The sequence below is a fragment of the Tachypleus tridentatus genome, chromosome 6 (assembly GCF_004210375.1).
Source record: "Tachypleus tridentatus isolate NWPU-2018 chromosome 6, ASM421037v1, whole genome shotgun sequence".
Taxonomy (NCBI): domain Eukaryota; kingdom Metazoa; phylum Arthropoda; class Merostomata; order Xiphosura; family Limulidae; genus Tachypleus; species Tachypleus tridentatus.
In genome coordinates this window covers 80,966,074-81,038,162 of record NC_134830.1, presented here as the reverse complement: position 1 = coordinate 81,038,162, position 72,089 = coordinate 80,966,074, and the positions used below count along the sequence as shown (strand labels likewise).

The 72,089-nt window shown below is 32.8% G+C and overlaps 2 protein-coding genes and 1 long non-coding RNA gene across 3 annotated transcripts in view; 2 read left to right on the top strand and 1 right to left on the bottom strand.

Annotated features, from left to right (window-relative positions):
- Nucleotides 1-770, top strand: part of LOC143252908 (transmembrane protein 205) — a 3,688-nt gene extending 2,918 nt beyond the window's left edge. The window contains exon 4 of the mRNA XM_076505754.1: nt 1-770. This exon is cut by the window's left edge and continues 450 nt beyond it. The gene's annotated coding sequence lies outside the window, so the exon portion shown is untranslated.
- Nucleotides 771-58,249: 57,479 nt separating this feature from the next.
- Nucleotides 58,250-59,352, top strand: LOC143252907 (uncharacterized). Its single transcript, XR_013029237.1, has 2 exons — nt 58,250-58,378; nt 58,731-59,352. It is a non-coding gene; the product is annotated as an uncharacterized LOC143252907 (long non-coding RNA).
- A 1,034-nt stretch (nt 59,353-60,386) lies between these two features.
- Nucleotides 60,387-71,645, bottom strand: Cisd2 (CDGSH iron sulfur domain 2). Its single transcript, XM_076505753.1, has 3 exons — nt 71,343-71,645; nt 64,667-64,863; nt 60,387-60,640 (listed from the first exon to the last, which is right to left on the bottom strand). The coding sequence occupies exons 1-3, from the start codon at nt 71,344-71,346 to the stop codon at nt 60,551-60,553; spliced, it is 291 nt and encodes a 96-aa protein (XP_076361868.1). The 5' UTR covers nt 71,347-71,645; the 3' UTR covers nt 60,387-60,550.
- Between the last annotated feature and the right edge of the window lie 444 nt (nt 71,646-72,089).

The window sequence follows — 72,089 nt, the reverse complement described above, 5'->3', positions numbered from 1 at the left end:
CATAATTTTATTAAACACTGAACTCTTCTCTTTATTCGTTTTTAATAGTGAATGTGGCATTTTTACTGTTTTTTATTTAACGTTATCTTAGGGCTAAATTTGTTACCTTGTATAATTATTAATTTTTTGCTGATTCCCGTGTTTTGTTATTCGTGTGATTCATCAAGTATTTTTACAAAATAATTAGCAAGCAAGCTTATGTAAGAGCTGTCCAAGAAAAGCTGTCAGCCGTTAACAGTGACAGTTTACTGTAAAATGCTTTTCTCTTTTGTATTTAACTATGAACTATAAGTTGATAGGATGCATCATCTGTTAGGTGTTTTATTGTAGTTTGTAAATATTGTAAATATCAATGACTCAAGTTGTTAAATATTTACTGAAGTCAAGATATTGTTAGACCATATTGGTCAAGTTATTGTGTGTTGTGCTGAAACTTAGTGATATTTTTAGCTTTCATTCAAAGTCATCCTAATAAGTTATGGTTATATTATTTTGCTATAGCGATGAAAATAAAATATTTGGTATGATTATAAAATTTTTCTTTATTACGAACTACAAAATAAAATAATATAATCGATATTCTTATAATATTTACAATTGAGAACAAGACCACAAATTAACTAAACGTAGTCGGATAATACATTGTAATAGAATTTATAAAAGAAACTACTTTGCTTGCTTTTTTTTATTAATTTTCCTAGACACAACAGAGAACCTTCGAAAATTATATAATATACAATATTCAATAAAGGTGTACGTCCTCATTATCACGTCTGGAGTCGAGAGTGAATATAATGTGCATTAATTCATTGAGATCTTGCAAGTCAATGTCACAAATAAACATATAGCTACGCACAAACATTTAGAAAATGCAAACAGAAAACGATGCCATCCAAATACTAGTACCAAACATTGATTATGAAAATAACTTTTAAATGTTCGTAATATAATTTTCAGAACGAAGAGTAAACTTTTGTTTTTAATTTATATCTTGGTCCTCAGGTATAATATCGAGATAAAAATTAAACAAATACAAATATTTCTCGAAACAATAAACATTTTTCTTTGAGTATAAGAATTGTTATATAGTGATACTGTTTAAATATATGAGATATGCATAAATGCCCGATAAAAACAAATACAACAAATAATTTATATTCAGACCAGTAGAAGAGGGTTAAGAATACTTATATATAATTGAAAACAATTCCATTACTACTGTGGTTGGAAAATGCATGAAAAATTATGTAACATGAAATTACATTTATGATAGATTGAGACTGTATTTGCTAACATAATACTTTCTATTATTTCACACTTCTTCTGATAAATATTACTCTTAATCTATAATATTATTCGACTTTGTTACGTGAGATGGTCAGAATATACACGTAATATGTTCTTATGCTTGAGAAAAATAATCCCAGTAAACAGGTGGTACAATAGGAAAACACCATACTCGTACTTGTAGGAATCAGTAGTATCATGGAAAAACAAACTAAGATACATTCGAGGAAAATAATCTCTGTAGCTAGGAAGTATCATAAAAAATATCTTAAAATTTCTCTAGTGAAACGTCTAGTATGAAACAGACCAAAATACTTTTAGTACTGTGTAGTCTATAAAATCGATTCATCAGTTCGAGTCATCAATTACATGAGTCGAAGTCAGAAAATTAGAATAATCTTGTATAAGCTTTTACAGTAATCTTACTTTCACATTCCGCAATACGAATAGTATCGTTATTATCTCTTCTTTATATAAGTTGTAAGGTGTTTGGGGCTTCACTTATTCTTAATAGTTTTTCATCTTATATTATTAATTAGGGTGCTATAATAATTAATTTAAATTATTATTTGGTCAATATCCCAAGAGCATGTTCGAAATCACATTTCGGTTGCACTCGAAACAGTGTCAAACTTTACTGCTGAGATCATTATTGTGAACCAGAATTGCACAAGTCATAAATAGCTCTCCAACATCTCATCAGGCGTTTTTGCCACTACCATTGCATCACGATAAAGAGATGAGACGAGAAACCTACATCATTACGAAATACTTTGATATTTAGTCTTTATCATCCAAGGAAGTGTAAGGTAAAAAAACAACACCGTTATTACAACATTGCTACAAGCTGATTGCTTCATCAGATACAAGAATACGTCTTAGAGCTTGAATCTTACAATGATATGCACTAAAATATTTAAATAAGCACAGAAAAGTAACGACTCAGATTTACAGTCGTTAATCTGTCGTCAATAATAATGGTATGTTATTAAACAATTAACATTATCTTTCAGCCAGAGCAATACTCGATTACTTAGGCGGTGGAGTGAATTTGAAAGTGTGTGCGTGTATGTGTGAGAGAGATGGTAAGATTTATAGGCCTGTGTTGGGAAGAAGGAATGAGATGCTACACTTCATGTTGAAAGTCTATAATATAACTCATGTGCAGTCTTCTCACTTCATGATACTTAGGCCGCTCGCAAGTTATGTGTTCAAAATTAGGTTTTTTGCTGGAACCACCGTTCCAAACAGAAGTGATATCCCAGTTCATATGTACACAGGTATAAGTTTAACTGAATATTCACATCATTAACGTGGGCCCGACATGACATGACATGGCTTGACTCGTAATCTGAGAATCGCGGAATTGAATCACCGTCGTATCAAACATTACTCGCTCTTCAGCCGTGGGGGTGTTATAATGTGACGGTCAATCCCACTATTTGTTGGTAAAAAAGTAACCCAAGAGTTGGCGGTGGGTGGTAATGACTAGCTGCCTTCCCTCTTGTTTTACACTTCTAACTTAGGGACAGCTAGCGCAGATAGCCCTCGTGTAGCTTTGCGCGAAATACAAAAACAAACAAACATAATTAACAAGTAACATCACTTGATCAGTTATAATTCTATTCATCATTTTCTTTCCAGCACATTCTTTCATGCCACCCACAATTAAACGGTGTGTCTGCGGATTTACAACGCTACAATCAGGGGTTCAATTCCCTTTGCTGGTCTCAGAAGATAGCCCGATGTGGCTTTGGTATAAGAAAACACACACACACATCCATTCTTTCATTTCAACTTTCTAATATAAGCCTATATATATTTTTTTGGGGAACAAAAAAGTTAAGAGCTATGGCTCCCCAACGTTTATTAAGTTCCACCGCCTATAATTTCACAGTTTCTGATTATAATGCCCTGATATTTATTGTTAAAAAATTAACCCATAGGTTGATTAAATGTTTAACAAACTCGCAAGAAAAGGGTAATAACACGTTATTCGGTCTAGTTTAATCCCTTGGTGGGACAGCAATAAGTCTTCGGATTTCCAACAGTGAAATCAGGAGTTTGATTCTCCGCGGTGGAGACAGCCGATAGTTTGATGTGGCTTTGTTATAAGAAAAACATACACACACACGTTTTAGTTTAATATGATTGGTAAAGGAAAAATTAATCTACTTAAAGCTGCACTAAGGTTAAATACTTAGTAGGTACAAAGATAGACAGACAAAAAAAAAGACACGAAAACGTAAAAATGTATTTTTGGCTCACGTTATATGATTACAGACATGTAGAATAAGTAATGAAAAATAAGCGCACATAAAATGTTTTACACGATTATTAATTTAGTTGTATTTTCATATCTATAATTCTTTGAAGTTTGTGTACTTACCGATACAACAGTGAATATCTTTTATTTGAATTAAGCTTTTAGTAGTTTGTGTAGCATATATTGTTCAGCAAGCTTATTATAAACTTATTTGCCTATGTTCCCAATGAACGCAAAGCAATGCCGCTTAAATTTCAACTAGACATTTCAGATACAATGAAAAAAAAATACAATTTTGTTTTAAATTCTTACGGACAACTTCCGTAAGCATCCGTTTCACCAGTTAATTTTGCAAGATGTGAACAATTATAAAATCCATTTTTGAAGGTCTTAAGGTTTGATTTGTTTGTTTGGAAGTTCGCACAAAACTACACGAGGGCTGCCTGCGCTAACCGTCTCTGATTTAGTAGTGAAAGACAATAGTGAAGGCAGCTAGTCATCACCACCACCAACTTTTAGTTCTACTGTTTTACCAACAAATAGTGAAACTGATCATAACATTATAACGTCCCCATGGCTTAAAGGGGCAAGCATGTTTGGTGGGACATTGCGACCCTTTCTGAAGCAAAATATTCATATCGGATATTAATTTCCAAGGCTGAGTGAGATATTCTTTCCACGTGATGGCTCTGGAAAGTAAAGGAATATGGATAAACATGGGGATTCAGGATCATCCAGTAAGTTCCTTATAAGAAGTCACGCACCACCTTTGGTAAAGAAAGTGTATTTTGTGACAGCTGAGGATCCATAAACACAAAGGTCTCTGGTAAAAGCTGTCCACATGACCCAAGCAACAATACACAACATAAGCAAGAAGAATCGGTATCTGGAAAAACGGCATATGTCACATATATATAAGTTTCTTCCAAGAAATGTGTAGTTAGAAAAGGAAACGGGTATTCATGTCTTTTTATATAAAGACATATTGGTCCAGTCACCGGATGCAACGTCTATGAATTTCTGTGAATTAGGATTCTTGAAAAGAATCTTGGAAACCGTTGTCCTCCTACATTAGATGGCTTATGGAAAACCTATAGAGCAGTGATTTACTTTTGACATGAGAGACTTACGATAAAGACTTTTGAAATGGAAATTAGACTTGCAATATTACTGCCAAAATGTGAGGCTGTCAGACAGAGAGAAATCGGGCACGGTGACATAGATTGTAATAATATAGTGAAGATTTAAAATATTTTTAATACAATATACTCAACCTCTTAATAAAGTTTTTGTTGTTTTAACCCTAGTACACACACTAAAAAAAATTACGTTGCCCACACTGGGGATCAAAAATGACCCCCACCAAAAATATTAAAAAAAAATTTATTTTCATATAAGCAAAGTATAAATTTGGACAAAATATTTATTCTATACAATTTATGCATACACTCTGGGTAACTTTATGGTCATTGCATGCCATTTTACTACATTTGATACACTTTGAAGAAGTTTTTTTCCTTGAATCACGTGCACATATTTGACACCATTTCCTAACGTTCTCTTCAGCAACTTTTTGTCTTTTTGGAGGGATCACTTCATTTGTATCTTCTTCAGGCAGTAATTCATCAGTAAGCAACTTCAGAAATTCACGTCTTGCTCTTTTTTGGTACTTTAATGCGAATTCTGGATGGCGCTGGCGATAGAAAAGGTAAGCATTGTATGCGGCAGCATCAAGAATGTTATAAAATAGTGCCATTGGCCACCTTCTGGTCTTTCTTTTTGTGGAAAAGAATCTAACTATTTGGTCCAGTGTATCGACTCCTCCTTTGGTGGAGTTATAGTATGATATTATTTCAGGTTTTCCTGATTCATCATCGATTGAGAGCTCTCTATGCAACGTAGATAAGAATATTCTAGAATGCTCGAGAACATTTATAGAGTGTTCTAGAATGTTCTAGAACACAAAATTTCATATCAATATGTTATTTGATTGTTTACCAGGCATGTAATTGAATTTTTTTAAACTGGGGTCAAAAATGACCCCCAATGTGGAAAACGTGAATGTCGACATTAGACAAGGGGTGTAATACTCCATTTGCATAAAATACATGTTAAACGTATTAGTATAGTATGTTATTAGTATAGATTAAATTAGGTACATTTTTAGGCCCGAAAGTCACACCTTTGATATTTCTATAACAACTTAAACACAAGTGGGCCCATTTTTGACCCCCACCGTGTGTATGAGGGTTAAATTAAGCATAAAGCAACACAATGGATTATCGTAGATTTTGTTAACCTCAAGATAATCTGAGAAGGTCGAAAGGTTGTTCTCTACTTTATTTGTAATAAAGATTTTAATACCCATACCAGTCGTCTTAAAATACATTTTTACTATCTGTAGTTTAACCACCACGGGTATCGAAACCCGGTTTTTAGCCATGTAAGATCGAAGACATACAGCTGTGCCACTGGAGAGCCTCTTATGAAAGTTGAAAATGAATATATATATAATTTATTGGGATTTTGTCACGTTAAATTACGAAATATTTACCTTATATGGATTTACTGTTCAATAAAAGGAAAAAATATTGTTAAAGATGGTAGATTATTTTCATTAAAAATTCAAGAAATATGCTGCAACAAACTGCATAATATGTTTCTGTACACCTTTCAGTCATCTCTAGCCAATAATGCAAACCTATTTAGAAAAAAATTACCATAATATTGATTAATTAAATAACATCTTTTGATTCAAATTTAAATATGAAGTGTGATAGATTTGTTTTATATAATAATACTTTATTGCACATCCTCACACACAACAAAACAGTGGCTTCCGTTGTTTTTTTTACAGATTTTTTTTTTAAAAACCTGTCAAATTATTTGACATATTCATAGAACTAAACTTAACGAAAAACGTTTACAGTGGTTGACAAGATAAGATATTCAAAAATGATGTGTACTTCCAAAAATTTTATTCTTTCTTAAAGATTTTATATATGTGTGTGTGTGTATGTCAAGTATTATGTCATATCATTAAATAAGTACAAATGATGTACGAATTAATAAGTAATATATAATTAGTGAATTACTAATTAAAGGTTTCATAATTAGATGTAAATTATATATAAATTGATAAATAATATATAATTAATGGTGCATTGACTAAAAGATGATCAATTAATTATATGTAAATGAGATGCTAATTAATAATTGGATATTAATTAATAATTTATGGATTAACGTTTAATTAATATGTAATTAATACTGAATATTTACGTTTAGTTACGATTACATCATAAAGGTCAGGGGCTCCTCATTAAGTGACATTATATGATGAATTCACCATCATCAGAAAACGCATTGCTAGCATTTATCTTTTTCATATTATTCCATTATATTTATAGTTTTTATTTTTATAAATAATCTTTAGGCATTCTCTTGTTAAAAAATAATGGCATACTATTATGTTAATATATTATAATTCTACTCTATGATGAATAAAAGATTCAAACATATCACATATTTTACATTTTCAGAAAGGATATTGTTTCACTATATGAAAAAATAACATGTTTTAAGCAAGCATCATTAATATAAGTTAGGGAAATCACAGGTTAAACGAAATTGCAACAAATGGTGACAACATACATCTCACAAAAGCAGATGGTGTTTCAATAGGTAGAAAATGTTACTGAACTTCCAGAGGAGTGCATACAGATTTTAACTTGTCTCAGTTTATGCTTATAGTTTTCATTTATGTATATGTATATATATATATAGTTGCACTACACGTGTTTTGCCAAGGTGGATGGAGCTCCTATAGGCAGACATCGTTAATAACAAATATTGTACTACAGTACATTTGAACATCGTTTCCACTTTTATATTTAATTAGCATAGCACAGTTTTTACAGGTTCTAATGTTTTATGTGTATAACATGTCTTACTAGTTCATTAGTTTGGTTTCCATAAGTAATATATTGCATAGTATCTATTCGTTCTGATAAGGATGTTCTTCTGTCTGGAAGTAATAATATGCACTATGTACGATGATCATTACTAGATTACAATTTTTTTCTATAATGAATAAAATATTTAGACTTGTTATATATTTTACATTTTCAAATACGTTATTCTTTCACTTTGTAAAAACCTCAGTATGTTTTAAACAGACATTGTTAATACATGCTAGTTGAATCACACAGTTAAAAAGAAACAAATAGTAACAGCATACATCTCATAAAAGCATATAACAGTATACCTACTGGTGACGATGATTTAATCATATGACATCTATGTTAAAGACGTAATCGTTATTAAAATGTGAATATGTATTTGCATATAAATTAATCTTAGGTAAAAACCATTAATTAATATATAATTAGTAATTTGCACATCATTTACATTTAATTACTATTCAGTTAATAAACTAAGCATATTATTTGGAGATGTATATAAGTAACACTTGAGGGGGTATACGTACCCTGGATGAAAGTTATGTAAATTCATGATTAATGAAAGGTTATTTTAGGGTATGAAAAGTTGTTTTCTTTTTATATAACTTTATTTAAATTCCCAAAACACTCATCAAAACAATAAAACACAAAATGTGAAACTATACCTTTGCATGTATCTCCTCACAGACTTAACAAACCTTTATGCCAAATATGGTGAAGATCCGTCAATAGGGGTGAAGTGGTGGTAAAAAAAAAAAACTCGCAAAAACACTCATAAAAAATGCAAAATGCAAAATTGAAAATTTGTGTGAAGATCCATCCACACCCATCGAAGTATTTACACGGACATACACAAACAGTACTACTATATTTATATAGATGGCGCTAGTGCATTAGATCCGCGTATGACGTATTTCGTGACGTCATATCTAAGAAAATTAACGGGAAACGGAGGCGAAAAGGGAGAAAAATCATTACCCCCATTGCAAATCTACATGCACACAAAATAAAAATTTCACGAAGTTGTGAATTGCACATTGCATAATAAAAATGTTTTTTTTCCAGTACCATATAAAATTAAAATATGAAAATTAGTTTAAGTTTCTTTCTTATTAAACTAGAATAAAACTAGTTGAGCTTAATTCTGACTCTACTCTCAGTTGTCTTTAAGTTGTGAACTAAATATTTTTATTTATTAGCTATGATTTTAATTGTTCACTTGTAATGTTACAGTTGTTTAAAGGGTGATAATAAATTATATTTTGAATGTTATATTATTTATATACTTAATGAAAGAAAATAAACAAATGATCCCAAAGTTGCAAAGAAAAACAGCAAAAGATCGATTTGGTAAGATCTTTGTAGATTGCAAGGCACAAGTAATAAAAAATAATTGTTTATATTTTAGTTAAGAATAAAGTATATTCATTAAAGATTATTAAAATATGAATGTATCAACTTCTGTCTTATTATTAAAGGTTATAACAAACACTATATGATATAATAATATTTGTTATATTTCAAGGTCTTGAGGCTGGACAGCTTGTACTACACTTAACAAAGCTCACACCATGATGAAAGAAAACAGAAGCCCTATAAAAGATTCTTAATATCTAAACGAAAAAAGAAAATAATGAAAATTTTACATGGAACTCTAAGTGTAAGAAGCAGGCATATGTGCAACTGTCCTATAATTTTCTTTTATCCAGATTCTGTTGTTGAATGGTCAACGATACTATGAGAAACATCAGTGTAAAAAACAGACAGAAAAAATTCATTTAATCCTCTTCATTTATAGACTTGAAATCTGTTGCTCAATTTGTATGGAATATAATGCCAATATGCATTAGTATAAGGGAATACGGAACAATCTACTAAATATTATGCTTCAAGTTCTACCACTATGTACAATTTTGTTCATATACGTGGATTACGCTAATAGCATTTGATATAAAGCTTACATAAATATATTTGTTTTACAAATAAATTGCCGCTAGTGTGAATATTGTACGCATTATAAATATTGTTTGGATTTAAAGCTAACAGCTAACTGAGCGAGTGACTGGTATGACGTCAACGTCAACAAATAGGTTTTCTTATGACAATTTATTCAGTGGTTATACAACTCGAAGTGACGAAAGAGTGTGACACTAAAAAGTTTGATATCCCTGAGAAAGCTCTTGTTCTGTCATCAACATGACAAAGATTGTCATCACCTATCGTAAATAAAAGATGTACATTATCTCGAGATACAAAAATCTACCATGAAATTCATTTTGTTGAGAAATAACTAAACTACATTATGTGTCTTAAAATAACTTTTGACAAACGTAGGTGTCTTATATAACATTTAATGTTTGATTTAATTGTACAGTCCCTATTATCATTAATAACCTAAAATACTTAAGGTTATTAATGATGAGTAAGGAACTATAGATTTAAATCAAACAAACTGTTACATTTCACTATAAAGCATACTTTATTTGTTTGTTACGTTGTTCCAAGCAGCACTGCTGAGCCGTAAATTGGGTGAAACTGATGTTACAGTGAGAATAACAAATCAAAATAAAGATTACGTCTGTACATTATTTTTATTTTACTGAAAACATATGATTTTGTTGAGAAAATGAATTGACAAATAAATAACATTTAATGTTTTATAGACAAGAGCTGCAAAAATAATAAGAAAGAAATCAAAACTAGCATATTTCGCATAATTCTAGCATAGTAGGTAAACATATATCACTTGTTCTATTTTTTCCAATAAAAATAGCAAAAATATGGCAAAATAAAAAGATAATTTGTATTGATAATTAAGAAGAATGGCGTTCATTAAGTTATTTCATGTTAACATACGTTTTTGTCTATATATATATGTATATAATATTTAAAATTTTTAAGAAAATTTGGCAGATGAAACAATTCAAAATAATATAATTATTGTAGCAAACGACTTATATTGGTCAATAATACAGTGGTTAATCACACTTCATAAAAATAATTTTTTACACCAGTACAGTGACATATTACCCCAAGTTTTTGTTTATTCTTTTGTTAAGCACAGAGCTACACAATAGTTTACCTATGCTATGCATACCCAGGCAACGGAAATCCTGACTCTTTAAGGGGAAGACGTCGCAGCAGATGCTATTGTTCTCTATTGTGTATAGACATACAATTTAATATGTTATCTATACATATATAAACTGAATACACACCATTAGCTCTTTCAGTGAAGTAGGTAAACTAAATTTCACAAAATTATTAGAGCTTTTTTCAAAATATATTATCATTGTGATACAACTGTGGATTAAAAAGCATACAATATAATGGGCTAAACTGCAATTGTGAAGGCTTGCAAACTGAAAGAAAAATACAATTTTCATTAGCAGTTTTGTTTTCTTATTTGTTGTTAGGCACAAAGCTATACAATGGGTAATTTTACTATTATTACGAACCCATAAACTAAGAATGTGAAGACTAGTTTGTGGTATTGCGGATTCTAAACTTTCCTAAGGTTTTCTACTCATATGTACATACGTACGAAATTATTACGCCAAGTAATGTAATCGTATCGCGCAAAAGATACTAATTAGGATTTTTATCTTTAAGTTGTGAAAATAAATCTTGAATTAAATCGTGATTTTAAATCAGATAACAAACATTATTATATACATTTTCATAAGTATCACTTAAACTCATCGATTGACATACAGTACAATGCAAAGTTTAGTTATGTGCATTAAAAACAGAGAAAAAAAGGGTATTTTTATACAATACTATCTTATTATGAAAGAAATGTATTTTGTATCTTCATCATAATTAATAGGCAGACGCATTTTCATTCTTATTTTGTTATACCTACGAATAGACCTAAAACAGCAGTACGAAATACGCTTTTTATGGTTTTATGTTCAAGAGCTATATAAAATACACTTATTAATATTTTTGTCACTAATGGAAGCATTACATTTTTCATCTGTACATGAAACATGCATATTTTTTATTACTATCTCTTCCCACAGTTGAATAAATCGTTGAAATGAGTTAACCAGCCTTTGATGTCCCAGTGATATACCTAATCAGTAACAATTAACAAATGTACTAGGTTATTTTGGAAATACGTGTTTTAGTCAATGAATTCAAGTTAATGTTAAAACTACATCTAGAGACATGGCATCATTTTTTTAATATTCTGTGGTTTTAAAGACTTCAAGAAGCACGACTTTTATTTATGGCACTTGATATCAAAATATCGTGACAGATCAGCTAGTTATATTTCCAAACTCGTTTATGAAGGGATTTTACTGTGTACAAGATTGCATTATCTAGCAAGATGTTTTCGTCTGCTAGAAAACATTGCCAATAATTAGTAAATATGCAGTGTGAACAAAAGTATCTAACGGTTGGAGGTGAATAATTAACCATGAAAGTTGCTAATTTTTGAGAAAAATGGTTGACATGATTTTTGATGTGACGAGACGACAAAGAGACTGAATATAGTTAAACATAGTGTATGATCATAAAATTAACAGTACCTGTAATATTATCATATATACAAGATACAACTAGCCGAGCCACCCGTATATTGAAAAAAAGCATAATCTTATTCCTATTTTTAAACAATTTTAAACTAAAGATAAATGAAATTTTAGAGAAAAAAATATATTATATTAGATATGAGTGCAGCCAAAATATATTGGTCAAACTAAACATGATTTTAAATATTGTCTCAATTACCAACAGAAAACTTATGAACGTAATAAAAAATATGTTAATTTATCCTATTGCTGAACAAGTTATTGAAACAGATCATTCAACACATTGGCATGAAACAATTTTTAAAGGAACCTAATACACAAAATGAATTGAGTATTAGAGAAACAACAGAAGTTTTATGTTGTAAAATAAATAATTATTTGTTATATATAGGGTAAGGGTCAGCTTTCGATGATGCACAGCTTTAGAAACAAATACTGGCTTCTTATGTATAATACTAGCACTTCACTCATAGATTATAATGAGTTATAGCGTTTATTCATAAAGCTATCAAAACGTATTTGATCTTTAAATGCTGGCTCGTAGATTAAATTTTAAAAAAATTATGCATTTTAAACATTGGTTTTAAGTTTAGGTTTAAACTGTTTTCTATGTTTTATGTAACTCTATGTATCCAGCATAATCAACCACTCTTCCAAAAGTATGTAAGCAGCCGCGCTTATGTGTTTATCAAGTAAAACCATTCATGTAACATCATAAAAATCATTTACGAGTCATCATTAATCCTATAACTTTGTCTACTAGGTTTCAAAAGAACATTTTGAGGTTTTGGACCTTATTGAATAGTTATGTTAATATTAAGTAATTTATGAGAAGGAAAATTGAAAACGCTTAAGTACAGAATCATTCAAGCTGAGTTACAATTAATGTAGATGCATTTATTTAGCCATGATGATGCACAACTTTCCCTGCATCTCCACTAATTATTTTTACGTGAAAATATTTTGTAAATATGTCAGCATGTTGAATGGTTAAAATTTTAATGTGGTGTTACAGTCAGCTATAAATCAAAAGCAGGAATTTAGCGAAGAAATTTTCAATTGTTTTTTCCCTAAACGCAGAAGACCCGCGCATGCGAACCCTGCGGCATACTTGAGTCAGATCCAGTGCTATTCATCAGTCTTAGTTCGCTCTTGCAGTTGAAATGACAGAATACTCAACAGCATATTTCCTCCAAACATAATTTTTGTGTCGGTTTATCTTTCACTTTGTATAGACCAGGATCTGAAATAACATTCCAGAATGTTGTCATCGATGTGGCTAATATTCAGTGTCAGTATTAGAGCTTCACTTTAGTTCTAAGTCAGAGGTGAGACAGATTTTACATGAAGTGCGTTTGCGACAGAAATAGGTACGGAAACTTACCACAAAAAAAAGCTTCAAATAACATACTTGTGTTTGTACATAAATGGCAAAAGCACATCAGGTCAGAAAGTACGTTTCTGTATCTCTGTCATTTTAAAGTACAACTGAAGACGATCTGAACGAAATGATATAAACAATAAAATAAAATCCATATTGTATAAAGAAACTGCTGGTATCAAGCAAAGAGCTGCACTTTGTCCAGAAGAAGAGCTTCAACAAATAATAATAATCAAGAGTAGCTTTGTTTAATCACTTTAATACAAAGTAACATAAAGTTAAGGGTTCAAATAATCTTCAGTTTGTCCTAAATATATAATATTTAAGTCCTTATCAGAACTAAAAATAAATTTTCCAATATTATTAAACTTGGTCTACGACTACTGAGATTAGTACTTCAGACGATCAATGCTATATGCATTTGAAACAGCATTTGGAGTCATCTTACGTGAAGTTAGTAAACGAAATTAGAAACATTATAAAACGAAACATAAACCAAATCAACTCTGGGAATGACAGGGACGATAAGATCTGCCACAACAAAAAACTAGAGAAACCAAGATGCAAACAACAGAAAAGACACCAACACAACAAACCGTTGACTAACCTCATAATTAACAGATCCGACAGTTAAACACAAATGAGATACATCTACTTAACAAAGGACTCAACTTCACAATAGCACCTACGTACATTCCAACTTTAGAAATTAAAACATGTTTAGAAGATCTAGCCAGGAGACTTGTGATACTTTACACAGAAAACAAAAACAAGAAAATAACCAACAGAAAGAAGACAACTTAAACAATTTTATTGACATCCAACAACCAAACTTCCCAGGAAAAAATAAAAAAATTATATTTTCCAGAAACACCTAAAAACAACATCTTAAACAATTTTTTCAAAGAATTTTCTCACAAAACCACCAAGATAATTACACAAGACAGAAAGCTAAAACATAGTCTTACAAAATAAAAACATTAATTCCATTAAAAACCTAAAACAAGACAAAAACATAAAAAATTCTAAAAGCAGATAAAGGAAACGCTATAGTCATAAAAAACACTAATGAATACATCCAAAAAATAAATAACAGCCTATCAGACACTAACAAATTGAAACCAATACACACAAATCTAACAAAGACACATGAAACGCAACTAAACAAAATACTACTAAAAATGAAAAATGCCAATACAATTTCACAAACACTTTATTCCTACCTACGCAAAACCGACTCACACACACCACAAATATACGGCATTCCCAAACCTCATGAATCAGATTGTATATTACGACCAATAATCTCCACATATGAATCATTTAATTACAATCTTGGTAAATACATAGCATGGGCATTCTCCAAATATGTAACATCAGCCAGCTCATTCATCAAAGACACTTTTAATTTCAAATCTAATTTTAATCAACTTAATCATAAAGCCTTATTGGCCAGTTTCGATGTTATATCTCTCTTTACAAAAGTCTCAACCGCTGAAGCCTATAAGATTGCCTTAGAATTCTATATCTGAGACCTTAACCTATCAATAGACATTCCCAGCAACCCTTATAAAGTTCACCATGATGAAGACAAACTTCATATTCAACAACCACAACTATATACAAACAAATGACCTAAGCATGGGCAACCCAGTATCACCAGTTGTAGCCAATATTTTTATGACACAGGTTGAAACACAAGCAATTAACACAACTTACAACCACCACTATGTTAGTACGGATATGTAGGCGACACGATTGCGGAATTCACATCTACAAAACACACACTTACTTTTTACAATCACATTAACTCCATACATCCCAACATTATCTTCACATGTGAACAGAAAGAAAGCAATCAAATACCATTTCTTAATCTCAAAATTACAAGAACCGATACACAATTTAAAACAGGAATCCACCGAAAAATCACTCATACTGGACTATACATTCCTTTGGACTCAGCACATGAAACAAAACAAAAACTTAATAACCTAAGAAACCAAATAAGCACAGCCATAAAACTATGCTCACCAGATAAAATTAACGACGAATTAGACAAAATAAAACAATATTTCGTCAACATAAATAAGTTTCCTCCATAAACCGTAGAAAACATTATACGCACACACTTATATAAACAAACATTATAAGCAAAATCAACTAACAAAAATAAATATATTCCATGAATTAAAAAAAAAATCACAAAACCATATACTGCTACATACCATATATTTCCGACATCAGCAGAAAAAAACCAACATTTGGCAAAAACTAGTAACAAAATATGAAATTCCGGTTAATACCAAATTTATTCAAAAATCAGGCACAAAACTAAGGTCTATGCTATGTAAAAACTACACTGACAAACACCACATCATCATTATTTATAAAATACAATGTGATAACTGCCACGACTTGTGTATTGGAGAAACAAGTAGAAAAATGGAAACCAGGTTCAAAGTACACAAAAAGTCACCGTCACACGTTTTCGAACACTGCAAATCAAATAAACACAACATAACCATAAAAACCACCCAAATACTAAATAAAGAAACAAACATAAACAAACGCAAAATTAAAGAAGCCTTACTTATACAACAGCTCAAGCCCAAAATAAACCAATACAAAGGAACACCTTTATACCTATATTAATAAATATAATCAAACATCTACGTACGTCACCTAGATTCCTACATTCAATTACACAACCCGATTCAAACATGTGGTCAGCTCTCGGTCAGTTACCTCTTTCTTTCTTTGTGAATCCGACGATGACCGAAGAAGGTCGAAACAAGGTTCGCTCTTCTATATTTTAAAAATTTCTCAACCCACATCAGCCGTTTTTAAATATATACAAATTAGAAACATATTAATCAGTCAATTCATTCATCATATTAAAAGTCTTCAATATTTATGAAGTAGTAAAAACATTGAAATAAAGTTAAATAAATTTATAATATATTGAGACCGTAATAACTTAAAACCAGCGTGACAAGACCATTTTCTCGATCATTACGTTTAAGAAGAAACATCAGAGAAGGGCAGTTTTCTCATATTTGAAACCATATTTTCGAAATTTGATATTAATGCTAATAACACTATGTAATAAAATTTTTACTTTTTCTTGTTCTTGGGTAGAAAGTTTATTTCCCAACTGCTTATGCCTAAAGTAAATGGAAAAGACCTATTTTTCCCTTCAAACTTTGCTTTTGTGACCTGGGTAATGAAATTTTCAAACTTACTCATTTACCAGAACATTCCAGGTAGATTTAGTGCAAAGTAGCTGATAGAGAATTTTCTCGAACTTATAGGAATTTTCTAGAATGTTGAAGAACTTACGAGAGATTTCAATAACCTTTTAAAATTTTCTAAAACTTTCCATAGTAATATATATATTCACCACTTCAATTTAGTTCTAGCTGCCTAAGTGAAGACATAGACCTATCTGATTTTATCAGAGATGGCATCAAGAAGCTGCAAGCATTCTCCAGACGCATTCTGCTATGTATCTGACCAATTTATTAAGACAAGATCGTAAAACGTACTCTGTGACAGCATCTCCTAATATGTGTGAAGCTTACAAGGCATATTTTGGCAAGCCTGTCGGAGATCAAGATAAACCCTGGGCACCTCATTTTACCTGCGAGCACTGCAAAAAAAACAACAAAAAAACACTAGAAGGTAAGACGGACAATTTTTGCTTCTTTAAATAGTAAGATTTTATATTATACAAATTTTAGACCTTTTAAAATGTAAATATCTTTCGGTACACCTTAAAGAGGAATACAACAGTGTCAATACTTTGCTAGAAGCCTTGAAGTATGCTGGGCTGTTATCGGAAACTTCAAAATGGTGGCATTCCTGAAGGGTCTCCAAGGAGGCTTTACCAAGTTTCCTTGTTATCTTTGCCGTTGAGACAGAAGGGACAACGCAGCGCTCTACAACAGGAAGCACTGGCAATAACGGAACGAGTTCTCTGTGAGGAGACACAATGTCAAGTGTAAGTCACTAGTGGACCTCCAGAACGTGTTGTACCCACCATTGCACATAAAATTGGATCTTATGAAACAATTTGTCATAGCTCTTGATAAGGAGTCTGCAGCCTTTGAGACTTCTTCCCTAAGTTGTCTGAGACAAAGGTCAAAGCTGGTGTCTTCGTCGGACCACAAATAAAGAAGATCATGGAGTGCACAGAATTTCTCAAGAAGCTCAGTAGAAAGGAAATAAAGGCTTGGGGCAGCTTTGTCGCAGTGGTTTGGGACTTCTTAGGAAATCACAAGGCCGAAAATTATGTGGAACTGGTTGAGGCTCTGGTGAAGAACTACTGCAAAATGGGCTGCAGGATGTCCCTGAAAGTCCATATCCTTGATGCTCATCTTGATAAATTCAAGGAGTGCATGAGAGCATACTCTAAGGAGCAAGGCGAGCGCTTCTATCAAGATATACTGGACTTTGAACGCCACTACCAAGGAGGGTATAACAAAAACGTGATGGGAGACTATATTGGGGACTGATACTTGAAAGTGATTTACATTACAATAACAAATCTAGAAAAACTACTCACTTCTAAAAATATTTTTGTATAACTTTAGTATAAAAAACATGTAAATCTTTATTCAGACCTTATGTAAATGAAAATATGCAAATTTGCCCGTTTTTACTTAGAAAATAAGTTAATTTCAAAATTTTGTTATCCAGACCACAAAAGCAAAGTTTGAATGAAATGATGGCCATTTTATGTACTTTTACAACATAAGCAATTAAGAAATAACAATACTATCCAGGAACAACATTTGTGTTACATAATGTAATATTAATTATTCTCTCTGTATTTAGTCATGCTTTATTGAACATTTTGAAACAAATAAGCTAAAGCTTATGCAAAATGCTAATGAAAAGGTATATAAATCTCCAAATATAATTTCAAAGAACAATAAAAATATATACAAGAATTACCAGCATCCAGATATAAAATGATATTCGTAGATGGTTCTAATTTTTTAGCCAATAGTTTCAGTGACTGAGTTAAATCTTGATTGAACATAAAATATTGTTTGTTCTAATAATGTTAGATATAAAGAGTTACTGGGTATATCACTCAATAATTTTAAACTTATAGACTAGACTCACTGCCAAACTTTGGTTTTTCTTAGTTGAACGAACTGGGATTTCATCATTACTCTTATACTGCAGAGGGTAGAGCGAACTTACACTACAAACGGTTTGTTTTTTTTGTTTTTTTAAATTTCGGGCAAAGCTACTCAAGGGCTATCTGGGTTAGCCGTCTCTTATTTAGTGGTGTAAGACTAGAGGGAAGGCAACTGGTCAACGCAACCCACCTCCAACTCCTGGGCTACTCTTTTATCAACGAATAGTGGGATTGACAGTCACATTATAACGCCCCTGTGGCTGAAAAGGCGAGCATGTTTGGTGCGACGGGGATTCGAACCCGCGACACTCAGAATACGGGTCGAACGTCTTAATCCACCTGGCCGAGCTGAGCCCACAACAAACGGAGACGAACTACGAACACTTGTTTCACAGTTTGGGTACGCTAGCCATTTAGTTCAAAACCATAACAGTATTGATAGGTGCAGTTATTTTACTCGTGAACAAAGCTGTGTTTGAGGTTGACTGACCAAAACTTGAACAAAGTCAGCTGTAAGTGTTGGGAACTCTTATTAAGAGAAACATTCAAGAATATAAAATAAAAGTGTATCAAAAGACTTATAGTGCATTAACTACAATGAAAAATATTAACCTTTAAATACGTACTGTATTCATGAACCGACCGTTTCAACTTATGGATGTAAAATTCGTATGGAATGCGAAAGAAGATTGGCCAATAGACAAAATTTCGAACTCTAGATCTACTGCAGAATAAATGCAGAGAAAATAAAAATATTGTATGTGAAACAGATGATAGTAAAGCAAATTATTTAATGAACAATACTCATGAGAAAAACATATGTTGGATCAAACATTTCTATTTAAAATTAACACATTGTTAAAGTTCCATAGTGGAAAAGCTGCACATATTTGGACTTTTAACGCTTCATAACATAACATATAAACGCGTTCTTGAAAATTAATATTAACATTAATTACGTACCAGTGTAGATTTAAATACGTATAGCATGTATAATCATACAGTACTAAGTATAGCTTTTGCAAAAAATACTTTGAATAATTAAATATATTACAAATTTAAATTTATTAGCCATCATATTACAGGAAAGTAACTTATAGTAGCATAAATTGGTGGGGGATGGTGTATGGTAAATACCGTAAACTAATATTAGATGCAAGTTATAGAACGAAAATGTTTTATGTGATATACTATTGTGACTTTCTGCTTTTACATTTGCACACTTACTCTATCTCATGGTCCTTAAACATAACTGTTACATGATATTTCATAACAATATAAAAAAGCAAGAATTTTTTTTTTCAAGAAAACGTCTGGAAGTTCATGAACAACACAATCAACGTAGAAAACGAGTGAACAAAAGTTCAGGAAATATATAATTGTTAGATGTCAAAATAGAAAATGTTTGAAATGTACAATGAAAACCTTTAACGTAAAGTACAGTTTATTAAGTTAATTTACAAATAAATATTATTTTAGGACTACACGTAATAATATGTTTTCCTACTCCCGTTACAATGGAGGTAAATAAGAATACAGTAAAAACTGGCATTTATTTATATAGTTATTTCATTTTAGAAACGGAAATATAAATACAATTTTGTATAGAAAAAAGAAAAGGTCGTAATGTTTACTACATGAGCAACTAAAAGATCTCAAAGTGATACTTACAAAATGGTTTATGTGGCATAGTGTGTAGGGCCCGTGAGTCACAATTTTCGGGTCAACGGTGCGGATTCCTTCAAAGGACACGTTCGCCTTTTTAGTCATGGAGGCATAATAAAGAAAGAGCCAATTTCGCTCAGTAGCTCAGAGTAGCTCAGATATTAGCAGTGGATGATATTATTGACTATCTGCCGTCCCTTTCGTCTATCACTTCTAAATTAGGTACAGATGGTCCTCAAGCAATTATGCGCAAAATTCTCCAAAGACAAAATTGAAATAATTATATGTAAATTGAAAATAGTAACGGTAAAAACTAGTTTTGTTTGAAATGCAACATTATTCCTAAGAGAAAGAGGGCTCGAAAGACAATATATACTTTAATAAAGCTCTATTTTTATATCATAAACAACAAAGAGATGTGTTCACGTTCTATGGTAACGGTACAAGAGTAAGTGCTTATAACTTATAACCTTTCTTCCCACTACCTATGTTGTTTTATACAACGATCCTGTTCAGGGGACATTGCTCTGCGTCACGCTTTCTTCTGCAGGGGCTCCTTTGCAAAATATTAAGATCAATGTTGTCGCCCTCGTCTTTACAATTTTTCTAAAGTCCATCAGCTGTGCACTGGTGACAAATTCCGAGGGCACAAGTGTGAATGCCATAATTTGAGCCTTGTATGGATGCATGTGCTAGAATCAATTTTAGTAAGAAGATTATAAGAAAACCATCTATATGTTTAGATGATGTTAATGAATAAAAAAAATAGAATATTTGTAGAGCGTTCTAGCATAAAATAACTATTGTTAGACAAAGGGAACTTGCATCAATACTAGGAAGTTTAAATGGTTATAGTGGGTTTGCCTGATATGAAAAACATAAGTCGATGAAAGTGTTAATTTTGTGAACGTTCAAATGGTCATATACATCTTAAACAAAGAATTTCTGAGATGGTGTTTTTTTACATTTTTAATTCATTGAATAATTTTTGTATTTTTGTCCACGTTTGATAGTAAAAGGTAAAAAAAATTGCACTAAGAATTCCTTCATTCACTTCATATTTTACAACCCTCTTTTCAATTAAATCTGAGAACAAAATTTGTCTGTAAGTGTCTTGTCAGTTTATAGCTTTGTAAACAATTTTATTTCTCTACATTACAGATAATTAAGTCTACAGTAATCCGAAACAGCTATTAAATACTTTTTTTTTAATTTTTAGCTTCATTTAATTGTTTTTGATAAACCTGCGGTTTCAGACACACGAATCAGTTGCATAGATTATGTAAAGGCCAAACTTTAGAGAAGAAAGAAAACATTTAATGTAACTACGACCACTATCACTAAAATCATGCTACAATTTTAGTTAATATATCTTTCACAACATAGATCATATTAATTTCGAACTGTAAGAAGGAAAACTTTATATTTGAATAGGATCATATTTATCAAAGTTAAATCATAACATTTGATCACAAACATCCCACAGTGTAAATCATTTCAATATAAAAATATAAAAAACAGAATATAGTAGACAACTAGGATCAGTTTTAATATATACATGATGGTAAGGTTGGATAAGGTTATCTTTTACAGCAGAGATCACGTTTATGTAGGCTGTGATGAAGCAAATGATGTACATAACTATACCCTTATTTGCTACACACAAGGTACAATATCGGATACGTACCTTTCACAACATTAACCAAGCTAGTTCCAAACTGTAAACAAGAGAATAATGAATATATGTGTTACCAGGTTTACTACAAAGGAGCTATATTTTTTCACTTTCTGAACCACGTGATCTTCACAACTATGAACATTAAATAAATGGCTTTCATACTTTAGTGAAATTCCAAGGCCTTTCACAAGCTCTTGTTGCTTATTAAACAGTACTTCCATAATACACTTTTTATTGTTATATATATATATTAATCTCTCGTTAAAAGTACCGATATCGTTTTATTGTCAATATCAGAATATTTTCTGCAAACAAAACCATTCATTTCCAGCCTGCAGTGCTTGAGACTTCGGAAAATATCTTTTATTTGAATGTTTGTCGTCACGTCTCAGAAGAAAAAAAAGTTTGTTTCACCTTATGCAAATTTTCCGATATTATATCTCAGATGTCAGCATTTTAGCACTAATACACGATTGTGCAGTGAACACATTTTTCATGGCGTTTCATAAGTACAGAAAAGTGTAGTTTTCTAAAACACTTATTCATATATGGCTGAAAATATTAATTATAAATTTCACTTTTCACATATATAAATAGATGTACATTATGAAAAGAAAATCTATGAAAACATGCTGCTATTGGGTATTAAAACTAATTTATCAATACATATCAAAATTAGCTGAACAAAACTAAAACTGACTGACAGTCACAGTTTCAGAGGATAAACAAAAATGTGTTTGGATAAAGGCAAATATTTTGAAAACTACTTAATTATCTGTAACTAACTCCAAGTAGTTCAGGCTGATAACATTGTACTACTTGTGTATCTGCAGTTCATGTGGATTTATTGTAGTAATTGTAAATTGGTGCTTTATATATATATCTGTTGTCTATAGGCATTTCTTGTTGTAATTGTAAAATCAGTACCGTATGTGTTCGTATGGATTTCTGATAGTAATAGCACAGTACAAATCATCATGAAGAATAAAGTATGGGTTGTCAAGCCGTACTAACATTATAGTAACGCTGTAAGTTTAGCAAATAATGAGAAACCACTTGGACGAAAGAAGCTTTTGTTATTTTGGATTGAAATGATAATTTTGTACATAAGGTAACATCAAATATTAAAAAACAACTGAGAAATAACTAAGTAATTAAATTGTAATCATTTTACAAGAAATGTTATGTTTATCAACTTAGTAATAAACTTCTGATAAAGTATTATGTAACGTGTGAAAACTTTGAATTGTTTATGTGATAGATTAGAATGATTTTTAAAAAATGGTATAATTATAAATTCTTTTGTTTCAGAATTTTCGAGAAAAAGTGCATAGAGATTGCGTTGATTTCAATCGTTCTGAAATAGCACGAACTAGTGTCCTATACTTAATTGTTAAATAATTTTAATCAGCTTTAATATACCAGTATGCTGTTTCCCACATATTTCATTCGCTAGGAAAGTTATTGAGTATTATTATCCTTTATTTGAATGATTGAAAGTAACACAGGAAAGTCATAAATTTCTGAAAGTAGCCCTGTCATGGCTGCACCACCATTAGAAAATATTCACTGATTTTAACGGTATACTGAAAATCCTTCTGATAAGAAATTACTAATAATTGATGTTTACATATTGAGAATTAGACTTACTTCCACTCTGGCTTCAAACCATTATATCTCTGCTTCAGTCATTATTAAAAGTAAGGAAGCCTTCATAAGTTATCAAGAAAACACTTACATTGGTTACTTTAGCAACGTAAAATATTTTACTCTGATGGCGGAGAGATTTAGGCATATTTCGTAGAGCCAATGATTTGATTTTTTTTATGAATTTTTATAAATGAAGACAGAACGACTAATAACAGTCATGATATCTTTATTGAAAACAATTGCTCTTTTTGTGCATTGGAAGTTAAAAATGAAAACATTCACTTAATTAATGTGATTTCCTTACAGTAAAAATTTCTAATTTTTTAGAAGATATTTTTTTCAGAAAATGTTTTAGGATGTTTTCCTGAAAAGTAAACATTTGATAATTGAGCTTTTACAACTGCTTATACGCTGCTTTCCTCATTTTAGTCAGGTATTTTGTGGTTCAACCACATTTACTGATATGGCTAAAGCTATTCGAACGCCAGAAATATTTTCAGATCTCATAGAAACCAACCATTCAAGGGAATCACTACAGGCTGTTTCACAGTTCTTTCTTAATATTGCATGTAGATCAAAGCTACTAAGCTTTACCATCATCAATTGGTTATATCTTACGAACCATCTGTGTCTATGGAAGCATTTGTGATCAATGAGAGAAACAATGCTGAACAAACACAGTACAATCATAGTAGTGTTCATTTGTCATTCACTTGTCTTTCAATGAATGAAGCAAAATCTGAGCTACATAAAAATACCTTCACTAAAAGAAAATAATTAATGTTATTTTCCACGCATTTACCAACAATATTAAAATCAGTGCGGTAGAAATAACACTTTCACATTGCCATTAACATACTCTTCTATCAATAGAACAAAAAAGAAAATACAAAAACAGATAACAGTTATCAAATCCTTCTCCATTGTATATTACAGTACCACGTCAAAATGGATTATTGGAAATTCCATTCTAACATATTAACTCTTTATTGAACATTGTAACTATAAGTACTCAATCTATTTTGTTCCTTAATACCTATAAAAAACGCTTTATTTCTATGGTTGGATTGTCTTGCAATCAAGTAACAGCGCAAATAAATCGTAAGAGTTATATTTTTGTTGGTTTTTCAACTGAACAATGTTACTTCTAAGTAAACAATTTACAATTTATCAATATTATATATATTTATTATATATAAATGTAAACCTATTAGTTAAAAACAAAATAATTTTCAATCGTATTTCTAATATTGGATGCAATTGAGGGTTAGAAAAGGAAAATATTTATTGGTTATTAAAGTTCTTTTTGCAGATGGTTGTCAAAGTCCAATTTATTTCGATGCTTTGAAATGGGTAAACGTTTTTGCTTTAAAATAACTTAAAAATGAAAAAAGACAATGATTTTTCAAATGAACAAGATGACAAACCTCTAAGTTATTGCCTCTTAGAAAGGCGAGGGCTCCCTCAAGCTAATAGTCAAAAGATATTTGTCATTATTCTTATAGAAAAAAGTTATGTTCCATGTTATAAGTTGGTTCGTGGAAAATGATTTAATATTTCTTACGTTTTATGAGTTGGGGAAATATGGTATCACAATTTGTAGATGTGCAAAACCAACTTTAGAATTTGTTTGTTTGTAATTAAGCAAATGCTACAGAATGGCCTATCTACCCACAACAGGTATCGAAAACCGGTTTCTAGCGTTGCGACTTTTAGAGCGTGGAAACTTTTGAGAACTGACTTGATTGCGAAAATTAGTTAAGAACAGCGATTAGAAAACGTTGCTAATAATAAATGTATTTTAAGTATATTCTTGACTAATTGGAAAAATTTTGTTTTAAAACATGTAATAAACTTATCTCAGAGAAAAGCGGAATCAGTAACATCGTATGAATGACATATTCAGATATCATGAAGATATAAATATTAACGAATGTTTGAAGTTAAATGAATTTTTAACAGTTGCTCAGGAGATAACACACAAATAAATGTTGCAGTGAATGTGTTTTCCATGTTTCATAATGATTTTTATTAATGGATACGAGTATCTTAGTATCACCCTGTGAATTTAATAATGTAGCCATGTGCATCTGGGCCTGGCATGGCCGAGCGCGTTAAGGCATGCGCTCGTACTGTGAGGGTCGCGGGTTCGCATCCGAGTCACGCTAAACATGCTTGCCCTCCCAACCGTGGGGGCGTTATAATGTTACGGTCAATCCCACTTTTCGTTGGTAAAAGAGTAGCCCAAGAGTTGGCGGTGGGTGGTGATGACTAGCTGCCTTCCCTCTAGTCTTATACTACTAAAATAGGGACAGCTAGCACAGATAGTTCTCGAGTAGCTTTGTGCGAAATTCAAAAAACAAACAAACTTGTTTGAAGAAAAATAAAGTTTTTCACCTGAGCAAAAATACTCTCGTAGGAAAAGCTTCAACATCGTTTAAAGTGCTGATCTGCACTTTTTTCTAAGTTTTTATATTCGAAAAGACTTCGTTAAATGTCTGTATATATTAATAAATTGTAATTATTCGAAGGTAACATCAAATTCCCATTCCTAATTATGCCAATAAGTAAATATCAACATATCTTACTTCAACAATACATTGATTTGATGAAACGCAGCAGAATTACAATATCACTTTCAGTATCACAAAAGGTTAAGCCTGTCGAAAGTGTTACTAATTTAATGCTATCAGTTTAATATGTACAGTTCCTATTTACTTTGAATATAAAAAATGAAACATGGAGATCACGACTGTTGTTTTAAAAATGTGTTATTTTTCGATAATTATGCCTTTTTAAATACTTTATATACATTAAATCCACGATAGTTAAACACTGATATAAAAGAAAATCATAATTTTTAATAGTGGGCTTCGAAAGGCGTTCCAGGCGCCTGTTATTTATTAGATATAATTTAAAGAAAATATTAAATCAATAAAAGTCGAATATATAAAAAATTGAAGAAATTTTATATTTATAACATTTATACTATTTTTATTACGTTCAATTGTGTATGATACTAGCGCATAGTTACAAAATTGGATTTAATTAAGTGAACATATGTTTCTTAGTTTAAGTATGTCTTGCTTTTTTTATTTGTAAAACTAGAACGTTTTAATGTGTTCAAAGTTAGGACTGCTATACCATCATAGATTCTTGAATGCAATGACATGCTTAAAGTCGTATTTAAAAACTCTACGGCCTTACTTTTGCAATGTATTTGCATTACAAGATATGTGTAACAAATCACATTTCAATATATGCATTTAACTTTTATTGATTAAAAAAGTGCTTTGAAAACTGATTAAACATGGTTGAGCTTGAACCTACAGTTATTTTGTCCTTGCCCACATTACAATTTTAAAAATACTAAGTTTACTGGTGGAAAAGATTAACAGTTTTGTTCATAGGCTGGTGTAGTTTCATCACTTAAAAAAAAGCCAGTATGTCCACATAATGTGGTCACTGTTCTATGTGATAGAGATCAAATTCACGTCATAAACAGTAACTTGCGCAATATGTTTTTACGTCGAATTACGTCATTAGGTTTCGAAAGTAATGTTTATTTACATTGTACTTGAATACGTCATTAGACTGAGAAACATTATTCTTATTTAGGTATTATGATCTTCGTTGAGTTATCGCCAGTGAAAACGATTGAACAGCATCAACATTGTAAATTTACCCATGATTTTCGTCTCATGTCACGAGTAGAGGAAGTATGCGTAAAATGAAATAAATCATTCAGTTTTTTAGCAATAAACATTCAATATTTTGTCATTTTCCTCACGTTTCTATGTTAATTCTAAACGAAGTTGTCTGCTTGTTTTAGAGCAAAGCCATATTAGGGTATTTATTGTGTCGACCAGGGAAATCAATCCCTGGATTTTTGCGTTAAGTCCGTAAACTTACCGTTATCACACCGAGGGACTTCTAAATAAGTAAGAGAGAATTCATTCAAATCTTTGGACTTCCTAAGGAGACCAAATGTCATGAACATAATTTCTTATTTCTTGCCATTTATGGGCATTTTTTTAATAAGCCGGTCAGTTAGAAGCCTATCCTAAGTTACAGTGTTTTCGCCTGAAAAAAAATGAAATTTTAGAGTCACTTTTTGCGTGACAAAAAATGCCATAAAAGCCGAATAACACTGCCGTATGTATAAAATTCATCTGTTTCGAAATCAGTTTTCTATTTTTGCGCGGAGCAAGTACAAGCGAAATTACGAAAGAAAGGAAGCTGCAAAAGCTGTGTAACGCGTTTACACTGTGATTCATCAACTATACATACAGCAAAATATTGACATTTTGTATCGCGAAGAAGACGGGGAACAGTGCAAAAAATTCAAAAGCCAGTAAAAATGTTCTTATGGAAATGTATGCTATTTCGTTACAAGATTTGTACATTGAGAAAGAAGACGTACTAGAAAAAAACTAGAAACATGTTTAATCTTACTAATTATGCATTGAAATTAACTATTAATATCATTGGAACTAAAATAACTTAATACTTACTCAAAACATTCCAAATCTTTCCTTTTACTTTCTGGGAAACCTGAAGATAGCTGATCGTTTTCGTTAATTTCTCTGCGATCAGAAGGTAATTTTAAATTCTGAAAGTTGCTCTCGCCTTTTTAGACCATTCTACGTCTATTGCGCACATTATCCATTTACTTTTGTACTTTTTTAAAAAGAGCATACATAAAAAACTTTATATTCAATCATATAAGCCAAAGTACCAGTAAACAAATATCTTAGAATAAGTATTGTTTTTCTTCTTTTACGCAATATATAAGTAATTTCACAAGTTTTTCCGTGAAAAACAACACTAAATAGCCTTTTCGGTAAATATACAAGTGATAATAAAATACTCTTGTCAAAGTACTCTTAAAAATTTTAAACACTCTTGACTTTTAAGGCAAATTCATTTTCCAAAAGATTTGAATATGAGAGCAAGTTTAAGACTCTTGCATGGATGCTCAAAATGGTGGAAAATCATTCGGATATAAGTTGAAGTTAACTCGTGAAAGAGTAAAATTTCAGTTTCTTTCATTCCAAAGTTCTCCCCTCCCAGTGACTCAGCGATAACTTTGAATACTATTAACACTAAAAACTAGTTTCGATACCCGTAATAAGCACCATATAGTTGTAGCTTTGCACTCGACAACAAACAAAAATTCTAAAGTGTGCGCCCTATAGCTGTGGTTATTGTTATATTCACTCAACTCTTAATTTAAAGCAAACTGAACACTTGAAATACTTGTTATATATGTTCCAACTAATTATATGATAATTTAGGGCTATGTGTACTAGCCGGCCCTAATTTTGAACAGATCATCTAGAGAGCAGACAACTAACCAACAACACCCACTACCAGTTCTTGGGCTGCTCTAGTCGAATAGTTGGATTTTATTGTCAACTTCTCAAAAAGATCTACAGCCACAAATTGTAAAACGCTCATCTTTTTTTTTTTTTTTATAAAGGTAGGGGCGGTAACTAGACACAAATCATAGGCTCTCGAATCCAAAGTCCAACAAAATAACCACTAGGCCACACCCAGCCAATTTACATTGTGTGAAGTTTTCACAAACTATAATGTTCAATTTATATACCTAATATTTAACGATATTTACACCAATAAACTAATAGACTACAATTTTTAATATAACCGTAGTTAAACGATTTGGATTTGCAGTTGTGCATATAGCACTTATGTATTTGACTCATGGTGAATTCCCGACAGTTCAATACTACAGTGTGTCTTCCGATAGTACAGCGGTAAGTCTACTGACTTACAACGCTAAACTAGGGATTCGATTCTCTTAGGTGGACTTAGCAGTTAGCCCGAGGTGGCTTTGCTAAATGAAAACTCACTCACTCACTCAATACTGCGGTGACACTATAATTTTATCACAGCCATTTTCAAAGAAGAAATTCGTGTAGTAAATAACGAACTGTATCTAGAGTGGAACTAGCGGCGAGCAAAATGGTTTGTTCACGAATATATAAACTGCTCTATATACCATAGTTGAGAAAAAGATAAACTGCAAAATACAATACAAAATTCTAAATGGGCATACTTGAAACATTTGGTATAGCCTCATTTTACTTGAAAGACTGCAACAGTAAAGGAGGATTTATTATCGTCTAACGCTAGAAACCGGGTTTCGACACCCATGGTGAGAAGAGCACAGATAGCCCATTGTGTAGATTTGTGCTTAACTTCAAACACACCCTTGTTATCAACCACGAGGTGATAAGGACTTTTTATTATAGTGCAAAGAATGTAAAAAAAGTATACAAATTTATACTTTACAAAGTGCACAACAAAGTAAAAGGGGAATGTAGTTTCTGTGAGCTAATCACAACAAATGAAATTCCAATGCACTATATGGGCAGTACGCTTACAATATGTGACATTAAAATCACACATATAAGTAATCAAAACGTTACTAACAGCCATAGAGAACGAAACTTGTGTTCATTCTATTGTCTTTATTTCAACATATCTGTGAAGTGACAAGATCACAAACTCATGGATTTCTGTACGTTTAGTTTGCTTAAAGATGGTCTTAGATTGTTGTCCATGTAGTCCATGAAGAGTTTGTGGAAAAACTGGCAAGGTGATATAAAGTTCACCTCACTATTCTTCACCGAAGTTTCTTGCATCAGAAATTACGGTGTCAGGTAAGAATAGTATAAGATTGTTCAGAAAAAAATCGTTTTTGAACTTCAAAGTTTGGAAAAGTACAAACCAGTGTTGTATGTTTGTTTTACTTATAGCAAAGCCACATCGGGCTATCTGCTGAGCCCACCGAAAGGAATCGAACCCCCTGATTTTAGCGTTGTAAATCCTTAGACTTACCGCTGTACTAGCGGAGGGTCAGTCGTAAAACATGCTTTAATCAAAGTAAGCAGCGTTTGCTTCAACGCACTTTTTCCAACGTGTAACGATGCTGTTTCTGCCCCTGCTGTAGAAATCAGAGTTTCTATGGTCAATGAACTCGCTGAAAAATTCTTCTGTAGCTGCTTGGTTTTGAAAGTGTTTATTATTGAAAAAGTTGTCAAAGTACTTTAAAAGGTGAAAATCTGTAGAGGAATGGTTTGGGGAATAGGCTGGATGACGCAGAACCTTGATTTCCAATTCGTTCAATTTTTGGAGAGTCATCCTTGACAGATCTCACAACATCGATTTTGTTGATCTTCAGTCAGCTCATGCGTAACCCACTTATCCAACTTTTTCGTCTTTTCAATCGCACTCAGGTATTTGGCAATGTTTGATTTGCTTGTGCCTAGATTTTCTGCAAGCTCATGTACTGTGTTGTGCGAGGGTCTGTCTCAACTGCTTCCCTTTTCATCTAAGGATGGCTTCTGTCCATGACCTTCGTGGTCTTCAAAGCTTTCATCTCCATGTTGAAGCCTTTGGAACCAACGCTGAACTTTACATTCAATAACAGATCCGTGACCGAATGCCTGTTTGATGTTCTATGTAGTTTCGGTAGCTTTTCGTCCAAGTCATAGAAGAAAATCAGACAAAAGTCCTTCTTGTCCATGCTCTCTTGGGAGCTGCAAAATTTACTCTGAGTAGAGTTGAAACAGCAAATAGTTAAGACACCTTGTAGGAGATAAACGATGGATTAAACCAACCAAAGATACGTTACTCAACATTCAGCTTCTAAATGTCATCATGAGATTTCCGACATTTATTTCTGGACAACCTATACTTAATCAGAACAATTGAACTAGGTTTTGTTTATTGTAATTTCATACAACTACACGAGGGCTATCTGCCATAGCCGTCCCTAGTTTAGTAGTATAAGACTAGAGGGAAGGCAGCTAGTCATCACCACACACCGCCATCTCTTGGGCTACTATTTTACCAACGAATAGTTGGATTGACCGTCACATTATAACGCCCTCACGGCTGAAAGGGCGAGCATGTTTGGTGTGGTGGGTATTCGAACTCGCGACTCTCAGATTACGAGTGAGCACCTTAGCCACTTGGCCATGCTTGGCCTGAACTAGATACGATCGATAAGGAATAATGTAGTTTTTAAGGATTGGAATATCGTTCTTATAAAGTTCGGCTTAACACTCGACAGTCATAAAGTTTTTGTGCCATATCTTTTGACAAATAATAATGATTCCTCACCAGTAGCTCAGCGGTAAGTGTTCAACCTTAAGACGCAAAATAACGGGTTGTGATGCCTGAAGTAGACAAAACAAAGCGAACTAATTTTGTAGTTTTTCTTAACAAATAAAATGTCTCACATATCTTCTCATAATTCCCGAAAGTAATCATGTACTTACATAAATATACACTGGTATTCGTTTGGTTCTTTGTACTACAGTAATGCCACGTTGGGCCAGGTGTCATGTCCACCACAGGTATCGAGCTCTGTATTTTAGCATTGCAAATCCGTAAGTCCTGGGACTTCTGGAACATAAGACATTTGTCAGATTTTTGACTTTGAAAAGAAGTGTTCTTTTCTTTTAAAAGGATAAAGTAGAAGGCACAAAATATGGCTCCATGCCTGCTATTCATTAATATTTCAACCAATCCAGACAACGCTTTGAACAAAAATACCTTGCAACAGGCTACACAACCTGGAATAGACAGGTTCTGCCCTTTTGCGCTGTTGTAGGCAAACAACTCAGAATATTTTACAAAATTAAGAGTTGTATACAGCCATTTTTCTGTATTTCGACGCAAGTATACTTTGCAACAATCCATTTAGAAATACTATTTGTATGTGTGAACGCTACAACATGTTCTTATTACTAGTATTTTCATTCACATATTGCATTAAATTATACGTAACATGTCGAAGAATAGGTCTTATTAGATCAAATTTTTTTGTTATTGTGAATGAACCTGTTTATGCAGAAACTGAATGTGTTATTTATTATAAGGTCGCAATTTAGTAAGTTCCAACACATCTTTTTCACAAAGGAGTCTCAAGTTAATACTGTGTTAATTGTCTATCTTTCTGAATTATATTTTCTAGCTTAAGATACATTCTCCTTCCTTGAAAGCAATTGTACTCTAAAGTTCTTATCAAATAACGTAAATGGGGGAGGCATATTGTAAACGTTTGTGGATGTTAGCCTTTATAATTAATGATTGCACTTGGTGCATGCACACATATATGAACTTATAAACGTATATTGTAACTGATGTATTGTAATACGTTTATTTTAATACTTAAGTGTGTTTGAGTTTGATGCATGTGACTCATGTTGTTGGATTTTAACTCCGCAAGTCACATCTGTTCTCTAAATTTGTAGAAGAGTCTTGAGAGCAGGAATCAACAATACTGGTTTTACGAAAGTACTCTCGTATTTCCGAACAAACTGAACATTCTAGAATCTCGCGTGACTGGTTTATAAAACCGTTGCGCCGAGAGCTAGTTGTTATTACTTGTCAACAATAGTCAGTATACTATAAGCATCGGGAGCTATAATTGTGATTAACGCTTATTAATCGGAAAACTACAAAATTTGACCAGGAACTTTTATAGATTTTGAACATGATAACCCGTTTAATTATAAAGAATTAATTTCGAAAGTTAGTATTTCTACGAATACATCGCACAACCTCAGCGAAAAACTAGCATGTGAGCAGCGAGAGATACCTTACCCGTTGAGTGAATTGTACCGATATCAACATAAAAGTAATTTACGCCTAGTTATGTCTAATTGACGAATTTAAATGCTGCACAGGTGACAACCTCAAAACTTACCTGGATAAAAAAAGCTAAAACACTACAAGAAGCAGCTGCTTTTCTGATGATTACACTTAAAGACATAAAACTACTTTTCATAAAACGAAATTCCTGTCATCTTAGCAAAAAAGCTGTATCTGTTCAATCCACAAATGTTGAGGATTGTTTTAAAAATCCAGCTTGTCTAGTTTGAAATCTTAGTACAAACGGAATAAAGCTTCATCAGAATCATCAAGGCCTGTTTGACTTTTTTTTTCTAAAATGCTGATTATGCTATATCTGACAGTTGGTGTTTGAAAAAAAAGAAAGTAAAGGGTGCAACACCCATTGTCTTCGTGTTCACATATGGACGTAGTTTCATCAGATCACCCAAGTCGTTGATTTGGCCACTAATATAAAGGATGGTGTAGTTAAGAAGGAATATAGACATTTTGTAATCGTTGGTTCTGTGTTATTTGACAAAAGACACTGCTAATCCCTTACCCAAACGTATCTTACATGATACTGGGACGACTCAATCATTGCTATTAGAGAGTATATTGCCTTTAGATTCGAGCTCTGCCACTGGTGAGTCTGTTATTGTTCAAGGTATTGAAGGTAACTTTGTTAATGTTCCTCTTCATAACCTTTATTTAACATCAGACCTAGTTTCGGAACCATTTGTGATTGGAGTAAGACCTACTCTGCCAATTCAGGATGTATCATTATTCTAGGAAAACGATTTGGCCGAGAAAAAGTGTTGTAGAACCCAAGATGGTTAGCAAGATGATCACTGTTTCATCTAAGGATGATATTGTTGTTAAGGATAGTCCAGGCGTGTTTTCCTCATTTGTTGTAACTCGAGCTCAGGCGAAGACCTTAACCAAAATAAAAAAATGACAGACGCGTATTAAGAGGATGACATTTTCGACTTGTCTTAGACATTTTTTGGATCCGACAGGGATTTTGTGAATGTTTGTACTACTAGCAATACATTAGTGAATGACAATGATGTATGTAAAGAGCATGGTTCAAATTGTAAAGTTCCATTTGCTGGAAATAAACTGATCATCGATCAAGAAAAGGATCTGTAGATCTCTTCGCTTTTTAAATATACACTCCCAAAGTATGAACTGGAGAAACTTCCAAATGGTTATTTCTTCAAAAATGGTGTGATTATAAGAAAATGGAGACCACCCAATGTACCAGCCTCAGAGTACCATGTTATAGTTTATCAAATCGATGTTTCCAAAGCATATCATTCTGAAATAGTGAAAGCTACTGAAGAACTCACCATGGAAGATCATTTAGTTGTCAACAAGACGTACAAGAAAATTATGTGACATTTCTTTTAGCCAAAGAATAGGCAAGATGTTTCTAAATTTTGTAAAACCTGTCATACCTGCCAATTGGTTGGAAAACTAACCAGAAGATTCCTGTTTCTTCTTCAAAATCTTTTTCAGCAGTCGAAGAACCCCTCAATCGTATTATTATTGATTCTGTCGAGCTAAAGACATAACACTTGTGTTTAAGCACTTTCACATGCTATGTAATTTTATTACATAAAATTATTTGTGTTGATTTTGTTACATACTGTCACGATTAGTGAAGTTGTATAATTCTTTGACAATGTATTATGTTTAATGTATTGTTTGAAATGTATAATATATCTAACGCCAGTTTTAATTCGGCTCGGCATGGCCAAGTGGGTAAGGCACTTGACTCGTAATCGGAGGATCGCGGATGCGAATCCTTTATACACCGAACATGTTCGTCCTTTCAGCCATGGATACACTATAATTTACGGTCAATCCCACCATTCGTTGGTAGAAGATTAGTCTAAGAGTTGGCGGTAGGTGATGATGACTAGCTGCCTTCCCCCTATTCTTACACTTATAAATTAGAGACATCTAACTCAGATAGCCCTCGTGCATCTTTGAGGCAATTCAAAAAACAAACAGTTTTGATTCTTCTACCATTATACATTTATTTTAATATCTGTATTTGTTTCACTTTAATATATGTTTATCTTTTTGGAAATATATTGTTAAATGAGTACTGCGAAAGTCCCGCCTGTTCCGTAAATTTGTAGACGATTCTGAGCGTGAGAACCAAAAATGTACGACGATACTTATATGTAAAATACTAGTGACTGCTAATATTGTTGGCAGTTGAATTTTCGAGAATCTCGCTTAACGAGTATAAAAGGTAGCCATCGAAAAACAGTTTAATAATATTTTGGATTTGCTGGAGTGAGCATCTCATAAATCTCGGAATATATAATTGTGATAAACGCGTATTACTGGGAAGGGTACGAATATTTGACCAGGAACATTTATAGAATTTGAATATTACAAACCGTTTAACTTCAAATAATTAACTTCGAACGTTAGTGTGAGCAGCGAGATATTTCTTACCCGTTGAGTAAACTTTACCGATATCAACATAAAACTAACTTGCGCCTCATGAACCATCAACAGACTATTCACTACCAGACCGGATAGAGAACTTAATATTGTTTGTATGTTTGTTAAATGTTTCTAAGTAACTTAGAATTAATTTGCTCTCTATGAATCGTTGATAAAATATCACGTTCCACACTAGATAGAAAACTGAATATTGTTTGCGAGTTTGTAAAATGTTTACATATAGAGCATCATTTGTAATAATCGTTATTATAAATTGTATTGTTGTTTGTATATTAAAATTTTTATGTTAAGAAAGAAAAATGTGTTTATCAGTCTTGTTGGCAAATATCATAAATTTGATACATATTGACATTCAATTAACTTCTAAATTCAAATTCCAGTTTCCGTATATTTGAAATCGTAATACATGACGTAGATAACATAATAAATCGAAGAATCGTTTGAGATTAATTATAATACGTAATAATTCCCACACCTATAAAGTTTTTTTTTTACAAATATTTTATGTATCAACTTGTCAAATGCTTCCTGAAAATTCGGATAAACCAATTTTAACCTTTATCATCATCTAAATAAGCATTAACCATTTGAAAAAAGGTCAAAGATATGTAAGGCATGATTTTTCTCTTAATGAAACCATGTTTACTAGCCAATAGAATTATTAACATATATTGCTCTTAGATTCGAATTCTACCACTGGTGAGTCAGTTATTGCTCATGGCATTGATGGTGACTTTGTTAATGTTCCTCTGCATGACATTTATTTAGCATCAGACCTAGTTTTGGGACCATGGAAGACTAATAGGCCTGTAATTACTGGGACATTTATCACCTCCCTTGAAAAGAGAAGTAATATTTAACAATTTCCAATCCCCTGACACATACCAATTATTCAAGGGCTTAAAAAAAATAGTAGAAAGTGTCGCATATATCCAATCTTTAACCTCCTTCAAAAACATTTGGGGCATCTGACCTTATCACTATTTTAACTTCCCAATTTTTCTTAACAAAATCAGAAGTAATGTGATAGTCTTGTTTGATTTTATCTCCATCTGTCAACTGTTCAAGATAAGGAATATTGTTTAAATCTTTATTAGTAAAAAAAAAAACTGAAGAAAGAGCGGACTTAAATAACCCAGTCATCTCATAATCATCAGCAAAGAGCCTTCCTTCATTGTCTCTCAAAGTCCTATCTCATCCTAACTTCTTTACCCTTAATGTATAGAAATCCCTACTATTAATTTTTACATTCTCAGCCAATCTTTTTTCATACATCCTTTTTGATGTCCTAATTTCCTGTTTGACTAGCTTTTTTGATTTTCTGTAATGTTTTAAGTCTCCCATCATACCAGTAAATTTCAGTTTAAGTTTGTGATGCTTTTCTTTAATATTATTTCTTATACCCTTGTAAGCCAACCCGTTTTTTACTTCAAATCACTATTTTTTTCCATAAGGAGTATCTTTATCTTTAATATTAAAAATTTTCCGCAAAAAATAAGTTTTGTCACATTCCTTCGACGTTAGCTATTTGTTTTGTAACCAAATTATCGTTTTTCCTGATCTTTACATTCAGAAAAATATCGCACTTAATACAGCAATGATCATTTGTGCCAGATGTTTCCCAGTTTCCAATCTCTAAACCATCTCTATATTAGAAGTAGAATATAAATCTAAAGTAGTTATTTATTGGTGAGGAAAATCAAAGGGACAATTTCCTAATACCATTCACCCTAGCCTACTTGGCTGACAGTAATTGGAAAACTGACTAATAAACTTGCCATCTCAGTAATCAATCAACAATTCGTACGTACTCTAAACTAATTTATACCTTATATCTCGCCTTAAATGCTCTAAAACAGGGTTGTGCAACAGGCGGCCCGCGGGCCACAACCCGGCCCGCCAAGCCATTTAGTGTGGCCCTAGTTGTTGTAATCTAACCATGTGGCCTGATCTGTAATCCAACGCAAATGGAATATTTTTAAAAGCATCGATCCTACGGGATTCCCAGGCTTCGACTCGACAAACTTCTAAAATTATCTTTGCTAGAGAGGAGCAGGCCGAATTCGATTGGTCGGCCTCCTTAGGGCATGAATAGGTGACGTGCACTAGCACTATTGTCTACGACTCAACGTCATGTCCTGAACCTCGCCTTCGCCCGCTGGCGACAATTTTCCCTAACCTCTGCTGTCCGTCATTCATTATTGGTGAAAATTTTATTACCTTTTACAGTTACTACAAGAGATTGAAGGTAAATTGATTATTATTTAGCATATTGTTGTGACTTTACTGAATTTATTAAAATTTTTGCTTTCAGATGCATCTGATTCTATGTACAGTGTGACCTCGTTATTCGCGGGGTTACGTTCTTTACCCTCCCACGAATAGCGAAAACCGCGAATATTGATGCAGTTTTAAAACGTATATGTATGCGATTATATACTATATGAAATGCTTCCCAAACACTAATGATACTTATACTCATTGATGCAGTAATAATGTAGCAATATTGCATACTGTTATGTATTTCACTAAATTGTACCGTGCGTTACCGGGCTGTGCTTTGCCGTTTGCGTTGTTGGGGAAGCTGAGGCAGTCAGCCAATAGCAGTCCAATCTTGTTTGGTGAAGACGACAATTGATAAAACGGCTTGATTGAGTAAATACAACAGAAATCTCCTCGAAAAGCCCTTTCAGTATCTGTGACCAACAAAACGCAGTTCGCGCATAACCCGCGAATATGCGGGCCGCGAATGGCGAACCGCGAATAGGCGAGGTCACACTGTATTTTGCTATTCTCAATTAATTTAAGTACCGGAAGGCTATGATCAGGATGCCAATTTAGAAACATGTGTTTCTGTCCATAAGAGGTTCCATGTGTAAATAAATTTATGTTTTTTTCTACTTTGCTATTTTCGTGAGAATAATTTTTGTTTTGATTTCAGGGCTAGTAAAATGTCAGCAGTTAAGAAACGAAAATTGATGATGAGGGAAGGTTATTCAACAGTGAATGGTGCACAAAATATCTTGTTGTCCCACATAATCAAGGTGTTGTCTGCCTCGTCTGTCAAACTACAATTGCAGTCATGAAAGAGTACAATATTAAGCGACATTACGCAACTAAGCACCCTCCCAGTTTGATGAAATTGTTGGTCAGGCACGAAAGGACAAAATTGAACATTTAAAACATCCATTGAAAAGCAACAAGGTGTTTTTACCACTTTCAAGAAAAATTCAGAACTGGTGACAAAACTGAGTTTTAAGCTTTGTGAATGTATGGCAGAAAAGGGAAAGCCTTTCAGTGATGGAGAATTTATTAAGAATTGTTTAACAATATTCACAGAATATGCATGTCCAGAGAAAAATATTTGGTGGAGCAAACTAGCCTTTCCCGCTTTACTGTCTCACGCAGGACAAAAGATCTTTCAGAGGACATCAAAAAACTTTGAAAGAGAGATTGAATTCGTGTGAAGCTTTCAGTCTGGCTTTGATGAAAGCACTGATATCAATGACACATCCCAACTTGTCATTTTCATCAGAGCTGTTACTGCAGGCTTTGATGTTTTCGAAGAGTTTTAGATATGGCAAGCCTTTCCTCCACAACCACAGGACAGGATATTTGTGAACAAGTGCTTAAGGTTGTAGAAAGTTTGAACTGAATCCTTATAAATTATGTGGTGTTACAACAGATGGTGCTCCTTCCATGACAGGTAGGACAAATGGATTCACCAAGAAATTTCTAACTGCAATTGGAGCACAAGACGTAGTTGTAAGCCATTGCATTATTCACCAAGAGAGCTTGTGCACCAAAGTTCTGGATTTTGCAGAAGTCATGAAAAATGTCGTCCAATGCGTAAATTATATTCGAACACGAGGATTAAATCATCGACAATTTAAAACTTTTTTAGATGAGCTGGACAGTGAGTATTCAGATGTTTTGTACTTCTCTGCTGTAAGTTGGCTTAGTAGAGCTGCTACTTTGAAGAGATTCTGGAATCTGCGAGAGGAGATTAAGTTCTTCATGGAGAGCAAACGTCAGAATGTGGACTTCTTGAGCAATGAGAACTGGCTGAATGACTTAGCATTCCTCACAGACATTACACAGCATCTGTCTGATTTAAACTTAAAACAACAAGGGAAAAGTCAACTTGTGAATAAGTTGTTTGAGCATATTTGTGCTTTTGAGAAGAAATTGGAACTTTTCCAGGTTCAGTTGAGAAGAGCCATATTGACCCATTTTACATGTCTTGCAACCAGGAAACTGGAATTTCCTAATCTGGATTGCACCAAATATGGAACCAGTGTACAAAAGCTGCGTGATGAGTTTGCAAACAGATTTCCAGATTTCAGACAAACTGAAATTAGATTGAAATTGTTCGCTCAACCTTTTGATTTGGCAGTGGAAGACAGTCCTGATGATTGCCAAATGGAACTCATTGAACTGCAGGCTGACATGGACACTAAAAGGAAATTCTCTGAAAACAGTTTGCTAGACTTTTACAAACTCTGTGTACGTGAAAAGTTTCCCAATTTGTCCCGTCATGCACAAAGAATTGCCTCCCTTTTGGTAGCACCTACTGCTGTGAGCAATTTTCTCCAAAATGAAGCTCATCAAAACCAAATGTAGAAGTCAGCTGACTGATGAACATTTGACCAGTCAGTTAAGAGTGGCAACCACTTCTGTCAAAGCTGATATTGACAAGCTCTGCAAGGACTCTAAATTTCAAGTGTCGCACTAAAATGATCACTCATGCAAAAATATAAAATATTATTGCTTGCATTTTGAGAATTTTTTTTAATTTATTGTGCATGTACACGAATAAGCTTGTTTTTTAAGTGGCCCCGCTTGATTGATGAAGTTGGTTATATGGCCCACCGACGAAAAATGTTGCACACCCCTGCATTATAGCATGTCGGATCTAGATTGAGCAGGTTAACACTGAAATATCGTCGTCTGGTCGATTATGAGGTCAACTAAAACTGATAACCAGCGAATGCTCTCGTGAAATAAGGTGATAGTTTCAACGAAACAAAGAAAGTAAGTTTACATTCTAGAACAAGCATACATTAAGCAGAGATTCCTCTTGAGGGAGGGAAAGTTATTTATTGATCCAGTAAGATGATCAACCTGTTGTCTCTGGGGGTATGCAATCTTTGGTTTTGATGAGCTTCATTTTGGAGAAAAATTGCTCACAGCAGTAGGTGCTACCAAAAAGGGAGGCAATTCTTTGTGCATGACGGGACAAATTGGGAAACTTTTCACGTACACAGAGTTTGTAAAAGTCTAGCAAACTGTTTTCAGAGAATTTCCTTTTAGTGTCCATGTCAGCCTGCAGTTCAATGAGTTCCATTTGGCAATCATCAGGACTGTCTTCCACTGCCAAATCAAAAGGTTGAGCGAACAATTTCAATCTAATTTCAGTTTGTCTGAAATCTGGAAATCTGTTTGCAAACTCATCACGCAGCTTTTGTACACTGGTTCCATATTTGGTGCAATCCAGATTAGAAATTCCAGTTTCCTGGTTGCAAGACATGTAAAATGGGTCAATATGGCTCTTCTCAACTGAACCTGAAAAGTTCCAATTTCTTCTCAAAAGCACAAATATGCTCAAACAACTTATTCACAAGTTGACTTTTCCCTTGTAGTTTTAAGTTTAAATCAGACAGATGCTGTGTAATGTCTGTGAGGAATGCTAAGTCATTCAGCCAGTTCTCATTGCTCAAGAAGTCCACATTCTGACGTTTGCTCTCCATGAAGAACTTAATCTCCTCTCGCAGATTCCAGAATCTCTTCAAAGTAGCAGCTCTACTAAGCCAACTTACAGCAGAGAAGTACAAAACATCTGAATACTCACTGTCCAGCTCATCTAAAAAGTTTTAAATTGTCGATGATTTAATCCTCGTGTTCGAATATAATTTACGCATTGGACGACATTTTTCATGACTTCTGCAAAATCCAGAACTTTGGTGCACAAGCTCTTGGTGAATAATGCAATGGCTTACAACTACGTCTTGTGCTCCAATTGCAGTTAGAAATTTCTTGGTGAATCCATTTGTCCCACCTGTCATGGAAGGAGCACCATCTGTTGTAACACCACATAATTTATAAGGATTCAGTTCAAACTTTTCTACAACCTTAAGCACTTGTTCACAAATATCCTGTCCTGTGGTTGTGGAGGAAAGGCTTGCCATATCTAAAACTCTTCGAAAACATCAAAGCCTGCAGTAACAGCTCTGATGAAAATGACAAGTTGGGATGTGTCATTGATATCAGTGCTTTCATCCAAAGCCAGACTGAAAGCTTCACACGAATTCAATCTCTTTCAAAGTTTTTTTGATGTCCTCTGAAAGATCTTTGTCCTGCGTGAGACAGTAAAGCGGGAAAGGCTAGTTTGCTCCACCAAATATTTTTTCTCTGACATGCATATTCTGTGAATATTGTTAAACAATTTTAATAAATTCTCCATCACTGAAAGGCTTTCCTTTCTGCCATACATTCACAAAGCTTAAAACTCAGTTTTGTCACCAGTTCTGAATTTTTCTTGAAAGTGGTAAAACACCTTGTTGCTTTTCAATGGATGTTTTAAATGTTCAATTTTGTCCTTTCGTGCCTGACCAACAATTTCATCAAACTGGGAGGAGTGGTTGCGTAATGTCGCTTAATATTGTACTCTTTCATGACTGCAATTGTAGTTTGACAGACGAGGCAGACAACACCTTGATTATGTGGGACAACAAGATATTTTGTGCACCATTCACTGTTGAATAACCTTCCTCATCATCAATTTTCGTTTCTTAACTGCTGACATTTTACTAGCCCTGAAATCAAAACAAAAATTATTCTCACGAAAATAGCAAAGTAGAAAAAAACATAGAATTTATTTACACATGGAACCTCTTATGGACAGAAACACATGTTTCTAAATTGGCATCCTGATCATAGCCTTCCGGTACTTAAATTAATTGAGAATAGCAAAGTACAGTGTGACCTCGCCTATTCGCGGTTCGCCATTCGCGGCCCCGCATATTCGCGGGTTATGCGCGAACTGCGTTTTGTTGGTCACAGATACTGAAAGGGCTTTTCGAGGAGATTTCTGTTGTATTTACTCAATCAAGCCGTTTTATCAATTGTCGTCTTCACCAAACAAGATTGACTGCTATTGGCTGACTGCCTCAGCTTCCCCAACAACGCAAACGGCAAAGCACAGCCCGGTAACGCACGGTACAATTTAGTGAAATACATAACAGTATGCAATATTGCTACATTATTACTGCATCAATGAGTATAAGTATCATTAGTGTTTGGGAAGCATTTCATATAGTATATAATCGCATACATATACGTTTTAAAACTGCATCCAATATTCGCGGTTTTTCGCTATTCGCGGAGGGTAAAGAACGTAACCCCGCGAATAACGAGGTCACACTGTACATAGAATCAGATGCATCTGAAAGCAAAAATTTTAATAAATTCAGTAAAGTCACAACAATATGCTAAATAATAATCAATTTACCTTCAATCTCTTGTAGTAACTGTAAAAGGTAATAAAATTTTCACCAATAATGAATGACAGACAGCAGAGGTTAGGGAAAATTGTCGCCAGCGGGCGAAGGCGAGGTTCAGGACATGACGTTGAGTCGTAGACAATAGTGCTAGTGCACGTCACCTATTCATGCCCTAAGGAGGCCGACCAATCGAATTCGGCCTGCTCCTCTCTAGCAAAGATAATTTTAGAAGTTTGTCGAGTCGAAGCCTGGGAATCCCGTAGGATCGATGCTTTTAAAAATATTCCATTTGCGTTGGATTACAGATCAGGCCACATGGTTAGATTACAACAACTAGGGCCACACTAAATGGCTTGGCGGGTCGGGTTGTGGCCCGCGGGCCGCCTGTTGCACACCCCTGCCTGAGTATAATGAAATGTCCCTGTGGGCAGAGGACACGCCATCTACAAGAAAACAAAGAAATGAAGCAATTGGATAAAACAAATGTAACTTCATGTGCCACATGTAGTTATCATTAAAGTACAGAAAATACTAAAAAAAATAATGTATATTATTATAGAAAATAAAAAACGCATGATACTCTGCTAGCCAAAATCTTAAGGCCATTTAATATAAAGAAAAAATATGCATTTTGCGTTGTTAGACTCATTCAACCCCTTATCTGAGTAGAGCTTCGAAAGATGAAAATAAGAAAATGGAAACTAAAAATAAACAACTTCTTTATCATTTAATAGAAAAAAGGCGAACACTATAAAATTAGCCTAAATACTAGCTGGTCAAAAGTTTAAGATCATACCAAAAAGAGGTCCTAAACAGGGTAAAAAATGCCCAACAAGAAGTCTCAGTAGTGAGTTGCACGGTCGTCATTGTGAATAACTGCAAACATTCGCTTTGGCATGGTCGATACAAGCGTTTGCAGAAGACTGGCTGGAATGTTATTCCAAGTGGTGAAGATGGCTTCACAAAGATCATGCACTATTCGGAATTGACATCCATTTCTATAGACTTCCCTTGCCATCCACCTCAAACATTTTCAGTGGAGTTCAGTTCGGGCGAACACGCTGGTTTGTCCAAAAGAATCACGTTATTCGCCATGAAAAAGTCCTTTGTCCTGCAAGTATTGTGGATTGCAGCGTTGTCCTGCTGAATTATTCAATCATTTCTACACAAGCGAGGGACTTCAATCAATAAGAATGCTCTCTCCAACATGCTAATGTAGTCAGCTGCTGTTTGACACCCTTGTATAACCTGAAGCTCCATTGTTCCATGGAAGGAGAAAGCACCCCAGATCATATTGAAACCTCCTCCACTGTGTCGTGTAGAAAATGTCTCCGGTGGGATATCTTTATCGTGCCAGTAACGTTGGAAGCCATCTGGACCATCCAGGTTAAATTGTTTCTCATCAGAGAACAAAACCTTCTTCCACTTTTCTACGTCCCATGTTTGGTGCTTCTCAGCAAAGTTTAACCTAGCTGTTTCGTAGTGTGGAAGGAGGCATGGCCTTTGAAGACGTTTACGGTTTTAAAAGCCTTTCTGTCGTAAATTCCGTCTTATTGTTCTTGAGCTGCATTCTGCGTCCGTAAGGGCCTTGATCTGGTTCGACGTTCATTTTATGAAAGCACTAGCATGTTGTTGGATCTTAGCTGAAATTTCTAGAAACTCTCCTTTTAAGCTTATAAAAGGTAGTCAACACAACGTGGAGAGACAGTATATGTTGTTGGTTTGCTACAGTTTGTATTTTATAAACCTCCGAAGCTGTAACTGTTGTTAATACCTATCAATCAGGAAACTAAAGATTTTTTACGAGGAACGTTTATAGGTATCGAATACTACAAACCATTTAACTGCAGTGGATTAACTTTAAATGTTAGTATTTCTACGAATACATTATATAACTTCAGTTATAAAGAGCTACCTAGCTTCCCATTAAGTAAATCGTACTGATATCAACTCGAAATCAATTCACTCATAGCAAACCGTCGATAAAATATCCAGTTTCAACCCTGAGAAAAGATTCAATATTGTTTGTAAGTTTGTAAAACTTTTGTATATAAATCATTTTTTGTGATAATTACTTTTAATACTTGTTATTATAACTTGTATTATTATTTGTACATTAAAATATATTTATTTAAGAAAAACAGCTGTGTGTATCAATTTTATTGGCAAATATAAAAAGTTTATACATATGGACATTTATTTAGCTTCTAAATCTAAATTACAATAAACTCTGTTGTAGGCTATTTGAACTCGTAATACGTAACCTAATAAATTGGAGACTCCACCGAGATAAATCATAGTAAGTAAAATTTGGCAATCTTGCATGAAAGAATCAGTTAAAACATGTGAATCGAGGTGTGAGAGCGAATGAAAGGCTCGTGGTATGTGAAAATGTTTTGGCAAATACTGAAATATTGGACAGCACTGAACTAGAACAGCTATATATGTGAGTGGAAGTGAGGCACTTTGTTTGTAATTGGCTAGACTTGGAGAATCCTGACAATAGGAATTAGTTTGAAATTACATGTTACAATTATTTAATAGTGATACTCTTTAGAAGATTGAGATGGGTCACTTTACTGGAAGCTTGGCAAGGCCAGGTAGATAGTGCTCTCAATTCGTAATCTGAGAATTGCGGATTGGATACCCAATCACACCAAACATACTAGCCCTTTCAGCTGTGAGGGTGTTATAATGTCATGGTAAATCCCACTATTCGTTGGTAAAAGAGTAGCCTAAGAGTTGGCGGTGGGTGGCGATAACTAGTTGCCTTTCTTCTAGTCTTACACTACTAAATTAGGGACGGTTAGCGCAGATAGTCCTCCTATAGTGTTGCGCAAAATTCCAAAACAAGCAAACACTTCAGTGGCCCTTTATATAAGGGACGAAATGTACCTGTTTGGGATGAAGACATAAAAGTTAATGGTCAAGAAGTTGAGCGTAACGTATTTAGGCTATAATCAGGGCATTGATGTGTGAACATGAACATAATTGTTAATTGGTACAGGCCGCCTAAGGAGTGTGATGAGGTCAATGATAACTTGTGTAATATAACCAGAATTGTAAATAATGATTTTTTGAAGTGATTCAGAATGATTTTATAGATGAGATGGTGAGAGGGGCAATCACGATGGATAGAGAGATACCATATTAGGCTTAATTGTGAATCATTAATGTGAATAAGGTGACTGAACAGCAAGGATTTAAAGTATGTTGCAGCTAAAATATATATTAGCATGATTACTGGGGCCTTACATCTTTCCATATAGGCTCGCTTATTTTGACTGATCTTAAAACTTACATTTTGTTTGTGTAATTGATTTAATTTTATGTATGTATCTCATTATTAGAGAGGTTTTACTTTCATTGTCGGTATAATCATTAAAATGTTTAATTTTCATTGTTTTACATTATGCTGCAGTTACATTAATCAGTGTTAAAAGATGTTTCCTACCTTGTGAAATCTTGAATTATTATATGTTTTAAATGTTCTCTAATTCTGTAATTTTCATTATTAAAGTCAGTATTGTGTATCTTCAATGCTATTGTTTCTTTATTTGTTACTAATTTTCACCTCTATAAGTACGTATCTGCGAATTGCTTGTTCTTTGTTAAATGGTTTCTGTTATCTATGTGATGTGTTTTAAGAATAAAGTGAAATTAATTGTCTCGTGGGTCATCTTTTGAGTCAACCATACGATTGGTTTCAAATTACTTTTAATTGCCAATTACCTAAGGACAGGTCTAAGAGAGAGATGAAGAGTATAAAACGTGGACATTCACTGCTGGCCAAAATCTTAAGGCCAATGAACATAAAGAAAAAATATGCATTTTGTGCTGTTAGACTCAACCACTTATTTGAGTAGAGCTTCGAAAGATGAAAATAAGAAAAGGGAAAATAAAAAACCTTTTTAGTATTTAATAGGAAAAATGTGAACACTATGAAATTAGCCTAAATACTAGCTGGTTAAAAGTTTAAGACCATACCGAAACGAAGCGTTCATCGGTAAACACGTAACGAAATTTAGTCATTGTGTTCAAGCATTAGCGTTGTCAACATCTCCCACTGACATCTCCTGTGTTACATTGTGTAGAAACATGGCAAAGGTTAAAACGTTGACAGAGTTTGAACGTGGCAGAAAGTCCTGACTGCATTTGTCGTCGGCCTGTCGCAGCTACCTTTCATTCTTCAGTAAGGTTGTGTCTGGGTAAGTTTTATTTCTTATGTTTTATATATATATATTATTTATAACAAACCTGTCCCGTGTTTTGACTAGGATCCCACTCTTTGGCGAGTGGTGCCTCTCCAAGTTAACTTCAGTCACTTAAAATTGTATTAAAACCTACATTGTGAGGCCACTTTTACTTTACTTTCATAATTTCCATGGCCAAAAAACACACTGTTCATTCTAGTCACATAAACAAGAGATTAATTATTGCAAAAGATCACTTGTAAGTTGTTCTTCACCATATCTTTGCTTCATAAACCTACTGTACTAAGTTATGGACTACCTTGGTAAATCAGAAAGGGATTACTTCTCATCCCTGCCACTTCTTAGATTGAATAAATTGGGTTTGGTTTGTTTATTAATATAGGGTTTCATGATCATCAATTACATCATCAATATCTTCCAAGCAGATACTCCATCTGTACACAGGTTTGAGTGAGGGATGTTGTAGCCTTGGAGCATGCCATCATAATGATTAAGATCCTTCATTCTACTCTCACATGGATAACAGTTCCCAGAGGTTGAGTTTTGGATTTATAGTTAAACCAGTTAACTTAAGTCCTCATTAATGTGTTCACAGTGTCCCTAAGCTTTCACTCAATTTACCTCGTGTGCACTACCAAATTGTTTTGGGTCACTATGGATGGATGCACTTGTTGGTCGCTTCACTTGTTTCACCTTTCGATACCCTTTGATGTCTTTATGTTAAAGATGTTACTGCATTTAAGATGGTTCCTTTCTATCTCATTTGATAGTGTAATAGATTTACTGTTTTACTTTATTTTTATACTTAAGTTTGTTTCGGTTTGATGCATGTGACATATATTGTTGGATGCGTATTGCCCAAGTCTCGCCTTTTCTAAAATTTGCAGAGAATCCTCGAAAACAGCAATCAATAATGTGTGGTTTATGAAGACACTAGCGTAGATTCGAACGTTATTGAACGTACGAGAATCACGAGCAAATAATCACAGGGCGCCAAGAGACTGTTCTATATTATTGGTCATCTACAATCAATATACTAGTAGCCTCGGAAACAATAATTGTGATTATCGCTTATTAATCAAAAAATTATAGAATTTGACCAGGAACGTTTATAGATTTTCAACATTACATACCGTTCAGTTTCAAAGAATTAACTTCTGGCATTAGTATTTCTATGAAAACATTAGATATCTGTCTTTCTCTGTGAAGAGCAAACTTGTGAATCACGTTAGGCGAAACAAAAATCGAGCTAGCTAACATTTAACCCCACAGCACTCACGTCCTGCATAATAGATTTTCCAAAGGTTTTGCAGAATAGGGTAATGAAATAGAACAGCTTAAGCTTAATATTGATTTGTATAATTTGTTCACGCATTCAGTTGCTGGAAGGGAAGATTATACAAATATGCAACTGTAGTTGGATTTAAAATTTCAGATGTTCCAAGAACGTATAAGCGTACAAAGACTTCCTATTGGTCCATATGTAAAATGTACTGGAATTATACCGTAGTACAAAGTAATGATTGACGGTACGAATATATAAGTCTAAAGGAAGAATAAATTAATGCGCTTTTAACATGTTATTGTTAATCAACAACAAATTTGCAATCATAAATAGTTATTGTTACCACTTATATTGTGTTTTGAAAACCCAAAACATACCATTTCCTCTTAGATTTCTATTATAAGTGGATGACTGTTACAGATAGAAAGTATTGGATTCCAAATATTCACCCATCTGCAGTGAGCATTTCACTGCATGTAGTTTTTAAGTGCATAGTATATAATAAGTTCAGATTTTTTATTCTAATCTATCATTAACCTAACATGCCATCCTTTTATTTTTCAAGTTATATTATTGATAATTTCAACCAAATGTAAGTTTTTGGATACATTGCTTCACTGATAAAATGGCAATGATTACAGGCATGTATTAACAACTTTCATCAATACCTCATAGTGAAATAACTTAAAACAATATATTAGGAATAGAAAAATAACTTATTACAAATGTAATACATTATTTCAAACTACTATCTAGTGTCAATTAAATCGTGAAAAATATTTCTTAATTGGTACAATCAAATGCAGTTTCATGATATTTGGGAAATTATGCTGTGCCATCAACAATTCCTTCATTTATGTACAATCTAGAAAATGTGAAATTCAAGAGAAGATCTCCTTGACGACTTTTTATATTAGCCAGGATTCTTTACAGTAGGTGCCTGTGTCTTGTTGATGATAAAGTTCAACAATAAATGGACATCATGCAATCCTCTTGGTTTAAAATAATATCTGCCCCAGTCCCATTGCCTTTTTAACACATCTTTTTCAATATGTTCATTAGAACTCCATTAACTCTTACATAGTTCATTACATCTAGATATATGGAATGGTAAAGTGCTGCTTAGTACTAATGAGTCCGCACACTTCTTTTATCAGTTATGAGATAAACTGGGCCCCTCTGCCACTCAGTACTTCTTTTTTTAGGGAAGTCTACACTACAGAATATTTCAAGGAGGGCTTTTTTTTACTCTCTCTCTCTCTCTTTTACAATGCTATAGTTTCTGGATAACATCTTGCATAGTCAACTACAGTCAACATGTATCGGTTACCATTGTTAGATGAAGGTGGTAGTGGTCCAATCTAATTCCCAGCTACCTTGTTGATTAGCTCTTATATGAGACGCATCTCACCCGTTGGCACATTAGCTACCTTCTCTCCATGTATTGTCAGTTGGAAGATGTCACATGACATACTTGAAGAGCCCTGGCCAATGGAAGTTGCTGGTGATTCTATCTATCATTTACTTTGTTTCCAGGTGTCCTTCCACAATCGACTCGTGAGCCAACTTCATCACTTGTGTCCGGCATTCTGTTGGTACTAGGATCTGTTCAACGTCTCCATCAGAACTGCATTGATAAATCCAGTACAGTACTCCTTTCTGATCCACTATTCTGCTTTTTTCCATTTTCTCTCTGACGCTATCCCAAAGTTTCTGCAGTGCAAATTCTTTCTTTGCTTCATTCAGTTCCCATAGACCTACATTTGGTATGTCACTTTTTGAGGCTCGAAAGAGCTTCATATCTTGCTTGTTTCTCTTTTCCTGAACTCTTGTACTAAATGAAGATGCCTCCTCAGTCTCCTTTCTATTTGGTTCCTCTAAACTTCTACATTGTGGTATATTTCCAATTACCGAGTCATATATAGATCCTTTTATACATATGATTTCAACGTATCCCACATAATATAATGTGCCCACCTTTATTCTTACTATGGAAAACCTTGTCACTGTTTTAGCACACACAAATTCATCTTGCTTATCATCTGATTATTAGATACTAACTGGATCTTTCTGCTCCATTGCTGTGCCTAATGTCTCATAGGACCTTCTAGTTCCTAGCATAGCCTTCACCTACTGGTATGTTGTTGTTTCGTGGCACCTCATATATTCTGATGAGTATTGTCGTTGTTGATTCATTTTTTGACTTGAACTGACCATCAGATGTGCACTGTTTAATTATGCAGATAGCACATTTTATAACAAACATAGCATCTCTTCTTTATTTTTTTCTTTTTACTTTTGCCACCCTTGGTGGCATCCTGTCTCTGGTCAGCCATTCCTTATTTTGACTTTAAATGGTTGTTTTTAAATATGCCAGTCATACTCCCTTCATGGGCTTTCATTATTGTTCAGTTAGCTTTATTATCTCACCGTATCTTTGTGTGCTTTATCCTTGTGGAACAGAAACATGTCAGTTCAGTGCACGTGATCATTAACTTTTAATATATGTAGTAGACCTACCAGGTTCTCAAAACTATTTTCGTATTTGGCCATGGTATTGCCATAAACGTTCCACAAACTAATATACATTTTTTCAGTCCATATTTAACTTCTCTGAAGTTCCAATAGTTTTGTTTTTCTTATAGCAAAGTTACATCAGGCTATCTGTTATGTCTACCGAGGGGAATCGAACACCTGATTTTAGCATTGTTAATCCGAAAACTTAACGCTGTCCCAGCAGGGGACAATTCCAATGGAAACGTTCCTCCGTAAAATCATAGCATTTTAGTAATGCCACTTTTAACTTGTCATACTCCATAGCATTTTATTACGTTATACTTATATATACTTGTAGGCCTTTCATTATGATAAGAGGGTGAGATAGACAGCCCAAATGCCATTGTTTCTGTTTTGGTTTTCGATAAATCTTTTATACTTCTCCAGGAAAGCATCATTTTTCTGTTCATCAAATTTGGACAGTTTGGGAAGACTGACCCTGACTCCATTGTCATTCTTCGGTCCTTTTTTTTTCTGTTGGGTGAGCTTGGAAATTTAACTTTAAATCGTCTCTATTTTCAGTCTATTCGGTTTTTCCTTTCCTTTTCTTTTTCAGTTTGTTTTTCTATTTTCTGAATTTCCAGTCTTTCATTTATTTATTTCGCTTTTTTCAATCTTCCCATTAATAATATCATTAAAGCTTATAAAAACTTTATTCTAGGCCAAATTCGTTTCTAAATTTACCTTTTATATATGCTATTTCTAAACTCTGTAAATCTGTGCTTAAAGTTAGTTTTATTTCTAGTTCAATAAGAACAATTATCAAACAAATAGGCATTTAATTAAATAAATTTTATTTGATAAAAATGTAAATATTATAAGAAATACGTTTTGGATAATAAAGAAATAATTAATCCATTTTAAAATATATAAACTGTGATCAAGTGAAAAATATTTGATTTTACAACATTGTACACCACAATTCCATTGAAAGATTTAAATTATGTTGTGAATTCATTAATATATTAACTGTTTAAAAAGATGTTCCCAGAGAGTAAAATTTATTCCAAGTTATCTTTTATGAAACAAATATACATAAGTAGTTCGTTTCTGATTGCCCCATATACTCAAATTTTTATCAAAACCTTGATAAAGATCAGGAATTTGTGCTCTTATACACAAATCATTAAACGGTAAAAATTAAGAAGAACAATTTGATGTGTACCTCCGGTACTTTGACTCCGAAAACTAATCTCATCATGACTAAAGTTCTTGATTCCGCATTTTTTTACCAAACATGAACTAATGACGTCTGAAACCAATTCTCACAATCGACGTTTAATACCCGTCATCTTTTACAAATAGAAACGGATGGTCCAAATTGACCCATTTTTAACCAATACTGGGTCTTGTGGTCTTCACACAGACCATGAGACTCTTTGTATTGTTTTCAGTACTTATGACTGGAATTTAGAAACAATAATTAGGTCAATAAATGCATTTTCAGTCAGACGGGAAGACTTTTAGAACATTACAGGGTGTAATATGTGTGCACCGAAATTTTGTTGTACTCAATGATTATATAATGCACCAGTTACATAAAGGGCAGTTGAAGTTATTCCAGATTTTTAAACATGTATCATACTCGCAACGGTCGACTATACAATCTACCTAAGAAATTGGAGAAAATAATACTTTGTCTTTTCTAAGTTATGCTAATTAATCGATACTAAAAGTTTTACAGTCAATACGTCGAAAGAAAATTTTCAGGAAACAGCTGATCGAGTTTGATAATTTCATTCCTGTAAAATATAAGATCAACCCAATAATAAGTCTGCTGGCTCGAGCCTTTAAAATCTGTTCAGCTTATTTTATTTTACACACTAATATTGTTTTCTCATGAAATATTATTGTGTAATGGATACACTAAGAAATGATTGAAAGCTGAACCAGAATGCTGCAGAACAAAATATTTAAAACTCCCATAAAATTGTTCACAGTTGATAAATGCCCAGCTTCACTGACCCTTCCTTATCCAGGACAACAACGTATCATACTTTCTAAACAACCTAGATCTTTAATAAGGAAGTTCTACCCACAAGTCAAACTAAACATAATGTTTTAACCATCCTTAAGAGTAAATCATATCTTTAACACAAAGGATCTTCTATCTGGCTCTTTTCGTTCCTGAATTGTATATAAATACATATATGGTGACTGCAAAGCCGCCTATTTTGGGAAACTAAACGGTATTTTGCCATTCGTATTCACGATCACATAGGTGTATCACTGAGTCCGAAATCTCACTCAAGATTCACTATTCTTTGTGATGGTAATTCCGACCTTGAACTGTTAATCAAAGAAAGTCAATCCATAAAACAAATCCTCCTGTTTAAAATTATCACAGTCTTTCTATACACTTTATTTATTTTAAAGTAACTTATACATTATAACAGTTGAAGCCAAATCAAATTATTATACCAGTACTAGAAAGTGAAGAATTAAATAGCGTGAAATCTGCAACAAGTGATATCATTTCTGTAGAAAAGTTATTTTATGTTTCACTACTTAAAGAACTCTTCCCTTTTCTGATGAATTATTACACTGAGCAAGTTATAATACCTTTTGTCAGTTGTGATCTTGAGTCTATGATCAGAAATCTACGCAGAGGGATTCTAAAACACGATGTGCTGGTTATCCAAAGCAGAAACTACATTTATATTACTGAAAATTCACCTAAGCATTACGAAAAATATCCAATTGCTTAAGCATGTTGATACTGTTTATGTGCAACAAAAATACGAAAGTAGTGGCTTCTACTGAGAAGGCAACTCCAAGAGACAAACTTGCATTTTGCAATAAGTGTTTGTTTTCATCTGTTTAACTGATAAATTTCTAGTGAAATGTTCGTTGAAATACTCATTTACGTGTAAAGTTACCTGTTTTTCTCCTCTAAAAATTGTCTCAGATGCGGTGGATCGTAAGAGTAGTTTTCAAAGTGTTCTGCCCACTCTTGTCTCAAAGCAAAAGAATGTGACCGATTAATCGAACAGCGTTTTTATCTGAAGTTGTAAAGCCAAAGTCTTTCATCTTCAAGAATTTTGACCTTAAACACAGGTGCGAAGCCATGAATAACGAGTCCTTATGACGTGTTGTCAAATTCATTTTGATACTCTCTCTTAGCCAAGCAACTGGTGAAAGGGATTTTTCTATGAATGAATGGTTAATGCTTCAAAACATGAAAGATGTGTTCCTTGTTGACCAGCGGTTAATCCATGATTATGTGTAGTCAGTTGAGGTATTCTGGAAATTTCTTTATCAGATGAACTGCTCATTGCTACTAAAAGTGGTAGATAGAAATAAAACCAATACCTCGATCAACAGAAGAAGGCAGTTTAACTGAATGAAAATATGCGGTAGAGGAAAGGTATCTTTGAAAATGTTGCAAAACTTGCTAAACGCCAAAGATTTGATAAAGATTCAGCATCCTCAGTAGAGGCTGGTGATTATTTTGTTAACACGACAACATGGCGTTTTGACAAAATCAAACTGTTTCAGAAAAAAATGCCAAAAGAAAAGTCTTTAGAATTAAATTTTACATGAAGTAATTGCAAAGACGAAGGAAAAGTATGATAATTGTTAAGTTATGTTCTATCATTTTGTTTCACATGTACGAGGGCTGTTCAAAAAATACGCGGACTGTTTGAATTGCGCAGCCCCAGTTGGTTCCAGGGGAATCCGCTTGGTGTCGCTAGGTTCGCACAGATCAGCTGATTACGACGCCATTTCCCGATTGCAGATATCTTCATTTGTGTATTAGCTACGCGGTTTTAAGTGCGATTTTTTTCGTTTGGCGGATTTCAGAATGAATGACCTGAAGGAGCAACGACTTGCTGTGAAATTTTGTGTTAAACTTGGAAAATCTGCGACTGAAACTATTGCTATGCTTAACACGGCTTACGGTGATGTTGCTATGAAGCGTACGGCATGTTTCAAGTGGCATGAACGTTTTAAGGATGGTCGACAGTCCATTGCAGATGGACGTCCTTCCACGTCAACTGACGACCCACACGTCGACAAAATCAACACTCTGGTGCGGGCAAATCGACGTCTTACTGTCAGGGAGCTTGCTGAAGAGTGTGGGATATCAGTTGGATCTTGTTACGAGATTTTGACCGAAAAATTGAAGATGCACCGCGTTGCTGCGGAATTCAGCTTTCAGAACTCGTGAGTTTTTGGCCAAACACTCGATCACTGTTCTTCCCCACCCCCTCCTACTCACCTGACCTTGCTCCTTGCAATTTTTTCTTGTTCCCCAAACTCAAAAGACCCTTGAAAGGAAGAAGATTTGAGACGATTCCCGAGATTAAGGCAAATGCGACGAAGGAGCTGGAGGACATTACAAAAAAAAGCGTACCAGGACTGTTTCAACAAGTGGAAACATCGTTGGGATAAGTGTGTGCGTTGGGGAGGAGAGTACTTTGAAGGGGTCATAGACCTGTAACTTCTAAATAAAGTACCTTTTGTTTTATGACGTTAGTCCGCGTATTTTTTTAAGAGACCTCGTAATCAAATAGGTTTATACTTTCGGGTAGTATGTATAGAATAAAGAATTAAGGTGGATATCGTGATTTATTTCAAGTTATATTTGGCCTAGAAAATCAGTTTTTAGGGTTATAGAAGATTTTAAAAAAGTCATGGAAGTCTGAATCACCGAAGGTGTAAGAATCCTGGTCTAACGTCATATGATGAGTGTATATGTGTGTGTGTTGCCTACCACTTGTATTTTTCCAAAGTTTTAGAACAATTCAAACGAGACATAAAAAGCAAGCTAGACTAAGATTACTGAGCCAGAAAATTAATTAGTTTTCTGCTACTATCAGCTAGGTAATCAGTTGCATTTTTTCTAACCTCGAAATATATATATTCACAAAAAAAGTTAATGTAATACAGTATATTTGGTTTATATTTCAAACAATTAACAAACACAATTAAAATGTATTACATAAGAAACAGTTTCCTAGTATTATGGTAGTTTCATGTTCATTTTACTTTTCGATTATAACAGCCACAATGAATAACTCAAAACTATACAATTCTGAATAAAGTAATTGTGCATACAAAAATGTAGAGAAAATCCTTATTATGTACTAAACTATTGATATTATATTTGTAAATGATAATTTATACACACATGTAATTAATAAATGATAATTAATACTTACATTCTAGAATGTGTATTTGAACACCAATGCTTTTTAGCGTGTATAGTTATGTTACTGAGGATTTTTAATCGATATATATATATATATACACTCATATTATAAATGTAACACTAATTCTGTACCAATAAATATTTGCAAAATCATATATGGTCTAACATGAATAACTAGAAAAGCGATAAAATGTTTTACATGCAACTAATCATATATCCATATTTGATAGTGTGTTTCTATATTTCAAAGAAAAACATTGATTGGTTTCTAAAGAACACATTGATCTTCGTTCAGGTTTCTAACGTATTATTTAGATGAAATTCGGAGTACGCGATATTAAATACATATTTTTTTCTTACCTATTGTATGCTCTTTTTTATATGTTTGCATGCAGTATTACATAACGCAAAGTACTTTCATGAAGAATTAAGGCATTTACTATACATTTACGTGGATTCAAGATTCGTTTGGGCTGAGTTCTTTCACTACCATTTATCTTTACACACATACTGTACGCGAACGTACAACATTAAGCAAGATATCGTGCAATGAACTTCTTTTATTTCATATTACAAAGTAATATATCTGTCAGTAGTTATTTGATAGATAGAGATATGTTTATTTGAATTGTTTTCGTACTTTTTGTTTAATGTTTATTACCTTATTTAATTTAGATTTCACTGTTCAGGATTTAAGTTCAGCTGTAATAACGGGAGAATAGTATCGACTATTGTAAGAAAAAGAGTAATTTGGTAAGTCTTTGAAAAGGATGAGTTATTCTCGACAAAGAATTGAAATTGTTGGATTTGGTCACTTAAGTGGATAAAAGGTGGTATATATATTACTCAACTCTTTGCACCTTAATGTTATAGAATTCTCATTAAGTTGCTTTATTAATTTATTCGCTCTTAGTTCTAGCAAATGTTGAATACTTATTTTTATTTTCTCAGTTATTATGTAGCCTGAATAAGTACTTTAGTTTACTTTCAGTAAATGATGATTCCCAAGAAGTAACACACATGGTGGTTTGGGGTCTCATTAATACTAATGGTTCCCTTCACTTTTGGACAAAGATGTAGTTACACCTTTCGCCCTTCCTCTCCCATCCAAAAAAAAAAAACATTAAGAGGAAAAATGAAACTTTAACGAGGTTAAGTGGCAAAGTTAAAAACGGAGTAAGTCATGTCTGTTGTTTTTTGAATTAAGTACAAAGCTACACAGTGGGCTATCTATGCTTTGCCCACCACGGGTATCGAAACCCGGAATTTAGCGTTGTAAGTCCGCAGACATACCGCTGAACCACTGGGGGGGGAATCACATGGGTTGACGCGAGAAAAGATTTGACTCAAACAAGAGATATTAAATATAGAAATACAGGTAATATCAAATATTGAACTTTAAAATGTGTGTGTTTTTCGTATAGCAAAGCCACAATGGGCTATCTGCTCAGCCCACCGAGGGGAATCGAACCCCTGATTTTAGCGTTGTAAATCCGGAGACATACTGCTGTACTAGCGGGGGGGCAAATGTGAAACGTTCTTTTCACTGTCACATTTGTTGGTTTACATCAGAATAGAAACAGGGTTTAAATCATTAATGTGCGAAGCGTAAAATTAGTTTTATGACTATTCGCATGTTCCGATTCTTTTTCTAGTTGTTTTATTGTGCTTTAGAAAGTTAAATTTCTAGATTTGTAAAAGATACGCAGCAACTTCGTTCCATTGGTAATATTTTATATTGCTTATGTTATCGTAACTTTGTTTACAATACGCTTGCGCAAATTCCTAAGTCTCATGTTGTTAAAATGTCTATGCGTTTGTGACGTAAACATGCAAGTATGTTATTTTAATCACATTTGCTTAACTTTGCATAGTTTGTTTTTAGTCTACTTTGCGAAAAACACAGTGTGTCCTGATGACACTGACCTTTTCTCTTTATTGTACTAATCCAGGTATTTATTATGACGATAAACGATATGCTTGTTTTATTAATCGTATTTTGAGTTACAAAGACCATCGATTATGTTTCTCTTATGCCATTCTAGGAAATGGTTGCCTGTTTGAATCGATTATAGATTTTTTTTAAGATTTGGTTTAAAATTTAAGATTAAATTAAATATTTAAGATTAAATTATAATTACTGGTTTTGAGAAACACATAAAAGTTTTACATGCATATATTACGAATGAAACTCTCGAATTACACTTCCAAAGGTAATATAAGTAAACAAATTATTGTTTACGCTACTTGTTTATTGGATTTCATAATATTCGCGCGTATAGCTGTCCATGATTTTTTTATCAGATAGACTAGACGGAAGACGACTAATCAACAGCGATAATACATGGTACTTTCAACTTCCTCATTACTTTATTGACAGAATGTCGACCTCCTCTGCAGAAGTAAAATTAGCAGGGACAACCATGGAAGACCTTGATCGATGTTCAGAAGGAATGATATTGCTGGGAAAAAACATGTTACGTCATGTTGTAGCTAGGGAAACCAAAAGATGTGGAATTAGTATTATAATAAACGACAGAAGGCCAATCGCAACATCAGAAAAGGAACTATCCTCTTACACTTTTAAAGCAAACTCTCTTCAGTGCGAGGTCAGTCTCGATGGGCCCATCCTCTGAGCTGATAAACTAATGCTCAATGAAACTTTTAATCACAGTTTACAATTTTGGAACCAAGTGGGACTTCTAATATATAGTTATTTTGACTCACTAATAAAATGAGGTTTGGATAGTTTGCTAGAAAATTTATCAACTAACTGTTATAGTCTTCCTACTAATAATGTAGTTACCAGCACTTATGCATAGATTTGATTTTAATGTCTTCAGTAAAACATGGCACGTAAGTTCTCAGTTATTAGTAATGGCAATTGATGTAAATAATATAATTAATAAAGCAAATTGAAATGATAGTCTGAATCATAATTTACGTTAATATACTAGTTAATATTTCAAATTATTCGAGAATATTGCTTATGGCATTGATCATGTTCCTGGAAGAAAGCAAAAACATAAATTTGAGATGATACTCTTCATTTTATATTAAGAAGGTTTATAAGTTATTATGCAGTAATGGATGCATACATGAGAGATTGATCTACTGTCTAAGAGATAACTCAAAGGTTGTCAATGTTTAGATCTATGTTCAAGTTTAGCTTTTCAGCTCAAACAGGAGACAAATGGTTTATTATCCACTTGCACAACACAAATATAATATATGTTCTGTATATTGACAAAAAAAAAAATGAGATTAACCAGAGAAATAAATTACAATTTTTATCATGTCATGTTTTTCTTGACAAAATTCTGCAAGAGTGTAGTGAGGGCATTGTTTGTACATCATAAACAACAATAAAAACAAAAATAAGCAGGCATTTATTTTTGCAAGTAAATTATGTGATCTTTGAAACTGTTTTCTGAACCATTTGTGATTTCATCATTTTGCACTTTTGTTCTGCATAAATGAATGCCTCATGACTTATTCTAAGAAACAAAACATGAAAATCCCTTCCAATGTTTACCACATGAGGGTTTGTGGAACTTGCGTAATTTACTTCATGTTAAGATAATTAATGGTTTATTTTTAAAACAGCAGCTCTGCTTTTATAACATGTATATAACTTTGCAATAACTGGAAAAATAAACATTAAATTTAAACATTTATATCATTCTAGATCACTTAATACCATATTGCAACTAATAAGATACACATGTTAAAAAAATAATAATATTTCATTTCTTAATGTTTCATTAGTACATTATTTGGGCAAAAAACTTTGTTTTAAAGGAAGTACAAGTAGTAATGTTGTAAAGTACTTTTAAGTACTTGTACATTTCTTTTTAATATGTGCACTCATTGTTCAATGGTCATTTATATATTTAATGCTCAAAATACATGTAATTCGTTTTTTCTCCACATGACTTAAGGAAAAACAGGATGAATTAATAGCTTGGTAAATCTTCACTTTATTGTTACATACACATACCAGTTACTTTTTCCATTACTATAATGCTAAATTGGATTTATTCAGTAGCCTTATGCATTTTTATTAGCTAAAACTATCAATCAATAAAACTGGAAAGATGAAAATATATATATTTCTAGCTGCTTCAGACATCTTTTCTCTTCACAATCAATGGTCCAACATTATCTCCAGTTTCATTATTATGTTCATTGTGGCTACCATCACAATAAGGAAACTGCAAAAGGAATGGATAAAAAAATAAGTACAAATCAATATTACTATGGAAGAAAAAATTAATATATTCATATATATATACTTTTGGTATAAATCAGTTATTTTAGATTATTTGTGGTATTTTATAGCTTTCTATTCTCACAAAAATTATCTTAATGGTGAGTAACTATCACAATCAGTAACTGTGTGGATATGTAACAATGTAGCTCCCTAGATAGTACTTTTACTACTTCCAGAAACTATGATGTAACAAAAAGCACTAAAACAGATTTGCTATTTAGTTTGAACTAAACAAAAGGAGATAAATACAACTTCATATAATGCACTTTCTTCTTACTATTAGCCAAAAAATTAGTGCAAATAAAACAGTAGTACAGAATTTCCTCAAAATTTAAAACAAGTTCCTATAAAAATGTAAAAATAAGTTGGAATGCAGAAAAGCAAATATTTATAGAACACAGACAGAAATAATGAAATATTACACTCACTAGAGGGAAAGATAAAGAAGATTACATCTCATGTTTTTTGTTTCTTGTTTTTAATCCACGAAATATATTCATTTTCCTTAGTTATAAAAGAATATGGATGAACCCCGAATTCCTGATCAAGAAAGCCAACTAAAAACAATGAATTTCCTCAAGCAAAGTTAAATTTCTTGTGAATGCAAAAATGCAATATTTTGATGCCTATAAAAGTTATTTCAAACATTTGAATGCTATCTTTAAAAGTTGTGTGTTAATGTCTTTACAAATTGTGTTAATAAATTAGTATGCAGATTTATTGTGCATAGAAGAATAATAATAATACAACTGTAATATATAGTGTACTTACTGGTCATCAACATCAAGGAAAATAAAAATATTTAGAATTATTCTGCACTTCACAAATAGATTTTCAATATTCAACTTTACTGGAAGTAAAAACTTGCATATAGAGAGGATGTAAAGGTTGTTGTTGCATATTTAGTATTATTATATTAAGTACTTGAAGTGAGGTAGGATATCACCCCACTTCTTTTTAGGAGGGTATGAAACTATCCTGCTGCCCAACTATCAGTATTTATACAGATGCTTATAACTATGCTTTCTTCTTCCTTTTGCATCAGAACAGGTGGCAAAATGTGACACAAAGTGACAATCTGAATAAGTATACTATAAACATTCAGAGTGCCAATTTCAGGCTGACACATGTTGGCTTATATTACAATTATCACAAACCAATTAGGGTTTTTTGTTAGTTTGCTTTTTGAAATTGAAGAATTTCACAAAAAATCCTGCTTCCTCTTTTCTCCAACTTTATGCACTGATTATATTTTAAAACTGTAAATTTATTACACAGATATTTAGAAAGAGAATAAACTGTAAATCCAGACAAAATATTTTAGTTTTCTTCCTAACATTAAATACTGGTTGTTAAAACACTAACAGAGAGATATACAAAAAATATCAACATGCAGTATCGACGTTTATAGATTAGTCATGACTATAAAACTTTTCAAAACATCTTTAAATATTATAAACAATTTTGCAAAAACTTTCTTATTCTAGTTTTCTTCTAAAAAAAATCTGGATTTAAAATAAAGTAAGCAAATACTTATAAATAACATCTGATACAAACATTAGAATTTACAAGTTGCATTTCAAATGACAAAAGTTTGCAATTTTTTTTAACCAAAAAATGACCTAAAGTTTGCAATAAAAATCAACAGGCTGCAATTTTTTTCCCCAACACTTTTTAATTTGTCCTCATGAAATTCCAAATCCAACATGTGTTAAAACTGCATTTCTGTTTATTGTTCTCCACAAGCCACTTCCAAAGAGGTCTTTTCTTCAATACCAGTCAATTACAATGGATAATAAGAAGATTCCCCAAAATTCTATTTATATATTCTGTATAATATTTTACAATTTATGGTTTAAATGTCAAAAGTTGACAAATATTAAAACACCAACAGGCTTAAATAGTTTTCATGGAATCCACTAATTAAAACCAAAGTGATAGAGACAGAACTGGAGAAGTAACAAGATATACTGATATCATGAAACGAGAATTAGTATCTTAGAATGAAAAATTAATTTGTCTTCTCTAGAGGTTATAACTACTGTGGGTATGTCCTCAACCTCTATTGCATCTTCTTTTGTTGTTTTTTTCCCAAATATATGAAAGACAGAAATCCTATCATAATTTTCTCCTTGTTGATCTAATTTTCAGTCATCTTTGATTCAAGAATGAAAAGTATAAAATATGATAAATCTATCTGTTCTTGCTCATTGACCAATGCTGAGATCAGAATACAATGAAATATTGTGGTTTACGACAATAAAAAAACATTTTCTACTGTGTTGTTCTTTCTCTGAGAAAAAAAAAGAAAAAAAAATGTTTGTTAAAGAAAGAAACAAGCTAGTTAGCTTATATATAACACCAGATAATTTATTATTTATCCTTATACAGATTTATGATGGAGTTATTTCTATAATTTATTATTTATTTGAAATAATAGTTTGTAAAGAACAAGTCCCAAGATAGAAAGGCCCACAGCAAAAACACAGATGGAAATTAGGTTCAGTTAGATTTGTAGTAATATCTCAAATGATTATTCAAGCATATGAAATTATATCTGTATTTACATCTGTAACAACAACAACAAGCACAAGAAAAGTACGGCTTAAACTCATTATTGAAAAAAAGATGTAAATACACAGTTAGGTGAAGAAGTTTTATTTTTCATAAATACTTGATGACAAGAAACCCACTTGAAATAAAAATTTGGCTCAAAACAGTTGGTATGGGTATTAACACTTATTGATAAGGAGAGAACAACATTTCGACCTTCCTAAGTCATCTTCAGGTTAAGAAAGAGAAAGTTTGCAAGTGCCCATTGACAGACAAGTCTTGGGGACAAAAGTATAAACTGGTATGGGATTGTTGGGGGCATTGCAGTTGGATGTTGGGTTATTAATTAGTATAGGTAAAAAGATGTTCCTTTATATTGGTTTAATTTTGGTTTTAGTTGCTTTACAAGTACAGCTTCTCTGATTTTGCATTTAATTATATTTGTTTCCCCATTTAATATCTGGGCAATTCCTATGGTTATGTTGTGTTGTGTTTATTTGATTTTTGATTTGCAGTGTTCAAAAATGTGTAAAAGGTGTTTTTTTGTGTTCTTTGAATCTAGTTTCCATTTTACTGCTTGCTTCTCCAGTATAGAAGTCAAAGCAGTTGTCACACTGTATTTTATAAATTATATTGGTGTTATGTTTATCAGTGTAGTTTTTACATAGTATGGACTTTAGTGTTGTACCTGGTTTTTGAATAAATTTGGTGTTTACTGGAATATTGTGTTTTGTTATAAGTTTTTTTCCAAATGTTGGTTATTTTTTCGCTGATGTCGGGAACACATGGTATGCAGAAGTCCTACTTATACAGCAACTAAAACCAAAATTAAACCAATATAAAGGAACAACTTTATACCTATACTAATTAATAACCTAACAACCACCTGCAACACCCCCTACAATCCCGAACCCGTTTATACTCTTGTCCCTAAGACACGTGTCCATCAACAGTCACATTCAAACTCTCTCTTTCTTAACCTATAGATGACCTAGGAAGGTCGAAACATTGTTCTCTTCTTATCAATAAGTGTTAATACCCATAACAGCTGTTCTGAAATACCTTTTTCCATAAATAGTTTTTATCATATGCCTTACTATAGTTATTAGTTTTTCTTCATCTAAATATAAGTTCTTTATAAGAATTTAACTTTAACTACGTACTTTGTATAATCACATATACTTAAAAGTCAATTATATAAACATTAAAATGTGTTTTTAAAGGTTTATATCCAAAAATAAGTGTTACTACAGAAAATATTTAGACTACTTTGATTTTCTTGCAACTAATATTTAAACAGTAGCTAAAAAAAAACTATCATTTATTTATTAGTTGATAACTGTGAAGTTTGTGAGTTATAAAAACCCACAAAAATTAAATCATATCTAAATGGTATTACTATCTCACTCATTACCTTGCTTGATTTCCAACAGCGACAGAAAACTGTTTTAGTTCCAAGGTCTTCGATATCCATAGAATGCACCACTTTTGGGCAATCTTTCTGTATTTTCTTGTTTACATGTTTCTTCTCAGGTAATCTAGACACAAGCAAAGCAAGCACTACAGCAGTCACAGTCCCAACCCATGGTAAAACAGGAAGCCAGTCTTTCCCTATATCAAAATAAGATATATCACCTGCAAGAAATATCCAAACATACTGATACTGTTAAAAGAATAAATAAACACAACCTATTACTCCAGAAGACATAACTGGTTTTACTTGAGCAAACATTTTGCCATTACTGCTTCATCAGGGCAAACAAGACGCTTGCTAACTGATTTATGCTTATACGAGCCTGTCCAGCAAGATGGACTTTTTACAAAAAATATACAAAGAAATTGCATGCAAATGGGCAAGATTATACCATCTATACCAAACATATATGATTACATCAACTAAGTATGAGCAGTAACAATTAAAACTTATGCCATCTATCCCCACCACAACATGCATCTTACTTCTCAGTCACCTCCAAAACCTAGGATACATTTTATAATCCCACATTGTAACTTGTACCTCAGGATCCTTTTATTAAAAATGTATAGCATATTAAAAAAAAAAAAAAATTTAATTTCATGTTAATGCGTTTTGGTTTATGGCTTAAATATTTTATGGTTATAATATAATATATATCTTTCACAACCATTACTTAATAATTTTAAAAGATATATTCTAATTACATGAGAATCACTATTTAATATCTTAATTTCTTATGAGCAGTGATTGCATTAATTAATGTAATGAAAATTAATGCTTCTAATATTTAGTTTTTTTGTACTCCAACAGCTGATAAATCAAAACTACAATTAGATGCTTGTTATGAAAATAATAAACTAATTGAAAATAGTTTTTGATTACTTCACCAGTTGATTAATCAAAATTACAATTACAACTTTCAAGAACATAATCAATTAACACACTGTCATCATGTTTGTTTGTTTATTTGTTTGCTAAGTGCAAAGCTATTTAATAAGCTATCTGTTTCTACTCATTGTGGGAAAACTTACTAAAACTATCTACCACCGTGACTAACTTTGAACTGCTAACTAACAAAAAGGTAACTGGTTGGTAGCATTCACTATCAACTTTTTTTTTTTTCTGTTGCTGATACAGAGGTACTTGGTCCAACATAGTTGACCAACTCAACTCATCAAACACCCATCTGCCAATATCTAGCCCTGGCTCCCCAGGTACTTGTAACTCCCTCTCTCAAATTCTCTCAATCCAGTTGCATCAATCAAATCTAAAGGTAATCTATTCCACAGGTTTAACATTGTTCAACAAGTAAAACCATCTAATTTGCAAAACACTTCCACTCTGCCAAGCCTTAAGTTCATGAAACATGTTCATCCTATACCATTTATAATTTTAAACATTTCAACCAAATTAATTTTTCCTAGTATTCCTCCTTTGACCCTTTTCAATTCTTTATTTCTTAAAAAAAAAAAAAGTTAAAGACTGAACACAACAGTCTAAATGAGGCTTAGCCACAGATTTATACAAAGAAATAATAATCTCCTTTTAATTTTATTCAATATTCCTCTAGATACAACCAAAAATTATATTTGTGTTCCCAAAGGTAACAACATACTGTCAGGAAGTCTTAAAAAATAGATCAACCAAAACACAGAGATCCTTTTTCTCCATATAACTACTAAGCTGATGTTTGTCAGTGATAACTACATTTATAGTTCAGATTTAAACAGTATTACAGCTAGGATTTTAAATTAAAGTGCCAAAGAACATCATTTTATAACCAATAAAAATGACATAAAACAAGGAACACTCACACAACTTCATTCAATTTTTCAATCAAACTATGCAGTGTTTCTAATAAAATGTAAATAAAACCATTTGTGTAACAAATAGCCTTACCCCCCATTTTCTATCATACAGGTTACTGATTAACCATCTGTTTTTTACAATAAAGAAAAACTTAAAAGATTACTCTGTAAAAACTCAAACTTTATCTCAAAGTGGTTTATTTTTACATTCATACCCAAACAGCACCATAATTTTAGATTACAAGCAAACATCCAAGAAAATAGTTGCCAAACACAAAAAAATCTCAACAATCGTCTATTACAATAATTAGAAAACAGGCACTGAGCAAATGTTTCAACCATATAAACAGCTTGTAAACAAGATTTGCTTATTTAAAATATTTCATCTATTTCTTCTTTTGCATCAATCCTATTTTAAGAAGTGATTTTTGAAGTCTCTTTTGGCTGTGATTGTACTTTTCTAATATTTACATCAAACTTGATAATGTGTATACAGTAATACGAGTAGAGATGAAAAAAATTAAAACTAAACAACTAAACATTGTCATAGCAAGACCAACCAAAACCATGTACTGTAATGCCAGTTAAAGATCTTTTGATTGATTTTTGATGATAAATAAGTTACGACATACAGTTACGACAGAAAGTGTTCGTACCCTTGCATCCCGAGTGGATGTTTTCCCTTAGTATCACGATTAAGCTAATAGAAGTAAAATATATTATAAATATTATACTAACACACATCTGCATACATTTTTATGCAAATTAAAACAAATAAACTGTTTATAAACAAATAACCAAAAATAGGAGAAGCAGAAAGTGTTTGTAGAGTTCAGAATGTGCAAAAAAACTGACATTCCCATAAAAATTTTGTTTAGTTTGGCAAAGAAACTACATTATACCATTCCAGAACTAGACACTGGGTTCATAATTATTGGAATTTAGCCAGCAAAAAATGTACTTCCAGCAATTTAGCACCGTCTCTGTTATTATCTGCTTGGTCATCATGGCAAACGTGAAACAACTGTACAGTGATTTAAAAAAACGAATTATTGTAAAATACAAGTCTCGTGTGTCTCTCTTCAGTATTGCTACACAACTTAATGTGCCGAAATCTACCGTTCAAAGAATAACTGCCAAGTTTAAGCTTACAGGATCAACTGCTAACCTCTCTCATTCCAGATGCCCCACCAAAATTCCAGAGAGAACCAAGAGGAAGGTTCTCAGAGAAGTTAGTAGGAACCCTACTAACCTTCATTTAACACATAATGACATACAGAAACTGGGGTTGAAGTAAGCACCTCTACAGTTATGAACATGTTACACTCTTCTGGGTTCAAAGCATGTCATCCTCGTAGAACTTCATATTTAAAGCCTGTTCATTTAGATGCACGATTGAGGTATGCAAGAAAGCATGTAGATAAACCCTTTACCTATTGGAAGAGTTCTTTGATCAGATAAGACTAAAATTGAGCTTTTCAGCCACAATGATGTTCGCTATATTTTCCATAAGAAGGGGAAACAAAATTTTCCAAAGAATACCATCCCTACAGTTAAATATGGAGGTGGCTTGATCATACTGTGGGGTTCCTTCAGCTTTTCCAGTGTAGGCAGCCTTCATCGCATCAACAGAATCATGAAAAAAGAAGAGTATGTTGATATATTAGGCACTTATATCAAGAATGATGCTCGGAACTTGTGGCGTTGGCGTCGTTTGATCTTCCAGCATGACAAGGACCCGAAGCACACATTGAAACATGTGCAATCGTGGTTGCAGAGGAACCACATAAGTGTTCTGGAGTGGCCATCGCAGTCACCTGATCTCAACCCAATTAAAAATGTTTAGCATGAGTTGAAGACCAGGATTCATCAGCATCATCTGAAAAACTTGCAAGAGTTGGAGGCCTTCTGTAAAGACGAATGGAAGAAAATACCAGTAGAGTACTGTAAAATGATCATAGAGGGCTATGAGGAGAGATTGTGCGAAGTAATTCACCTGAAAGGCTACACAACTGACCATTAAAGTAAATGCACTAACACTTTCTGCCCTTCCTATGTTTGGTTATTGTTTATAAACAGTTTATTTGTCATTCAATTTACATAAAAAATTTATGTAGATGTGTGTTTTAATATAATATTTATAATATACTATACTTTCATTATCCGAATCGTGATACTTTTTAAGGTATGAGAAAAAACTACTCATGACGCAGGAGTATGAACACTTCCTGTCATGATTGTACATGAAAGAAAAAAATTAGAAATTTCAGCAAAGTCTTTCAACTCAAAGTAAATTATCTTTATCTACAAAAAGCCTAGACATCATATGGTAACAATGACAAGAGATGATCAATGTCTCAGTAATGATATCAAAATACAGGACTAATTAAAGAAATTTCTCCAAGATCAACCATAGAGAAAATGAAATAAGGATATAGAATGGAGGAAAGCATTTAAAGAAAAATCTTGAAAGAAAAATTTAGGGTTAAAAAAAATCAACGAAGACTTTCTCAAGGTATCAGACCTAGAGTCAAAGATCTATCTAAATGAAGAATGTATATGAGTACAGTGCAAAGGCAATAATGATAGGACAGTTAAAGCATATTAACTGCAAAATGAGAGAATGCAGAGTACTTCTAAGGGAAGAAACAATGTGGAAAGCATAACTGATCCATACACACACACACACACACACACACACATTTGTAGTAATTTACAGAGCAGGAAAATATTTAATTTTGAAATGAGCAGTTCTAAACTAAAAACACTGATATAGAGCACAATGTACACAGAATACTATTTATGTAATAATTTTTCACTGTAAAAATATAAATTGTATACACTATCTGTAACAAAATATAATAAAGTGTTTCCAGACATCAAAAAAAGCTAAATTTCCTATAAAATTAATGAGAAGAGCTGAAATACAGTGTTTCTTTTAAAAGTGAATCTAACTTCAGTAACATTTTGTATCAGTATACAAAAATGCAACATCATACCTAATTTCTAGTTCTTAAACTTTCAGGGTTGTGGTTATTGGTAAGTTGATAAACTTTAAAGGTGAAATTAAAACAGTGTGCTTCTAGCTGTATCGAGAATTTTCAGGTGTTATAGAAGGATCTAGGGCAAGGTATTACTGGACAATGCCTCATCTCCATGATTACCGACTCTTGCTTTAAAACAAACTATCTTTTGATGCTGTATTCCTATTCATAAATACAGATTTTTGTAAAACTTTGGTGGTTTGCTGTGAAATCCTGGCATTACTTTGATAAAGCATAAGATGCATACTTTGTGAAAAATTATAACCATAAAACTTGAATACAGCAATCAAGTAAAGTTGATCACCAAAATTTCTCTAATGTTTATAAATATACAAGAAGTTTTTGAATAATGTTTTAGTTGTGGGTAATTGCTTTAAATTTTTTTGTTTTTCAGATAAAATTGTTTTTTCATACAAATAGGTCTTTCATATTTTCTCATCATTTATCAAAATTTTTTTGTGTGTCTTGTATAGAACTGAAATGTGTTTGACAATTGTTTTATTGAAAAAGAACCATTTCTTTCTAATGAGATGCTAATTTTTTCCCCACCAGAAGTACTGAATTTTTTTGCAACAATCTGTGATTTCTCATCTTGAAAAAAACAAGCAATATTTACCAACCTAATTACATCCTCACTTTGAAATAAACTTTCAAGGGCTTCAAAAAAAAAAAAAAAAGGAATAAAAAAATAAATGGTAGATTAAATATAATTGGGTGAAACATCATCTGGTGAGACTTTGTACATATTCCACTATAGAATAGCTTGGATCAACTTGAAAGTTGAGTAAAATAGAAGTAAAATGACCTTGACATAGTGGTGAATAAGTCTTAAGTCATGAAAGCAATTCTCTGTTACTAACTGGTAGCAAAGTCCACACTACTTATAACAGAATTTTACTTATTCATCATATATTTGCATATCAAAAAGGGGTAGTTATCTGTGAGTAACTCATTAGTTAGGCCCACTCTCAATGTATAAATTTTTGTCTTTACCTAACTCTTAAGAGAAGTTTGACTAGTTATAAATGGTTCAGAAGGTCAACAATGATTCTGGGAATACAAAGGTTATGTTAAGAATACATATTAATATATATTTCTCTAAGGTAAGGTGGATAAGTCAAGAACTGATTGCTTCTCCACAAATACTATTAGAGCTAAGCTGAATAAATATACACGTACTTATCAGTCCCACTAATATTATAAGTAATATTCATAGTAAAGTTAATCTGAGCAATGCTTACATTCACACGTTTATCTATAAATAGGATACTGACAGCAACAGAAAAAGCCCTCTAATTTTTACGTGATACGTTTCATAGACAATAGGACAAGACACGTTTTTAAACAAATGTGATTTAGACTAACTAGCCTATAGTTAAAACAGTTGTTTTCTAACAGTAACAAGAGTGCTATTATTAGTAGTAACAAGTAACAATGTGATGGGCTTATGTCATAAAGTTTGAAAAATAAATTGCCATAAGCAACAGAGACCGACACGTTAAAAGATTTTAAGAGAAGTATAACTACATTCCTGAAAACGAAATGATACCCAAAATGTAGGCTTTAGAGAAAAATAAAATGATTAACTGACAGTGATACTTGTATCATGGACGTTCCCACGGCTGTGTCGACTACGTCCTACTCCGTTTCTTCGCTTAAAGCTAAAAGTTAAAATAATAAAATTGTGCAAAACAAGTAGATGCGCATGCATGCTCATACGAAATTACTATTATTAATATTAGTATCTAATAATTTACTTACACATTTTGTTACGAAATCAAAATTACCTCAGCAGTCAGTTTCACTAAAACTTAGTACAACTGCAAATTCAATCTCCAAGTTTTAGTTTTACCCAGCCTCAAACACGACACTTCTAGACCACAATAGTTGAATAGCTTAGAACAAAGTATAAAGAAGTTTTATGTGGATTAAATCCCAATGAACTTAAATACAGTAATAAGCTATTACAAAAGAGAGTGAGAAAGCTATTAAAGCTTTCAAAAGACACTCTAAAAATATCTATATACGTCTTGTATTTGTACCACAGATAAGAAACACGAGTATCTCACGATAGGGGAAAAGGCATGCCGAACGGTAGTTTGATTTTCAACAAAGCTAATTAAAAATATCAGTGATAACAAACATTCATAGAATAAACAATAAAAATATGCTCCATTTTTCTATCAATGTGGTATGTTCCCGAGCAAACTGATTTTCGGAAAAGTGTGTGAAATAATCTTATTGGTTAAATTTAACAAAATGAACACAATCTTTATTATAAAACAGATAAACAACAGCCTAAGGTTTGTGCATATGAGAAGACAATTGATTCTTACTGTAATAAAATTCAGAGTTTTCATTTGGGATAAATTTCTGTTCAACTAAACGCGCTAGTCTCAAATAACGTCTTTAATCGCGAAACTCTGGGTAGTTCACATAAGAAATTATATATTCGTAAATTTATAAAATTTTAAAAGAGCCAAAATGGAACTTATAAGCTCATCAAAG

Bases quoted from the DNA above. Each gene is read 5' to 3' on its own strand.
- Cisd2 (XM_076505753.1), bottom strand. The intron at 60,641-64,666 runs GTAATGAGTGAG...TTCCTTTTGCAG, and splicing joins GCTGTTGGAAATCAAGCAAG to TTTCCTTATTGTGATGGTAG.